This window comes from Euphorbia lathyris, chromosome 9 (assembly GCF_963576675.1).
Source record: "Euphorbia lathyris chromosome 9, ddEupLath1.1, whole genome shotgun sequence".
Classification (NCBI taxonomy): Eukaryota; Viridiplantae; Streptophyta; class Magnoliopsida; order Malpighiales; family Euphorbiaceae; genus Euphorbia; species Euphorbia lathyris.
In genome coordinates this window covers 37,675,041-37,747,129 of record NC_088918.1, presented here as the reverse complement: position 1 = coordinate 37,747,129, position 72,089 = coordinate 37,675,041, and the positions used below count along the sequence as shown (strand labels likewise).

General features: G+C 35.9%; 4 protein-coding genes across 10 annotated transcripts; 2 read left to right on the top strand and 2 right to left on the bottom strand.

Moving 5' to 3' along the window:
• Positions 1 to 21,008: 21,008 nt before the first annotated feature.
• On the bottom strand, positions 21,009 to 27,418 carry LOC136205595 (uncharacterized). Its single transcript, XM_065996253.1, has 7 exons — positions 26,611 to 27,418; positions 25,757 to 26,059; positions 25,360 to 25,643; positions 23,400 to 24,431; positions 22,526 to 22,694; positions 21,648 to 21,805; positions 21,009 to 21,457 (listed from the first exon to the last, which is right to left on the bottom strand). The coding sequence occupies exons 1-7, from the start codon at positions 27,380 to 27,382 to the stop codon at positions 21,215 to 21,217; spliced, it is 2,961 nt and encodes a 986-aa protein (XP_065852325.1). The 5' UTR covers positions 27,383 to 27,418; the 3' UTR covers positions 21,009 to 21,214.
• Positions 27,419 to 36,308: 8,890 nt separating this feature from the next.
• Positions 36,309 to 39,129, top strand: LOC136207119 (uncharacterized). Its single transcript, XM_065998400.1, has 8 exons — positions 36,309 to 36,618; positions 36,718 to 36,791; positions 36,886 to 36,967; positions 37,091 to 37,141; positions 37,620 to 37,720; positions 38,027 to 38,180; positions 38,265 to 38,489; positions 38,573 to 39,129. Exons 1-8 carry the CDS (start codon positions 36,490 to 36,492, stop codon positions 38,684 to 38,686), a joined length of 930 nt encoding a protein of 309 aa, XP_065854472.1. The 5' UTR covers positions 36,309 to 36,489; the 3' UTR covers positions 38,687 to 39,129.
• Positions 39,130 to 40,129: 1,000 nt separating this feature from the next.
• On the top strand, positions 40,130 to 44,429 carry LOC136207342 (BTB/POZ domain-containing protein At5g17580). The gene is made up of 5 exons (XM_065998611.1): positions 40,130 to 40,284; positions 41,120 to 41,294; positions 41,730 to 41,924; positions 42,012 to 43,619; positions 44,007 to 44,429. Exons 1-5 carry the CDS (start codon positions 40,130 to 40,132, stop codon positions 44,103 to 44,105), a joined length of 2,232 nt encoding a protein of 743 aa, XP_065854683.1. The 3' UTR covers positions 44,106 to 44,429.
• Positions 44,430 to 54,401: 9,972 nt separating this feature from the next.
• LOC136205257 (putative acyl-activating enzyme 19) lies at positions 54,402 to 69,634 on the bottom strand. 7 transcript variants are annotated; one of them, XM_065995771.1, is made up of 18 exons: positions 69,200 to 69,632; positions 68,605 to 69,090; positions 67,499 to 67,695; positions 65,560 to 65,763; positions 64,320 to 65,039; positions 63,552 to 64,201; positions 62,880 to 62,955; positions 62,717 to 62,803; positions 61,677 to 61,720; positions 60,519 to 60,627; positions 59,814 to 59,878; positions 58,421 to 58,524; positions 58,268 to 58,332; positions 57,867 to 57,926; positions 56,490 to 56,534; positions 55,808 to 55,917; positions 55,326 to 55,730; positions 54,403 to 55,173 (listed from the first exon to the last, which is right to left on the bottom strand). In XM_065995771.1, the coding sequence occupies exons 1-17, from the start codon at positions 69,531 to 69,533 to the stop codon at positions 55,508 to 55,510; spliced, it is 3,579 nt and encodes a 1,192-aa protein (XP_065851843.1). In that variant the 5' UTR covers positions 69,534 to 69,632; the 3' UTR covers positions 54,403 to 55,173; positions 55,326 to 55,507. The 7 variants fall into 7 exon arrangements, with proteins under 7 accessions (XP_065851844.1, XP_065851843.1, XP_065851845.1 ...); XM_065995773.1 differs by having other exon boundaries at positions 54,403 to 54,793; XM_065995774.1 differs by having other exon boundaries at positions 54,404 to 54,712.
• Positions 69,635 to 72,089: the final 2,455 nt, after the last annotated feature.

Below are 72,089 nucleotides of genomic sequence, written 5' to 3'. Positions count from 1 at the left end.
TCTCTCCCCAATTTGAGAGAGCCCGTCCACACTCACGTATCTTAGTTTGTAAATCTATAGAAGAACTATCCTTCCAAACTTTTTCAATAATTAAATGACATTTATTCTCCTTCAACCAAACATTTTCAAAGCGAAAACGTTTGATCTAGACTTTACATTTTCTCAGGTGTAAGAATAAAAGAAGAAGAAGATGGTTAGATGAACTATACGGTATAACACGTACATGAGCTTGTGGAAATTTGTCCAGCCAAGAAATTGTGGCCATCCCCCTACCAAGGCGTTCCTCCACCCAAGCAGTTGTACCACGACCACGCTCCCTTGTAAACAACAAACCAAAAGAACCCAGATCAACCAAACCACATTCCTCAATTGCTTGTTTAAACCCCAAGTACAGTTTAGGAGGGTGAGGATTAATAACCCTCTTTTCCTCAGGACCGACTAGATCATTAAAATCACCCATGCGACATCAGGGATCATCTGATAGAGAAGCAAGATCACGAAGAATATTACAGGACTCTTGTCTTCTAGATCTGTCTGGATTACCATAGTAACCAGTAAATCTCCAAGGCTACACAGATCCAAGGAAAACATTAGCATCTATATAATATTTACTAGAGTTTAATATTTGGACCATCTCAATATCCTACCACAACAGGCCCAGGCCACCGCTTCTGCCTATGCAGTCGACACTTAAGCAACCAGTGAAGCCCAATTTCTTTTTTAAGACTTCTAATTTGCTTTCTTTAATTTTTCTTTCACTAAGAAAAATTAAATTAGGCTTATAACTACGGGCTAAATCCAGGATCATCCTAACTGTCCGTGGGTTGCCCATCCCACGACAGTTCTAAGCTAAGAGACTCATCGCGAGAACGAATTAATTTCAATAGAATACAGTAGGTCAAAAACTTGTCAACAGGATAAGAGCTTGTATTGATATTTATTGTTGAAACATATTTGTCAACAATAAAATCTCGAGTTGTAATATTTAGACTTGTTTATAATTCAATTTAAAAAAAATTAAAAAATTTATAAAAATAATGAGAATAAATTTTATGGAATTTTTAACTTGGAATGTTTGTGGAGCGGTGATGCGGTTTCTGGGAAACCTCACTAAGGGATAAGTGTACCCCGTCGTTATCAAGTAATAAATTTCTGGTTTAAGTCCAGGTTATCGTCCACAGGATTTATTTCTGCAAGTATCAAGCTACTCGATCTCGGATGTTATCTAGGCTTAGGGGGTTTTGAGTTTGGTTTGTTTAATTAATCTACTCCTAGGTTGAATTGTGCTAATCCTAACTAAATTATCTAATTCTAACTAAGTTATCTAATTCTAACTAAGTTATCTAAGCCTAATTAAGTTACTCTACCCCTAATTGATCTTTCATTAATGAAATTATTCGAAGGAACATGGTATGAACGATAATAATAAAGATAGATTGTCAAGTCTATTGAATAAAAACCTAATCTGAGTCACTTGTATTCAAGGCGATTAACCCTACTTACCCTCCTGAGGTTCCTAGCGCGTGATTCCCTAAGGCCGAAACTAGGTCTAAGGCTCAGTAAATTTGCGCTTAATCAACTAAGAGGTCGTCAATCTCCTAGGCTCTGACTAGGTCAGATTCAGCTCGCAATATGTGCCTACTAGATTTTGGGGCTTTTGAATGAGTTAAACCAATTGAATAAAGCGTAAGATAGAGATTAAACAATAAACATAGAACAAAACAAGAGCTAAATTATTATTAAAGGCGAAAGCAATTGTCACAAGATACAATAAGTCAAGTTCGGCAACTGTATCGAAGAATACAAACATGGAAAGATAAAAGGAGATACAAAAATCCCTTTTAGGGAACCTGTTTACTCTGCAGCCGGCGACTTGATCTTAAGGACGGACCTTGATAATTCCTCGGTAGAAAGCTTTGAAGGAGCTTCAATGGAGGTTGAGGAAGATGGAGAAGATGAAGAGGAATTACAAGGGGAAAGCTAAAATAATTTACAAAAATGAAAGATATTGAATTACAATTGAAAAACCCTATTTATAGACGCATCTCGGGCCTCGTTTTGACCTATTTTCGTGTCCTAGTTAGTGTAGGAAGACGTGGGGCCGAACGTGTCTTCGTGGGGGCGGAATTGGTCTTTTTGACCAATTCCCGCAGGGCTGCTCGCCGAGCAGGAAAGGCTGCTCGCGCCGAGCAGGCGCCTGGTGGCCTGCTCGCCGAGTAGGCGCCTGGCGCCCTGCTCGGCGAGCAGGCTTCTGCTCGCCGAGCAGGCCTCCAGAGGCCCGCTCGCCGAGCAGAAATGGCCCATGGGGCCCTGCTCGCCGAGCGTTTTCACCCGAAGCGCGCTCGATCCAAGCTCGATGAGTTCCGCGACCTTTTTCGTCCGACTTCACACCTGCACACGCATAAAAACTCCGGAAAACATTAGTCCAAAAGCCAAATTGATCCGTCAGTCGCTTATTTTGAGCAAACGCTTCGTTTGTTGCGACTTTTGACGGACCAATTAGCTTCAAAAGATAACGGAATTCTAATACGCATGCTATTTCGGCCGTATTTGCCTAAATTGATTACAAAACAAGCCTAAACGACGAAAAGTAAATAGAATGTTCTCAATTCCTAACTAACTCACACAAAAGCATTTAAATGCGAGAATTGCTCGCTTATTAGCCAAATAACCCTAAAAACCGTCCTAAAACCGTACCCAAAGATAGGGGTTTTTGACCCCTATCAAACCTCCTCGCACTTAAAACTTTACTTGTCCCCAAGTAAACTAAAAAACTAAACCCGCCATCACAAGCAAGCTAGAAAACTTCCCAGTTTGACTAGGTGCTTGACACAATTTCGAGCATCTGTAATTACATGCATTCGGAAGTACAAAGTAGAGACACAATATCCAAAAGCCGCATTTCAATTATCATGGGTTATAGTTTTAAGCAAATGGACACATGTTCAATTAAACGAGCTTGAGGGGATCGCTAAGTAAAACACCTCACCATAGGTAGTTCACTCATTCACACAATTTTTGGTGGCTAAGGTGTTTACTCTCGGCTTATGTTCTTGCTTAGGATTACGTTGATTTTGTACGTTCATCCGAGTTCCTCTACTATGCTATATGACTCCGATGATATCAAAAACAGCCTCTAATTGGGGTTGTAAAGTGGTTAAAGGGTTAAAGGTACAACAAAGGTTAAATGTTCTAGCGCTACAAAAACAAAGTTTTTAAATGGCTTTAGCAAATATGAAGTGACTGAGCTTTTTATTCATCCATTATTATTTTTTTTTGGGATGTTTTCTTTGAGACGTTTTTTGATTTAAATCTGAGAACTGGCGAATGGAGTTCTTCCCCTTTGTTCGTCTCTTTTCTTTTCTTTTCTTTTCTTTTTTTTTTTTTGTTTTTCTCTCCCCCTTTTTTTTCTTTTTTTTGGGATAGTGATGCTCATTCACTTCTTAGCCTTTTGGCTTGCTACTGTAATGCCATAAACAAAGATAAAGCGCTAGAAGAAAACAAAGGCTCAGTTCAAGCTTTGCAAAAACAAGGGTTAAGTGGCGAACCAAGTTGTGGTTCGCAAAAACGGGTTAGAACGAAAGAAAAATCTACAAACTACAAAAATGTCGGCTCAAAGGGGCTTCCTAGAGTGGATGAAAAAAGAAAAACAAGGTAAAGAAAAGGGTTAATTCTAATGAGGCTGATTCATCGTTTATCATCTCAAATCATTGCATGTAGGTTCAACACAGTATTAGGTGCAAAATCTGTAATCTTCCACAAGTCAAAGCATTCACACAAAAATGTCAAGAAAAAGAGCTTTTTGATGTTCGCTCTTAGGCTCAAATTCAGCTCACAATTCTTTGGGTTTCAATTTTGTGTTTACTAGTTTTCCCCAAACTCAAGTTTAATATCACATGCCTTCAATTCTTAAGTTATCTACCTAAGTAATGATTTTAGCATTTCTTCAAAAGTAGGGTCTAAATGCAAACTGTAGCTCATGCTTTTACAGATACAAGAGTTGTGTCCTACGCCTAAACTAGTTGTCATGCAATTTTAGATTCGGTTCTCAGCCCTCAAAGACAAATAACGAAGTTTAGATTCGAAGGAGGTTCACGGTTTTAGGTCCTAAACATGCAAAAACATAAACAAAACCCAAAAACGCTAAACTAAACTAGACACGACGCAACAAAAATTAAAAATTTATACAATTTTTGTAAGTTTGTCTACCCCTCCTCCTCACACTAAAAATATGCAATAAGTTCCAACATTGCATCACAAATCATGAAGTACGAGTGTAAAAAGTTAGGGTGGAGAAGACAACTTACTGATTAAAGTTAAAAACAAAAATCTAAAATTAAATTAAAAAGAAAAACAAACCTAGAAAAAATTGTAATCCAAACTTGGGTTGCCTCCCAAGAAGCGCTACTTTTACAGTCGGTTAGCTCGACATAGAGTTTCTTCCTAAGTATAAGCTTCTATCCGCGTTAGGAACTCGAACTCCTTGACAAATAACCCGTACCTACAAAACGAATTAAGATCCTCTAATAAGTTTAATGAAAGTAGGAGGCCGAATTTAAACATATTATGAAAAAGTTTGGTTTGCTCCCTTTTGGATTCTCTTGGTAGGTCGAAGAGAATGAAAACTTCTGAGCATGAAGCAAACCTAAACTTTTCTAATTTTTGAGGAAGAGGTAGTTGAGATACACAAGTTTTGATTTGATCTTTTATCTTTATCACATGATTTAGAATTTCAGATTTTGAACCGGGGTTGCTTACCGCTTCCGGTTCCTCACTTACCTCGAGTGATGCATGTGATAGTGGACTTGGTTCTACCTTTTTGTCATTCCTCAAGGAGATGGCTTGGGCTGATTCCCTTTGTGGGATTTCTATGTTTTCCTTTATGCATGGGAGAGCATCTCGGGATTGCTCTTGCATCTCATGGTTTATTTGAGCCAATTGGTTGCTCAAGTCCTTGCAAACCTCCTCGTTGATTGTAAGTCGGGCTGATATTCCTTTCAAAAGGGACAGCACCACATCTCGTGAGCTAGAGGGTTGTGGAGGAACTTGGCTTGCTTGTTCGTAAGGGAACATTCCCAATTCGTTTTCCCTGTGCTCATTAACAAACCTATTTGGAGGCCTCAACATGTTAGGATTCCCGTAGGACAGATTTGAGTGTTGAGGTCTCCTCCAATTATTATCATAAAAGCTATAAGAATTGGGGTTAGAATTGTACCTTTGGTGATTACCCACAAAACTTACACTTTCATTGGTGTTGAGGCTCAGTTTCGCCATCAAGATATCCATTTTCTTATTTAACTCGGCCATGAAGGGATTGAGAGCCTTATTCTCCAGGGCATGAATGTATCATCTTGATGGGATAGTAAACTTTTGAGCTTGCCACTCGACTCTTTCTTGCCAATTCATTGATCAGAGAACGCTGAGAAAAAGTGAAGTTCAAGCACAAAAGTTGATAAGCAAAAAGTATATAGTTATGGACAGAATACAAAAGATATGAACAACTACAAAAGTTATAAAGAATTATATATAAGCACATATAAACGATATAAACAAAGGGTATTCACAAAAGAATGCCTAAACTAACAAATCGACCTTTGGTTCGATATTGCAGAAGAAATAAATCCCCGGCAACGGCGCCAAAAACTTGATGCGGTTTCTGGGAAACCTCACTAAGGGATAAGTGTACCCCGTCGTTATCAAGTAATAAATTTCTGGTTTAAGTCCAGGTTATCGTCCACAGGATTTATTTCTGCAAGTATCAAGCTACTCGATCTCGGATGTTATCTAGGCTTAGGGGGTTTTGAGTTTGGTTTGTTTAATTAATCTACTCCTAGGTTGAATTGTGCTAATCCTAACTAAATTATCTAATTCTAACTAAGTTATCTAATTCTAACTAAGTTATCTAAGCCTAATTAAGTTACTCTACCCCTAATTGATCTTTCATTAATGAAATTATTCGAAGGAACATGGTATGAACGATAATAATAAAGATAGATTGTCAAGTCTATTGAATAAAAACCTAATCTGAGTCACTTGTATTCAAGGCGATTAACCCTACTTACCCTCCTGAGGTTCCTAGCGCGTGATTCCCTAAGGCCGAAACTAGGTCTAAGGCTCAGTAAATTTGCGCTTAATCAACTAAGAGGTCGTCAATCTCCTAGGCTCTGACTAGGTCAGATTCAGCTCGCAATATGTGCCTACTAGATTTTGGGGCTTTTGAATGAGTTAAACCAATTGAATAAAGCGTAAGACAGAGATTAAACAATAAACATAGAACAAAACAAGAGCTAAATTATTATTAAAGGCGAAAGCAATTGTCACAAGATACAATAAGTCAAGTTCGGCAACTGTATCGAAGAATACAAACATGGAAAGATAAAAGGAGATACAAAAATCCCTTTTAGGGAACCTGTTTACTCTGCAGCCGGCGACTTGATTTTGAGGACGGATCTTGATAATTCCTCGGTAGAAAGCTTTGAAGGAGCTTCAATGGAGGTTGAGGAAGATGGAGAAGATGAAGAGGAATTACAAGTGGAAAGCTAAAATAATTTACAAAAACGAAAGATATTGAATTACAATTGAAAAACCCTATTTATAGACGCGTCTCGGGCCTCGTTTTGACCTATTTTCGTGTCCTAGTTGGTGTAGGAAGACGTGGGGCCGAACGTGTCTTCGTGGGGGCGGAATTGGTCTTTTTGACCAATTCCCGCAGGGCTGCTCGGCGAGCAGGAAAGGCTGCTCGGCGAGCAGGGCTGCTCGCGCCGAGCAGCCCCCCTGCTCGCCGAGCAGGCGCCTGGCGCCCTGCTCGACGAGCAGGCCTCCAGAGGCCTGCTCGGTGAGTAGAAATGGCCCGTGGGGCCCTGCTCGCCGAGCGTTTTCGCCCGAAGCGCGCTCGATCCAAGCTCGATGAGTTCCGCGACCTTTTTCGTCCGACTTCACACTTGCACACGCATAAAAACTCCGGAAAACATTAGTCCAAAAGCCAAATTGATCCGTCAGTCGCTTATTTTGAGCAAACGCTTCATTTGGTGCGACTTTTGACGGACCAATTAGCTTCAAAAGATAACGGAATTCTAATACGCATGCTATTTCGGCCGTATTTGCCTAAATTGATTACAAAACGAGCCTAAACGACGAAAAGTAAATAGAATGTTCTCAATTCCTAACTAACTCACACAAAAGCATTTAAATGCGAGAATTGCTCGCTTATTAGCCAAATAACCCTAAAAACCGTCCTAAAACCGTACCCAAAGATAGGGGTTTTTGACCCCTATCAAGCGGCGAACAAGGCGACCCGCATCCATCTTGTAGATTTGATTAAGGAGTTCAATCCTGCGTGTTTTGCTATTTTTGAGCCTAAGATCAGTGGTTCGAGTGCGGATAAAGTGATTAACAAATCCCGAAAATGGGAGTGTATCCGGTCTGAAGCTCAAGGTAGGTCTGGTGGCATTTGGGTTTTCTGGAACCCTTCTGTTATTAATATTGTTGCATCATCTATTCAGGCCCAGTTCATTCATTGTGGCATTTGGAGGAATGGTAAAGAAATATGTAAAATCACTTTCATTTATGCTTCTCCTATACCCTTTAACCGAAAGCTCCTTTACGAAGATCTTGTCTCTATTAGTAATGATATTTCAGGATCGTGGTTCCTTTTGGGAGATTTCAATGATATTTCCTCGATGCAAGATCAGAAAGGGGGTAGTTTTCATTACGTGAATCGGTGTTTGAGACATAAAAGAGAGATGGACAGCTGTAGTATTTTTTTTTTATCTTGGTTTCTCAGGGCATCGCTTTACTTGGAAGCGTAATAAGACTTTTGTTCGCCTTGATAAAGCTTATGGGAATGATTCTGGTAAATTATCGTTCCTGAAATCTCATGTGCTAAATCTTCCTTTTAGGCATTCAGATAATTGCCCAATACTCTTTCGATTGGATGGTTGTCAATCCTCTCCTATGGCCAAACTCTTTCGATATTTCTTAGCTTGGGAGACTCACCCTCTTTTCAAGGATTTTGTTAATTCAATGTGGAAACCTGGTAATGATGCTCTTCTGGCAGCTGCAAATTTCAAGGAGGAAGCAACCAAATGGAATAAGTTGGTTTTTGGGAATATTCTTGGTCGTAAGCGAGTTTCAGTGAGGCGTATTGCACGTATCCAAAAACAGCTTGAAACTCGTTCGGACGACAACCTGTGTCGGTTCCACAATGAACTGCAAAATGAACTTTTCAGAGTTTTGAATCAGGAAGAGCTTTATTGGTTTCAAAAGTCTAGAAGAGAGTGGATTACTCAAGGGGATAGGAATTCTAGGTACTTTCATTTAGCTACCGTTATCCGAAGATAAAAGAATAGAGTGGAAGCAATCAAGAATGACCAGGGGAATTGGATTTACGATGAGAATGAGATCAAAAAATTGGATGTGGGGTTTTACCAACGCCTCTTTAGTTGTGAGTATGGTCCTAAGCAGCTGTTGGTGACTACTTCGACCTTTGATAGGCCTCCAGAGGACATGTTTCGGATGGCCTTTGCTCCAATATCTGAGAAGGATGTTCATTTAGTGATCTTTGGAATGGGGGGAACCAAGGCCCTGGGAGTGGATGGTTTGCCTACTATCTTCTACCAGAAGCACTGGAATTCAGTGAAGGATGGTGAGTTGCCGTTTGTTTATGGGGTCTTTAATGGTACGGAAGATATAGCTAAAGTTAATGCCATATTAATTGTTTTAATTCCCAAGGTTTCCAGTCCCGATTCTTTCACCCAAATGCGGCATATAAGCCTCTGTAATGTTATTTATAAAACTTTCACGAAAATTATTGCTACAATGATCTGCAACCTTTTACCCTTTATGGTTGGGCCCAACCAAGGTACCTTTATCCCTGGAAGGCAAATGGTTGATAACATTAGTATTGCTAAAGAGGTTGTGCACTCTATGCGTATCAGGAAAGGGAAACGTGGCATGGTGGCGCTGAAATTGGACTTTGAAAAAGCTTATGATCGGCTTGATTGGAATTTCATCACTGATACTCTCTATCAAGCGAAGTTCCCCATGAGTTGGTGTCATATTATTCACTCTTGTATTTCTTTATCATCTTTACATGTTCTTTTGAATGGAGATATTTCTGATCCCTTCCGACCTTCTAGAGGTGTCCGTCAATGTGATCCCCTTTCTCCATACCTCTTTGTGCTTACTATGGAGAGGCTCGCCCATATGATCCAGGATGCCATTCAGGATCAACGTCTTAATCCAATCAAGATTGGTAGGCATTGCCCTCCACTATCCCATCTCTTTTTCGCTGATGATGTGATGCTTTTTGTGGATGGAGAGGTTGCACAGGTTCAAACTATGATGGATATTATTAAGACCTTTTGTCAAGCCTCAGGCCATAAGGTCGACATTCAAAAGTCCATAATACTTTGCTCCAAAAACATGCCTTCCTCTCTTTGTAACACACTCAGTACTATCACTGGTATCTCTATGACTAGTTCTCTTGGAAGTTATCTTAGTGTCTGTTGAGCGATTTCCGCAAGTGCACGGTTTCGCTTGTAGTAATAAAAATATCGATCCCACAGGAATACGTTTTTTAACGAAAAAACTTATTTTTTGAATCTGTTAATTTCGAACTAGTTAGATTTACTATTAAATGTAAATGAAAAGTGAAAATTGGTTTAATTGAATTTAGGAAATTTGTTTAATTGAATTTGTGAACTTTGAGTATTTGAAAATGCTGGAATAAGATTTTATATTTAGAATAAATCGATTGTTAGAAAGGTCTTCTGATTTTAAGGATGAATTTTACAAAACAGGAACATTTAGAACTTTTTTAGAAAAACGAATGAATTTATTCATTTGCATTAAGCAAAGAAAACAACTTAAACTTTGTATCAATTATGATGATGAAATAAATGACGGAACCTCTAATTAATTGGCTTTGAACGCGACAAAACCCTTTCGGGATAGTTGCCCTTACTCAAATTAAAACTCTTTCGAGATGATAATTTGCCTAAGTGTTCAACAAAGTTTCCTTGTAATGATTTTGAATTCAAGTGCATATTAATGAAAACACCAGCCTCACTTATATTGGATTGGTTACCATAAGTGCTGCATAACGATTTGTCGAATAGAACGGACTTTATTAGATGTAATATAAATTGATACAAGTTTACAGAGAACAAGGAGCATCGAGTTCTTCGAGGGCGTGCAAGTGAAGGGCTTGATCGGTTCCGCTTCCTTGGGTTTCCTAAGAGGTTGTCAGGCTCAGGGGCGAACACTCTACTCAATCTTCTCGCTGTAACTTCGTAATAGGGATTCGGTCGGCCACTACCATGATGCAAACTAAAACTGGAACAATGTTTAAACGCTACTGAGTTGTAATTAAACTATAAACAATATGTGTACCTCATCTTGTTTTGTACAGAATCTAATTTCTAACTCTCGAAATGTGTTTACTTAGAACTTCGACATAAGTTTTACGCTCTGATTCTATATCTATATTATAACATTTCACTGCTCTTTTTCTCAACATCAACTCTTTATTTATAGATGTTGAAGGGTTGTGTTTGAAGTGATGTATCCGTTGGTTAAGAGTCGTGTCCGTTGTGAAAGGACGTCTTTATCCACTTGAACGAACGCGTTTTTTGGATTTTCAGCATGTGTTAAATGCTCTTTGTAAATTTTCTGCACTTACCGAGGAAGGTAATCCGCGGCCGTGAATGACGTAGCATTGAGTTGAGCTTCGGACGAAGGGGAGAAATAGCTATACCACGCGTGTCGCGGCCGCGGGTTGAGGATCCACTGTCGCGGCCCGGTGATTTTTCTCACTTCTTAGCTTTCATTCGTGTCTTCGACTTGGCGCTTTCGATTTACGTCGTCTTTGACTCCTTTTGTAGGGTTTTTCTTCTGTTTTAGATCCTTTTTCGTTCCTATTTGGATTTTACCAAATATTTAGGTACCTTGCAAGAAAGAAAGATATTCGAGAGTAAAAGTAATCTAAACAGATATAAATAACACGAATTTGTAATAAAAATGATGTAAATGTTAATGATATTTTAGGTATATTTTGGGCTTAACAAATCTCCACACTTAATCTTTTGCTAGTCCCGAGCAAAATTTCACTGAATTTATTCATTAACTAATCTCTTTATGAAAATAAAACATATATCTTTGTGTTTACCTTTTAAATTAGTTAAGCCGAAAAGACTAACTTTGCATGGCAAATTTATACGCAAAATATCAAACTAACTTAGTATAAGTACGATATATCATTCGTCTTGTATTTCAATTTTTAAATTGAAGTATTCGGGACGATGTAAGCACGCATGTTATTGAGTCTTTCATCTCAAGGCATTTCAAAGCACCAAATTTCCTTTCCCAAACTTGAATTATTATATATGAGTATTAAGTTTAATTTATTTGCTTAGTTACGCCCGTGATAAGGGTGGTCTCGATCGTAACTTTATATGCATTTGTTTTGTGTTCGCTTAAGAGGTACCGACCATGCCATGGGTGGACGCAATCGTTACTTTAAACTTTAAACACGCTTAATTTTTTATTATTTAAACGTTCCTTTCATACCTCGATTGTGATAAGGGTGGTCGCAATCGTGGCCAAAAGTACGCTTTATTTATTAATTTCTTCCCTTTCATACCTCAATTGTGATAAGGTTGGTCTCAATCGTGGCCAAAAGTTAAGAATACGATTTATTGATTATAACTTGGGAAAAAGAAAATTAGCACATTCTTCCTATATTGACTTAAAATTCAACATGTATTATGGCTATAGTTTCCTTAAAAACTTCAATTGGTGTTAATGTAAGATAAAATCAAAACCGAGCTAAAAATTGTTAGTTCAATTTAATGCCTATAAACCTAATTGAGAATTTAAAATAAGATTTATTATATCATGAATTTCATGATATGAAATAGAGATTGAAAATAAAGAATTTTTACTTAAATACATTTACTCGAGACAATTTTTACTTAAAATCGTGTCGAAGATTTGTGAACAATTTGAAAAATATTACCCGTATAGAAATATTTATTTCTATCGATAATGATAACCTAAAAATAATCATAAAATTTTTAACTTATGATTAATTTATAAATGTAAAAATGATATTTCATAAAAAAATGTTAATTTTTTTCATTTGTTGCAATATACTTAAAGTGTTGCAATATACGTTGCATTTTGTATTTTTGAAAACAAGTGTTGCATACATTCATTCATTCATTTGCATACATTCGTTCATTCATTCGTTTGTATAAAAATGATATATGTATATATCTCCTCCCACACTTAAATTGGACCATGTCCTCATTGGAGCAAAAATGGAGATAAAACGTTAAAGATAAAACAAACGGAAAGAAATGAAAGATATAGCAAAGAAAACATGCATCATAAAATTAAATTAAAACTGAAATTGTACGAAACATAAGAAAATAAAAATGTACGAAACTGAAATGAAAACAAGATAAGATAAAAATAAAAGAGAAAACCTAAGCATGCGGCGGGGAATCCGGAGGTGTTGGTGAAGTTTCCACATTTTGGCGACGAAAAAACGAAAGCATCCGATGCCGAGTCGATCTATGCGCACGCCTCAAAGAATTGAGGTTGTCATTCATCACCATGTTGTTCTCCACCAAATCATCAATCCGTAAATTCATTTGTCGATTATTGGCATTGATTTGGTTCAAAATTCTCCTTAAATCCACCGGATCATTATCTTGTGTTGCTTGGGCTTGTGGGGCAGCTTCCGCTCCGTCCTCCGCTCCTTCTCCCTCGGTACCTACATTATGAGAACTAGAAGCACCTCCACCCATAGTGCCACGAAGATGAGCAATACGGGTAGCATAAGAAATAAAAACCGGAGGAGCCACAGAAACCAACAAATGAGCCCGCTCAAGAGCCGCAATGTCCAAAACCGGAACATATCCATGGTAGGTGGACATATCAAAAGTAGCCAATTCATCCCGTGCTCCCAAAAAAATAGCGGTTATAAAATTACCGAGAGGGACTTGAGTGGTATGAGCCCTCGAAGCACGATATAAATTGTCAAAAATCATTCCAATGCTATCAACCCGTAAACCCTTGAACAAACAATCCCAAACAAACAAATCCCGGACTTGAATCTCCGAACTCTCAACACGACCAAAAAGTGAAAAACTCAAATACTTGTGAAAGAAGAACACACAATTGTCCTTAATCAACTTGCTTGAAGTGTTTTTAGAATCAAAAGAAGTTTGGTCGGAAAGAGTTTGCCAAAAAGAGTTATTGTCAAAATCCCGAGGCTTATCATAAAAATCACTAGTAGGGAAACCAAACATGTTACCCATAGCCTCATAATCAACGGTATAGGTGACACCATTATTCCGAAAAGAAATTTCAGTCCTCTTTTTGTTCATCGTCAAAGTAACCAAAAATTCAACCACATACTCTTGAATTTGTGGAAAACGCATAGAAGCAAAAGTTTCCCATCCCAAAGTTTTAATAAAAGCAGTAATTTGTGTAGTGAAGTTCAACTTCCTTACCGAATCAAAGTCAAGAAACTGCATATCCACGAACTTACGATTGGCGTTTGAAAAGTGCTTGAAACGTCCAACTTCTTCCTCAGAATGAATGTCGAAATAAGCCCCGCAACTAATCCTTAGGCGATTAGCCTCAGTGACAGCCGGCTTGTGTCCAACATGCTTTGCTCTAGGCATGGTTATGGTGTTTAGGGTTTAGATGAAAAAGATGAAAAGAGAGAAAAGCTTGAGGTTGAAGATGAAGTAGAAGTGTTGTATGTAGACTTGAATTGAAAGGGGTAAGTGATTGAAAAGGGTAATGATGAAATTGGGAAGAGTAAAAGTGAAGTATTGGGAAGAGGTAAGAGTAGGGAATTGGTTAAAATTGGAGGTGGTGTAAGGTTTGTGTAAGGAATAGGTATATATATAGGGTTTGAAGAGGAAGTTTGATAGGTAGAGTAGGAATAGGAAGAGTAATGAGTATAGTTGGAATAGGAAGAGTAATAGGTAGAGGTTGAATAGGAAAAAGGTTGAAAATTAGGCCAAAAATCCGGACTTGGAGTTGCCTTTAACACGCGTGTCGTGGTCGTGGATGTGTATCCGCGGCCGCGGATCGCGTTTTTCAGCTTGAATTGTTGTGGGAATTTGCTGAAGTTACCGAGAAATACACCATTCGCGGCCGCGAATTGCGTTTGGCAGCGAATTTTTTGTCTGAAATTGGAGTAAATTTGCTGAAGTTACCGAGAATCCATTAATTCTCGGCCACGGATCACCTCGTGGCTACCCAAATTCTGCATATTAACTTCATTTCGTGCATTTTCTTGATAAATCCTATCCTGAACTCCTTAAAAATGTTATCTGTACTTAAAAACATAAATGTAAAACATTAAATGATAAGGAAAACCAAATGTTTATCCTTATTAATGGAAAAATAAATGAACAATGCTTTAATTAATGGATGTTAAATTAAGAATAGGAAAGGTTTGGAACTAAAATTAATTGAAGCATTTATGTGCATGTATTAATGTAAGTTAAATGAATCTTTATTTAAGGAATTGAAACTTAGTTATTAATCATTTAATTAGTAATGAATGGAATAAGTTTGCATTTAATAAGTGCATTAGTTTAGAATTATGGAATTAAATGTTAGTTTAACCAAATAATCAAAAACAGGGAATAATGCAAAAGAGAAAGATTTTTATTGAATAGAAACATATTTACAAACAAACGAAACAAAAGCTATGCTAAAAATTCGCCCCTTTCAATCGGGATTTTCTTAGCCCTATAGCGTTCTATTTTCAACTGCACGAAGGCGTGACGTTCTTGTGCAGAAAGAAAATTGGGTCCTGATCGAAATACTCGTTTCACTAGACCTTCATATTCTAAAAACTCATAGTCTAGCATTGGGAAAGATTCAGCATCACTCCAAGGAACAGAAATACTTCCCTTGGTCCCTAGAATTATTCCACATACAATATTCCCGAATCCAACCTTCTTAGCCTTGGATCTAGATGTGGCAACAAGACCCTCCATCAGAATTTTTGAAGAATCTACCACGTTGCCTTGAAATATATCGTCAAGGACATAAAGATCAGATTCTTGGACGACACTACTGAACGTGCGACCGAACAGGCTGTGACTCAGAAACTTATGCAAATATAGCATAGAGTTGGAATAGAAAGACTTATTATAGGCAAGTTTTGGGTGGAAAGGCCAGATGCCGGTGAGCATTCGCCAAATATCAGTAGACGTCATGTCTCTTCCAGGATGACGTTTGGTAGTATCCTTCAAGGGAAAACCAAACCAAGCATGTAATTCTGGATATCCAAAAGTGAAAGTTTTGCCATCCCGATGAAAACTAAGACGCACCCGACGCTTGTTAACAAAGCGAACCGTACAAAAGAACTCTAATATCCAGTCTCCAATTATAGGAAACTTCATATTAACAAATCTGGTAAACGTTCCATGTAGCGACTCATATCTTCTTTAATTCCCAACTGATCGTTAAGAAAGTCATCCATGTATAGCATTCCGACAAAGAATGTGTATCGAAGCTTCAAGAAGCGCCTTCCCTCATCATGATTGAAGATGGGAAAGTTACATCCGTAACGCTCTGATATATCAACATGCTTATTGCGTGAAGCAATAACTTTCTTAGATGAAGTGTTTGAGGAAGTCATGGTGTTTGGAATGATTAAGGAAGAAAGGTTCTGAACTTAGTTTCTGGATTGTTGCAATGGTAAAAAAAAAATCAGAGATAGTTCTGATAGAGATGAAAAGAAAGTGACAGAAAACTGAACATCTAGAACCTATTTATAAGATCCTAGGACGAAAAGAGGTGTTGTTTTTGAAATGAAAAGGCATGAAACAACCCTTTTAGAAATGAAGAAACTTAACGCTTTGTTTCTGAAGAGTTGCATCTGCTGGAAAAAGGGTCAATTTTTGCATAATTTCCCCTTGTCGCGACCGAGGATGCTGACCCGCGGTCGCGACACCCTGATTTCCTTGCGGAAATCAGTTGTCAAAACTCCAAATTTCTGATCCTCTACCGAGAATCCTCATCCTCGGTAAGTTCAGAAATTTTCCTTTCAATTTGAAATCAGAATTCTCAACTGAGAATCTGAAATCCTCTATAAGTCCAGAAATTTTCCTGGCTACTAATTATACCCAAATTCTCAACTGAGAATTTTAAATTCTCTATAAGTTCAGAAATTTCTTACCTCCTTAAGAATTCTATATATGTGAATTCTCAACTGAGAATTTCAAATTCTCAACTGAGAATCACTGAATTTCTTCTAATTCTCATTAAATTCCTAAAAATTAATTAAAATCATGACTTGTATATATTTTTCTATATCTAAAATTTTAATATAAAATGATATAATCTAAACAAAACAAAAATAAAAATAAAAAATAATAAAAACTAACTATTAGAAAAATGAAATGATTTATATGTCAGGAAATCTTGTTACGAAATTAGTTCCTATTTCGGAAATATTTTCGTAATAAATTTTACATCGATTACCATTAACTTTAAAACGATTACCGTTGGTTTCCTCAAGTTCCAAAGAACCATAGTCGAATGTTTTGACGACTAAATACGGTCCGTCCCATCTGGACTTAAGTTTTCCTGCTTGTTGTAAATCGAAGTTAAGTTCCTTAATAGCCCAATATTCTTTGTTGTACCTCAAATGGTTTGGTAATTCTTTAAGTTCTAATTTAGGTGGAACTATTACTGAAGGCGGAACTGGTCCATCTTTCAATTTCTGCCGGAGGCGTTATTCGTGATTGTCATGGGGAATGGGTGGCTGGTTTCTGCCATAATATCGGTATAGGTAACGCATATGATGCGAAAATTTGGGGTTTTTTTCTGGTATCTCTCTTGCTTTGAGCAGATGTTGTCGATCGATTGAGATTGAGTCGGATAATATCGAGATAGTGGCGGCTATTAATGAGGATAGAGATATTGAGTGTATTGGTCAGAACCTTTTCAAAGGTATCAAGCTACTTCTCAGGAACTTCGAGTGTGTTCGTCTTCGGCATGTGTTCCGGGAGCAAAATCGGGTTGCTGATTTTATGGCTAGCAGCGCTCATGCTCTTGAACCAGGTGTTACTCATCTTCTGCTCCCGCCGGTTGATATTCGAAGGTTGTTATTAGATGATCTCATGGGAGCTGACTTTCCTAGAATGGTTCCGTGTTAGTTTTTTTTTTTTTTTCCTTTCTTATTTATCAAAAAAAAAATTATATTTTATCCCTTTAATTTTAAACCTAGTTAGGCTACTACTCTCAACCATTATTTTCCTTTTTTCTACTTTAGTAAGGATATTTAAAAATATGGTAAAGTCCAACAAAATTCATCATCTTTCACTTTTTTTTTTTTTTTTTTGTCAATCAGTTAAAAAAAATATATATCCAAACGGGGATTGAGGTTTTTCGTTTTACTAAAAACAAAAACCTCCAAATTAAAATGAGTGTTGATGACTCCACAATTAAAAATCCAAAAACTTGATGACATTCTAAGCAATTTTAATTCTTCAACCTTTTAATTTTGAAGTCATTTAGGTGTTGTTTGGTGAGTAGAGAGAAAACTCCGAAAATAATGATTTTTGAAAATAAAAAATTTAGTTTCATAGTAAATGTGATACTAAACAGTTTTAATTTTTGGAATTTTTCGTTTTAAAGTCCTTCACAATCATTTTTATAGTGTCAAAATAAACGATTTTTATAAAACAAAAACCTCGGTCCCCATTTGTAAATATATATATATATATATATATATATATATATATAGGGGAGGTATCAAGTGAGAACCCTCCCCTAGGTGAAAACCACCCAAAACTACGTAGTTTTTGGTGTAAAATTTAATAAAAAATCGCTGCTGCTAAAGGGAGTCGAACCTGGCCTCTTGATTTCCACTTCACACTGCTTACCACTGAGCCATTTACTTTACTTGTGTATTTTGTCGCGCGCTAATTAATATATCAATGCCCTTGTAGCTTCTATTGTTTAATATTTGATGCATGCACTTATTAATATTGATTAAATTCGCATAATAATTATTAATAGAAAAAAACAAATGTGCATAATAATTAATTATTAAAAGAAAAAAACCAAGAACATGCTCTAATTTCTTATTTATTTAATTCCTCTATATTTTTGTAATTTATATTTTAAATTGTTAAAGACGATGTTCTAAATATTGTTACATATGTTCTAAACTTTATAACTTGTGTTCTAAAAATTAAGATAATGTCTTAAAAAAATAGTAATTATATGGGCCATTTTTTTGTTCAAAAAAAAACTCACATTCTAAATAACATAACGTATGTTCTAAAAAACATAACATATGTTCTAAAGTTTATAGTTTGTGTTCCAAAAATTAAGTATAATTTTCTAAAAAAAGCAGTAGATATCTGGATCGTTTTTTCACTTGTTCTATAATATAATTTATAACTCATGTTCGAAAAAACATAACACGTGTTCTAAAAAAACATATCGTATGTTCTAAAAAATATGTCGTACGTTCTAACTTCATAGTTCGTGTTTTAAAAGTTAAAATATATGTTATAACGTATGTTTTAAAAAATATATAGTTTGTGTTGTAAAAATTAAGTATAATGTTCTAAAAAATCAGTAGATATCTAGATCGTTTTTTCATTTGTTCTATAATATAATTTATAACTCATGTTCGAAAAAACATAACACATGTTCTAAAAAACATAACGTATGTTCTAAAAAATATGTTGTACGTTCTAAACTTCATAGTTCGTGTTTTAAAAGTTTAAAATATATGTTCTAACGTATGTTTTAAAAAATATATTTTCTTATATAACATAAATTACAAAAATATAAAGGAATTAAATAAATAAGAAATTTGAGCATGTTTTTAGATTTTTTTTCTATTAATAATTCATTATTATGGACATTTTCTTTCTATTAATAATTCATTATTATCCAAATTTCTTTTTTTTCTATTAATAATTTATTATTATGCACATTTAATCAATATTAATAAGTGAATGCCGCGTGGCGGATCGCTTGGCAGCTGCTGGGCATGGGGGGATGTTAGGTGTTTCTACCCTTTCCGTTCCTCCTTCTTTTCTGTTACCTTCTCTTCTTGAGGATAGGATTGGGGTCAGTCTTCCTAGACTGATCCCGGGTTAGGTTTTTGTTTGTTTGTTTTTTTTTCTTCCCTTCTTACCAAAAAAAAAAAAATAATAATAGAAGCTAAAAGGGCATTGGTTTATTAAGCAGTGCACAACATAATACGCAAGAAAAGCAAATGGCTCAATGGTAAGTTGTGTGGAGTGTAAGGGATGAGGCCAGGGTTCGACCCCCCCCAAGTAGCAGCGTTTTTTTTTTAATTTTCTACCCAAAACCAGCGTTTTTCAGCGTTTTTTTTTTAATTTTCTACCCAAAACGACGTAGTTTTGGGTAGTTCTCACCTAAGGTGAGTTCTCACCTAGGAAAGGGTTCTCACAAGAGCCCTCTCCTATATATATATATATATTAATCTAGTAAATTATTAGAAGCATCCGGTTCTCCATGTCAATTGGAGGACCTCCCACACATATTTTGACACGTGTAACATGGACTCACATACATTATAAGAGGCCTCGCTATTTTAATTATTACGTGAGGTCACAATACATGTGTCTAAATATGAATTGGGGGTGGCCGGGTGCTTAATATAAGAACTCGAGATAAGGACTGAAATTCCCTAAATTAGTGTAATAGATCAATTTAGTCCTTATTATACACAAATCAGCTTAATCATACCTTCATAGTCGTTCTAGCTCAATTTTAGCCTCTCCAAGTGTGCATCGGTTCGGACCGAACCGATTGAATTCGGTTTTTTGGTTCAGTCTTTTTGACATTTCAGTTCGACATCAGTTTTAGTTTTAGGTGCATTTCGGTATTTGATTCAGTTTGATAAAAAAATGTAAAAAACCGAACCGCACCGAATTTCACATATTCTACATTATTTATTTTATATATATATTAACTAGATGCTACAAGTTTAGTTTTTTTTAAGTGTTGTTGAGATAATAATCCAATATAGATATATTTTGTAAGTATTTTAAAAAAAAATATCGTTGAGATAAATTTAATAAGAAAATATAGTAATTTTTATTTTTTGTTTTTTATTTTTTGTTCGGTTTAAAACCGAACCGAATATTTCATTTTCACATACTATTCAATTTGATGTCAATGTCGATGGCCCTGTTTGGGAATTAGCTGTTAGTTGTTAGCTGATTACATTAGCTGATTTGACTAGCTGATTTGATTAGCTGTTTGTGTAGACTTGTTTGGTAAAAATTAGCTGATTGATAATAGCGGTTTGTGCAAAAAGATGAATAAGGGCATTAATTTTGGCGCAGAAGAAGAAGGAGTCTATCTATTAGGGTTAAAGAAGTCCATTAATTTTAATATTGCAAAACGCTAATTGAAAAGGCTCCTTTTAAGAGCTTTTTCTAAATTAGCGTTTTCATCCCAAACCTCTCTCCACCAAACACTTCAATTAGCGGTTTCAGTGGTCAAACCTCTAAAGTTGGTCAAAACCGCTCTTTTTATCCCAAAACGCTCTTTACCAAACAGGACCGATGTAATTTCAGTTCGGTTCGGTTCTGAATTGATACACACCCCTAAGTGAGCTTATATCTAGTACAGGCTGTTAACACCTTCTGTTGGAATTCCGCATGTGACACAAAATTCCATGTTGCAGAATTCCAATACGAGTATTGCAAACACCTGATTTCTGCCCAATCAAAACCTGTCAGTAATTACCGATGGATTTTCGAACATAATCCCTTGGAAAAGGTAAAATTGATCTAAAATTCTAGTGAGAGCAATATTAGATCGTTTTGTAAGACAAAAGTAAAATTCTCCCAATAATGTTAGAATGTGCCTTGATATAAAACACAATCAGCAGGTCTTTGATGTGTTGGGACTTCCTTCTATCAGCTACCGAAAGACGAGGCCAAACACAAAAGTACATAACAGATGCGTCAATCAACATCCAAATTTTCATCGCCTATTTATATATGAAATACATATCATATACAATTAAGAATGACATATGTATACGGTGTTTATATACAAATCTAACCACTAACTTGTGTCAACAAAATTGATAAACCAGCTGTACATAAATGGATAAGAAGGCAGATTAACCTTCAATCAATTTCCACTTGGGAAAGTGTATATCATATGTACTTCAACTAATTGATGGAAGCATTGGATTCATACCCAGTCCAGATCCTCCGAAACTACCAGGCTCAGCATGCTTCACTCTACCAGAATAGCGAATGTGGCGCAAGAGTCTGGCCAGGAAGGTATTATGGCATATGGTTGAGCTATCACAGACAATTGCTACATGTTTCCGCGCTCTTGTTATGGCCACGTTAATTCTCCTGCTGTCCCCTAGGAACCCTACAGCTCCTAAGGTGTTTGAGCGAACCTGGTAAAACAGAGGAAATAGGGATTGCATCGCGAGTCAGCAATGCAACAGTCAAGCTTAACAAACTAAGCTAGACAGAAAAAAGAAAATTGGAAATATATTCAGGAAAAAGATGAAGCAGATTCCGATTCAGTTGACAGGATTAAACGCCAAGTGAAGCTATTGCAAAGAAACTGTATAGGAGACATACCATTGATATGATTACTGCATCAGCTTCACGGCCTTGGAAGCTATCAATAGTTGCAACCTCAACACCGACTGCCTCCGGAAGTTCATCAAGCCTATCCCTCAAAAGTTGCACCTGAGCAACATATGGTGATTGAACTGCTATAGCTGTCGGCCTAACACCTGCATATAGATTCAGTAAGAATACATCTTCTCAAATACTTCAAAATGATATAAGACCTACCTAGTTACTAGGTCCTGTCAGAGAAATAAAAATTCTATTTTATTTTTTATACATGTCTGTTTTTGTAGTTGGGGTGCTAGGCCAGGACTCCGAGGCTGATACAACAGTCTCTCCCAATCAATCCAAAGGGAGAATTTAAATAACATGCATGAGAAGGGACCAAAAATAGAAGACAAGAAGAAATATACACCAAGTGATCCAAAATATTATTAGAGATCAGGGAAATATAATATGATTATGAAGCCATAGGGATTCAGGAGAAGTTATGGCAGTAAATAATGAAAGCTCATCATGAAATATGATGAAGATAGAATGCTCAACAGCACAACTATGAATATGAGCATATTGTTCACACAAATTTCAGTCACGTATTAGAATTTACAGCTGTTCTCGCTCATAAAACAAATTTAAATTTCATGACTTCCTTACTATATAACACGTTATTGATTGACAAACCTGCAAAAGTTAATCTGGTTCAAATTCAGGACATATTTTCACAATATCTAGCAGCAATTAGCTGTATATTTAATAATTCATATAAGCAAATGGAAAATGTATATAGAGCAGGGTTGGGTCATCACTCAACCAAGTTTAACCTAGCAGTTAAAAGCGCAAGAATATATGAGCACTTAATTATTAGATAAAAGAAGATCATGTACCTGCATAAAGTAAGGAAAGCACATGTTGCACAACAATTTCAGCTTCCCCTTCATTGTAAAAAGAGCCTGTTCCTGCTAGGTCTAAATGCTCCTCGCAATCTACTGACAAACTTCCATAAGGCATCCTTGTGTCGAGTAACAGCAGGGGGCATAGAGTTATCCATGTAGGCTAAAAAAAATATACAACCAGTCAAGGTAATGCCTCATGTCTAAGTAGAAAACTAAAAACAAGACGAGAACAGCAAATCCTTAGCAAAAATTATCCTACAAATCAAAGTCAGCGCATCCTAATTAATCTATGAAGTCGCCAATATTCTTTCAATGTATGCATCAACGTTATATCATGAATAAAAGGTCTTTTTTGGAGATAATCAAAGAACATTTGTGGCACAAGATGCTTAATTATCTATATAAACCAATACAACAAGCAAAATGATGAACTGCTAATTTTATGGTAGCAGAAGAAAACCCTAAAACAAATGTTTATTCCTTCAAGCATGTTACAGAGTGTCAGATATTAATCTGGAGTTGACCTTTAACTATCAGCATGAGCTTTTAGTTCAATTGGTTCCATGACACAGAGAATGATTCATGTGTGAAATCAGTCTAAACCAATATTTGATTACTAGTCCAAAATAGGGGAAGAAAATAGAAAATAATTGGGCCTTGAGCCGAGAGTATGGAACAAAATAAAAGTAAAGAGAAGAACTCTTAAAACTACAGGTAATCATGAACATGATGATGATTAAAGCATAGAGAATATATAGTAATGAAAAACTAGTAATGTCAGCTTAATGACCAGGACTACCAATATGCAATAAGCAACAAATTGGCTCCTATTCAAAACATCAAAATAAAATAGAGAGTTTGCTACCTTAACAAATGGAGAATCCACAAGAACATGTGATGCAACAGTTGAAGAGGACTTCAATAGTCCACCATACATCTCTTTCGAGGCCCAACTGGCTATCACATCATTCATACGATATTGTATAGTTAATTTTGTTGCAAGCACCCCTTCATGCAGAGCTGAAGCTCTTTCCAGTAGAGATACACCAAGGCCACCTTCCAAGGCTTTTCTCGAAAGAATGACAGGAGCAAGCTGGCAGTGATCCCCAGCAAGAATACAGCGTTTACCCTGCAACATTGGTATCCAGCAAGCAGGTTCTATTGCCTGTGCTGCTTCATCTATAACAACTAGATCAAAAGTATCCAGCCTCCTAACCAGTGGATCTGCTGCTCCAGTGTTGGTCGCAAGCACTACTTGTGCACTTGATAGCACCTCTTTCATAGTCTCCTTCTCTTTCTTTTTCAGGCTCTTCCCCAATTGTTTTAAAAGCTGACGAATTCCAGCAGCTAAAGAATCATCTTTTAGACAATATCTCAGGTCTAGTCTAAGATCTGATTTCTTTCTTTCAAACTCCATTTTGAAAGTTGCAAGCTTGGAGTTTACTATATCACCCAGAGACTTTGATGCTACAGTCGAAGAAATACGTGCTGGATTACCCACCCGGACAATGTCTAATCCTACATTTGAAAGTTTTTCGACCATATTGTCAACAGCTGCATTTGTGGGTGCTGTCACAAGCACCCTTTCACCTTGTTGAACAGCACGTAAAATAAGTTCCTTGAGTAAACCTGACTTCCCAGTACCAGGAGGCCCTTGGATTATCATTAGGGGCCGCTTTTTGTTCAATCCTAAGGCAATCGCGCTCCGCTGTGAATCATCGAATTTAATACTACCAAAAGATCCATCCATGTCCACAGCATTCCAATCTGCCAAATCATTCTCCTCCAACCATGCAACATCTTCCTTGTCACCAAATAATGTAGCCACAACAGCAATCGATGGGTTTTTCTTCTGCAGACCATTCTTCTGAAGAAGCATCAGGGCCTCGCAGTTACGCTTCACAAGAATATCACAAGAAGCTATTAAATATGCAAGTAAACTGCAAAGCCAATTAAAAAAAAATATTTGAGAAGCAGAAAACAGAATTGTAATGACATTTTAAGATGCAGTACGCATCAATCCGCAACATCTGTTTGCAATAGCAAGTATCTTTTGGTATAACCAAGTTTTGGACCCTCTAATTGCAAAAGTATAGCAACAAGAAAATTTAGATTCTAATCCAACACAAAATGTTTAGCCCAAGACATGGTCGTAGATGAATTATATGGTTTATTAGGAACCAAATTACCAGTGAAATTCAAAGGTTTCAGCAACAGTTCTATGGGGAAAAATATAGACATGAGGATCCCAGTCATTTCAGAAAACCTTTGAGATTGGAAAAACTAAGGCATGCCACATAGCTATTGGACTAGCAGCTGACTTTACATGTTGAGAGAGGAGGAAGTCAATGACCATAAGCATCAAATTGAAGAGCTACCAAAAGGTATGAGTTAAAGGATCAGGAAAAAAAGAAAGACAAACGCAGCATAGACAACACAAGGTCTGTGCAGTGCTAATGTTATTGGTCAAAGTTCTATCTCTTTAAAATAGAGAGAAGCACAGACCCAAAGTTGTAGACCATCATTATGTGTCAGGCAGGTAAATGAGACATGAAGGGTACAGGTTTTATGATGGAAGATAACATATTTAATGTAACTGAATTTTTTTAAAAGGAATCCCCCAAAAAACGAATATGTCAAATTGGAGGACGAACCATAACAACAACCAAGCCATAATCCAATTAGATTCTTCTTTCCATATGTTCCTGTTCCTTTTAAGATGGAAGATCTTCGAATTGAGGAAGACATGTTCAAGTGAACCTTCCGCATAGAAATTATCATGATATACATAGAAAGAATGGCTGTAAGATTTCTTTATCACATACCTCATAAGTGAGTGTGTCAGCCAATCCATGAATACGATCAATGCGAACAGTCTTTGCAAAGAGCTTAGAGAACATGGGATCACCATGACGAGATTCTAAGGCCACACTGATGCTACAGCCATCCTCACCAAGGTTGTGCACGAAACCCTGCATGCAAGAGGTCGCACCTGCTCCCCTGCTATCACAAATTCTCACACAAACCATGTCTCCAGGTGAAAGGGTTGTTGGAGGCAACCGGTGATTTCTTTCAACCCTAAACAGTACAAGATGCATTCCTCCTAATCCTGTATACAAATCCAAAATCTTTCATTACTTGACAGATAATTATCACTTTAGAACCTTGGATGAAGAGACAAGTAAAATCAATTAGTCATGACAAAGTTAAATATTGAGTAACCTGTAGATGTGCTAACTGCAGTCAAGTTGCAAATAGTGTCACAGAGCTCTTGCTGTGCCTGGCCGTGGCTCACCAAGAATTCAATTGGCTTAGAAGAGTCAGAACTTTCATCAGGTGTAGGAACAGCATTCAACTCCTCCTGAGTAAATTCCAATTCAGCATCCCTCTCTATACGGAGCAATTCTGACATTCTCCTGGTAAATTCATCAATCCTGTTCTGTATTGCCTTGGCCTTGTCCAAATTCATCCCCAAAACTCCTTGCAAAGGCTTAGATTCCTTCCTAGCAACTGCCCTATGCTGAACTGCAAGTTAACTGTCTCAGTCCAAAACCCAGACTCACGACCTTAAATTTGGAATAAATAAAATTGTCTTACTTGCATATTACAAAGTCTCCAAGTTAAACAGAAAAATTACGCAATGAAATTATTTCATCACTGAAAATTCAAGAATTATATCAGCATAGTAAATAACAAGAATTTTAAAGTTTAAAATTTAAAACCATCCAATAAGGACAATCCTTATGAACCATGTTCTTCAGATACATGGCTTATACTCAGGAATTCACATGTTTAATATTTGTCGAAGGACCATTTAACCCAAAACTTAAGCTATAGACAAGAATGGTAATTATTATCTCTAACAGAACCCGCCTAAATGCTATAAGCACAGGCTCACTCTACCTTGTTCAGAAATTTAATTCATAACTAGGGTTACCAAGGCTTGAACTCTAAACAACATAACTTAGAAGGCTATGATACCATGTAAAGAACCACTTACACTAAAAGATAATCTAACAGTATTAGTAATTTTAAAAGAAAAACTAAATTAAATTAACAGGGTAGAGAAAAGAGACCTGAATTGGCAAGCTCCTTGAGCAACTTCCAGGACTCAGTTTGCTGCCAATCTTCAACCGTTCCTTTACGCTGTAGGCCGTGAAGAACATCACGCAACTCCCTCTGGAAGTGATCAAACAGCGTCGGATAATGAGTACAGGCCTTCAGGCAAAGGGCTTCGAAACCCGAAGGTATAGGAACCCCATTGATATAAGGCTGCGCCTGTATTACAAACGTCAAACCAGCCTCCAACCCCATCTTCTGCCTAAATTCGGAAAATTCCCCTTCCGCCTCCGCTGAAGCAAAATCCAACGCCATTGCCCTCATTCCCTGGCTTAACCATTTCACCACTGTCTTACCAAGATCTCTACGCCCTAATGGATCTCCGTTCTGATGCAAAGCTTTTACATTTATCTTCTCCTCCTTGTTCTTCGCTTCGTCAATTACAAACTTTCCGCCCTCTGAACTTTCAGAAGTAGTACTAGTACTAGTAGTAGAAGTATCGGTAGATTTAGTGGTGTTTGTTTTGGCGATGCTAATAGTGTTCTTGCGACGGACTTTTCTTTTCTTGAAAGTGGTGGTTCTGGGCTTGGTGGCGCCATTGCTGCTATTCCAAACAGATTGATGATTTTGGCGAGATAAAGAAGGAAAAGAGTATTTGGGATTGAGAAAGAGAGAGTGAGATTTATTAATGAAGGAAGAGAAAGATAAGAAATGGGAATTGGGTAGTTGATGGGGAAGCCTGAAGCTGAAGCAGCTTGGTAACTGCTTCAACACAGAGCTTGCTTCCATCTTAATTGGAACCAACCATTTATCTTTTGCGCACCATCTTTATATTGCTTAATTCTCATATTTCTTTTATTATTAATAATAATGATAATTTAAAGATCATCAATATTCGAACTTTCCAAAATTGGAAGTTTATAAAAATGAAGTATTTCGAAAAAGAAAATTATTTATATTTTTTTTGTTATTAAAAAAAAAGTGTAGGTCTCATTTTTTATTCTTTTATTCAATTTGGGTTATGGGGGTGGCCTTCAGGGGTGCCAATATAGTTGGGATGTCTGTATTCCGTTCTCAGTCCTCCGTTTTAATCAAAAAAAAAAAAGTGTAGGTAACAATACGTCGATCTATGTCAGACAAACCTGATAAATTGAGATTTAAACCAAATCTTATTTCTATTTATTTAATTTAATAAAATACATTTAGTTATTTAAATTATTTTTATTAGTTTATATATTATATTTTTTATTTTTATAATTTATTTATGGATTAATAAACATTGTTCATATTAAATATTTTATATTTTAATAACATAGTTGCTTATAATTTTTAACTACTATAATTAGATATTAACGGGCGACATTTAAAAACTTATTGTTATTCTTATGTAATTTAACCGTGATAGAAAAATTATTGGAGATAATTATAATATGTTAATCATTTAGATCAGTAATAATGTATTTTTCATATACTAAAAAAAAGACATCAATTAAAATCGATCACAAAATTATAGTTATATTAGATTTTAAATGCAATTGAAATATATAAAAGTACAAAATTGGAATTTGAGACCTACCTAAAATAATTTATTTTAATAATCATCTATAAAATATCTAATTTCAGGTGCTTATGGTTACTTTGTTTTTGACAAAGTATTATTACTTGGTGTGTTTTCACCATTGAATGGTGGATTAAAAAATCAATCCAATGGTGAAAACACACAAAGTAAGACTTATTTTGTTAAAAACAAAGTAAGCATAGCATTTACCCTAATTTCAAATAAAGTACAATTAGTTGTAATTGTATACAAATTCTCCGATAGGTGATTTTGAATTGCCTACATTGTTCTATTATACTACTTATAAGATAAAAAAAAAGTATTTATTAGTAACAAGCTCAAATAATTTATTTTATTTTTTACAATTATTATATGCCTATTTATTTTGAGATTAGAAATCAAAATCTCATATCATTCTAATCAGTAAATACTGAACTTGTGGTCAAAACAAATTACTAGAATGAAACAATTACAAGTGTAAAAAATTTACTCAAACAAGTCAAATTTAAATATTGTAAAGAGAAGTTTGGTTGGGAGATGTATTTTTAATATAATTTCTCGTATTATTGAGAGGAGGAAATTAAAAAAAGTATGGTTTAAGATATTTTTTTTGTAAGAAAATATTAGTATATGAAAGAAGGTTGGGAAAATCGTAATCAGATGGGAAGTGGGGAAGAAGAGATGAACGACTCAAACTCCCATTGGCTGATTGCGATTTTGTGGACTCTGCTTAGCCTTGTGCCTGCCCAACGTGTTCTTTTACTGTCCTATCCTATTTCCTTTTTCACTTTAAATTAATAATTTTTCGTGTGGCCAATATCAAATTTAACAATCATTCCAAATTTTTGGGTTCACGACTTGACGTGTTCCACTTACCGTCCAACATTTGGCCAAGGGCAAACATGTCTCTTTCTTTTCTTTTTTATTTTCCTCCAATTTTATTGGCTTAATACATCGAAAGGTCGTTGAAATTGATTTCTGAACTTGCATGGTCTCTTATTAATCCTCTAAACTTATTTAAAATAATATATTCGTCACCTGAATTTATTTAAAATGACATATTAGCTCCTTGAACTTGCTTACAATGATCATTTTTCCTTTTAAACTTGTTTAAAATGATATACATTGTAATTTATCTAAATCGTTAAAAAAATTTAAAACTTTAAAAATAAAGACCTAATTCTTAATTTTTAGTCCTTAAAAGAAATTAACTATCTGTTTTATACATTTTATAGCGTTTTTATGGATTTAGGGATTTAATAGTGACATTTGAAGCAAGTTTAGAGAGCTAACAAGACACCATATAAGTTAAGGTCAATCAAGTTTTTTTGAACAAACTCAGAGACAACGGATGTATTAAGCCAATTTTATTTTTCCTATTTAGGTGGAATAACAATCTATTTTCATATATTTTGTTCCAGGAGAGGTGGGGAATGCATTAGGATATTTTCAATGCGGTTCTTTTTTTTTATTATTCTCACTTTCTTTATATATACCATTTTCAACTATCTATAAAAATAAAATAAAAAACAAACTATTTTTATATACTTGATGTCTGGCAATATAAAATAGTTCACATGTGCACGCGATCACCGACAGGATTTAGCCACGTAATACAATTAGAACATCGTAATAGATTCGGTTGGAGATCAAGCCACTACAACACGTCACCACCAACCCCGACAATAACGAAGTGGAAAGTTTGAATCGTACACAACTCAACCTATCAACAAACGAGATGTGTCTCCACAAACCTTAGGGTTTGTAACACCCTCAGCCAGTCCAAATATGCTATAAATAGAATGAGACAAGCCTCAAGGTACATATTCAATCATTAGCTCATTTCTCACAGATTTTTTTATCACTCTTGTGTTCGTCCTCTTCATATCCCTGAAAACTTACTTAAATATCGGACGGAATCGTCATTCCTTGACCCCTCATTTGAACCTTTTTCTGTCCTATTTCAGGCTTGCTCAAGGATCTGCAAGATTCAACCACCTCAAATTGGTGCGATGGAAGTGGACTGGTGCGATGAGCGTGGACTGACTGAAACCATGGCTCGCTTGAACAGCTCAAATGCCTTTCCCTCCTCTAACACACGTTCGGGGCTTAGAACCTAAAAGGAGGCAGAAAATGAAACACGTCGGATTTTACAGGTTAATAAAAACCTAGATCGAGAGATGAAAGATAATGTTGACATCCTAGGGCCACAAAACATATGCTTTTGGACAAAATCACCAAACGATTAACGGATAACGTTGGCTCTGTCCAAGAAACTGTCAACATAATGTGGAAAGAACACGCCTTTGAATGGCAGAAATGAAGGGAAAACTAGAGAAAGCTGAAGAAATAATTAGGCGTGTTGCTATATCTGAAAATACAACTTGTGAAGAAAGTTTCTAGTACCGATTAAAAGGCAAAAAACAATTTTAATCCTAAAAAAACCTTTTAACACAAGATCAAAAACACGTAGATTAGGTTAAAGATTAAAATATCTTTCACTGAGGAAAGAGAGATGTTCCCTTTGAGATTGGGGAGCTGAAGATTGAACTCCCTCTATCGTTTCACACGCAGAGACTTGTACTAGAACCACCTACTATGGTAGAACTCTGATACTTGAACTTCGAACGAATAATGAACAAACTTGGGAGGAGGGTCGGCTCGGCTAGGGAGGAGAAAATCATGAGAAAAAGGTTCATTTTCTTCAGAATAACCTATCTAGTTTATCTCTCTTGAAAGTATTTACTTAATAAAGCTCTAGCTTTAGCTTTATATAGGATTTTTTTAACCTAAAACTAATAGGAACCAAAATAATAAACCATTTACTATTTGTTAACGATATTTTTGTAATATTACTAATTTCAACCTTGTCACGTGTGGATTGGATGCGGTCGTGTCAGGAAAACTAATTCCCAATTGATTTTGACGATTAACGTTATGAATAATGCGCGAAAAAACTTGAACTCTAAATTAAGCGATTGACGATGGACACAATGATTGAAAAAATCCTTCATAAGTTCCTAGCTCTGCTATAAAAGATTTTCTAGATGATTTATGGCTAATACGAGTAAAATAAATAGAATTGAAATGCGAAATTAATACGAGGATTTTTGGAGAAAATTCTATTTTATTGATGAAAATAGTTTGATTACAAGTGCCTAGGCGAAAACAAGAAATTACAATTGAAATCATTTCTATTCAAAATATAGCTAAATCAATTTGCAGAATTGAATCTAAAACAAATTAATGACAGAAATGGAAATCTGAAAATAAAATTGAAATAACAATAACAGAACTGGAATTGAAAATAACAAATTTAAAGCCAACAAATGGCTATTTCGACGAGGCCTTGAGCTACGATCGGCTTCAAATTCACGAGCAAAATGAGCGACTTGAATGCTTGGTGAAAAGCGTACTCAATTTAGTTTGTGGAACTTAAGCAGATAATGGCCAAAAGTAGAACAAGTGGATTACCATATTTTTGGTAAGAGAATGTATTTTGGGATTCGAAAATAGCTAGTAAAATGAGTTTTCGGAGGTGTATTTAAGCGAGAAAGCCTAAAATTAAAGTTAGGATATAAGGGATGAGAATAAAGGAGATGTTTCAGACAAAAACGAGCTTTAAAGGGTCGAAACAGATTAATGAACATGGCTGAACAACAATGCTAAAAATGGTGTAGAAATTTTTGTTGAAACACAATTTCCACATTAATTTTGATTATGATAAAAAAAATTATATTAAATTAATATATCCATAATTAATAACACATTAAAATTAAATGATTGATTGATTGATTTATACTAATGTGTTTGTTGAAGTGTGTTGATGAATTAAGTTTAAGTTCAAAGAAATTAGAAAAGGCCTTAAGCCTTTACATCCAAGCCCATTGCACAAATGCTTGTGGATCAAACTCCAGCCCAACAAGCAGAAGGATCCAGAAGCTTGCCTATGTGTCTCAAAGATAATATCAATCCGGAAGACAAAGATCAAGCCACGTTAGACAAGAGCAACCACGTTGGACAAGATCAAGAGTTGACTTCTGCGCAACTAACAAAACCTCACCAAATAAGGAAAGATTCAAAACCAACAGACGGCTTGTCTCCTTGTCAACCTGAGAACTTTGCCTGATTTGGTTAAACCAACCAGTCTGCTTACGACCAACTCTGAAGCACAACGCAACAGACAAACCAACGGTAAAAGATAGAAGATTATTGGCTGTTGACATTGGCTTCTGTGGAATGAAAGCGACAGAAGAGCGTTTCCCTCCCAACGGTTATTTCGAAATTTGAAATGCCACACCCTTCAGGTGTCAACTATAAAAGGCCTCTCATTTGCTACTTTGGAACTTGATCTTCAACGCACAAATTCTGAGTGAATCATTTTCTTGAAGTTCCAAGCAAAGCAAAGCAAGAACGTTACACAAAATTCTTTATTTTTCTGTGTAATCATTTCTTTAGATCTTTCAAAGTGTTCTTAGATTAGAACAAAACTTATCAATCTTTAATATTAGTTCGGAAGCTCTGTTTGTTCGGTATTTAGCAAACAGAGTTAGATAGTTCTAAGTGTAGGATTATAGAGGAAGGTACTCTGTAATTGCTCAATAGCTATTGTAAGGGTTTATGCTCTACCAGAAAGAGCTCAGTAGTGGATTAAAGCTCGGAAGAGGAATTCCAGGGATTGGATGTAGGCAGGAGGCCGAACCAAGATAAAACAGCTGAGTATCACTCTCTCTAACTCCTACTCCTTTATTGTTTGCTTTTATATTTCGTAATCATAAACTAGTCAGAGTTCTGTTTAAATTGTGATAAGTTCGGAAGCTCTTTTGAGGCGTTATCCTTCGAACTAAGAACATAATCAATCTTAGTTGTTGATCAACTAAAGTTGCCTCTGAACCTTAAATATTTATCCTCAGAACTGTCTATTATGATGTAAGAAATATTTTTACTTGGGTAAATTTTTTAAATCCTAAATAGTTCCATTAACCCCCCCCCCCCCCCCCCCCTTCTTAGGAACTAATTCTTACATAATACGGGACCAACAATTGGGGGTTTGAAAATGGCTTGTAAAATGAGTTTTCGGGCACGAATTAAGGTGAAACAAAAACCTATAACTAAATTTGGGATATAAAGGATGGAAATAGAGCGAAAGTTTCAGACAAAAACGAGCTTTAAAGGGTTGAAACGGAATAATGAACGTGGTCGGGTAGCAAGGAAATAAACGGTGTAGAAATTAGGGGCTCGAAAAGGGCTTGTAAAATGAGTGTTTGGGCACAAATAGACGAAATGAAAGCCAAAGTTAAATTTAGGATTTAGGAACAAATGTGCATAAAAAATTAGGATAGAAATGGACTGTAAGGGTCAAAAAGGTTAAAACAAAACTATTAGGCAGAATGTTTGAAAGGGGGGCAAAGATTAACTTTTATGAGTTTTGGGCGAGAAAAACGTTAATTTTTAGGCTCGAGATTTACAAACAAAAGATTGGAACTTGAAAATTGATCTCTAAAGAGTGATTTGAAGCTTGGAAACATGAAATTTGGGGCCTGAATGTTAAAGAAAATAGGACATGAAGTCGGGTTTGTTGTATTTATTTGTTTAGATGTTTGGTTGAGCTTTGGCCACTATTTATAGTTTTTATGTAGAAGTTATAATATCCTCTCACTCTTTCCTAAATTCACTCACACACATTCCCACCCCTTCCACTCTTTCCACTTTCTAGACATATGTGTTCATGGATAGTGGGTATTGGAAGAAATTTTTTAGGAAGTGGGCAAAAATATATACATGTTTAAAACATCAATTTCTGAAATTTGACTTAGTTTTGGCTCCAAAAATAACCCGTGGGTTCCTTGAGACGTCTAGTTTCTGAAACCTTCATTGCTCAGCAAAGAACCCATTGTTCCGAGCCTCGAAAACTTGACCAAAGCGCATTTCCTTTGAATTCCACATGATGTGTGGGTGTAGTCACACGACGTGTGGGTATAGTCATACAACATGTGGAATTAAATTCTTCGAGCATAATGTTTATATTAAAAGTCACACGTCGTGTGGCTTTGACCAGCGTGTTGGCTATTTTGTGGCTGCTGAAAAATAAAGATAGCTAGGATATATTTTTATTCCTTTCTTTTATTTTCTTATTTTTTTAATCTTTTTCTTAAAAATGTATGCTAATTTTTTTTATCATATGCTCTTGTTTGGAATAAAATGAAAATTTTATTTTATGGGCTAATAATTTTCCCCCTTTTTTGTGTGTAAATTAACTAAGCTTTGAATTTGCACACAAAAGAATGGGTTATAATTCATATTTAAAATTTCAAATTACAAAAATACATAAACTAAACCTCCTTAAAAACTCTTTATTTCCTCTCTATCTCTATGCATCATGCCTCTTTCTCTCTCTTTTGATCTTCTCACACGGCATGTCGAATCTATTTTAAACGCAACTAAGGTTTCATAATACCCTTAAAACTCTTCCATTCAAAGATTTGTTACAACTAATTCCCCTTCTTCTTCCCCTTCTTCTTTTTTTCTCACAACTACTTGACTTTCTCTCTCTATTTTGTGGGTATCATAGGACGTGTCAAAAATGAGTTTTACAACTATTTGACACGTCCTAGTGGTTTTCTCCTTAGAGTTCATCTTCTTCATTTTCAAAGTTTTTCTTCAGCATCTTCGTCTCAAGCTTTGACATGTAAGTCTTTCTACTAACTCTGTAGTTAATTTTCTGGTTTCAATTTTTCCTTTCATGTGTTCATAGTTCTGGGATTTTTAGCATGAGTTAAGAGGATATTCGTGAGTTATCCAAAGAGGATTCTGAGGGTACCCAGTTGGAGCAGCAATTAACTACTACACTCACTGTTATTAACCCAAACTCTAGTGAATGGGAGAAAACTAATTCATTGGCTTCTAGGAAAAAGGGGGTAAAAGCCCTAGGATGGAAACCAAGAGTTGTTCGTTTCTCGAGGAGTCATTAACATCTTGAAAGGTCTTTACCCTTGGATGAGAGACCTTGAATGCGTTGTTCATAGACCCTTAGCACCGTCCTGCACAGCACCTAGCGGATGTTTCACGATCTATATTAGCCATATAGCTTGCAATATCTGGTATCCGAGACGATAGGAGAAATTTTGTAATCATTTGAAATCCTAGTGGGTCAGCTCCATCCTAATGGTTGGGTAGATCTCCTTTGCGACTCTTATCTGACGAGTAATTTGGGGATTCCTTTTAGGCCTCAGACCTTTCGGGCATCACATTCAATGACTCGGTGAAAGGTTGAGGATCACGTTACCTTTCAAAGGAAAACAAGATACAGTCCCTTCCACTCCAAGACGTATAACATCCATGACTGGGTGAGTGAATATTTTTTCATTAAGGAAGAGAAAGGCGTACTTTTGAGATTCCCCAGATCATGGAACTGGAATCCAAAACCCAAACGACATTTGTCTTATGCGCTTAATGCCAAAGAAGAGAAAGCTGTAATAGAGATAAACCCTGTTTGGTAAACCATTTTTTTATTGGATAAAATTAGAGGTTTGAGCCACTTTAGAGGTTTTGACTAGTCAAACCTCTAATAGTGGTATATGACGAAGATATGTTTGAGAGAGCTTATTGGGTCCAAAAAGCTAATTTTGAAAATGCTAGTTTTAGGAGCTTTTTCAATTAGCTTATTGCTCAATCTCTTTTGAATGACATTTTTACCCCTAATTACTACCATTTAATCCTAAATAAAAGTTTTATCATATCCTTATTTATCATTTTAAACAAACAACTATTAATAATCAGCTAACAACTACCAGCTATCTACCGAACATGACCATAATAAAATTACATGCAATTTGTAAAGAAGCACCTTATACAATCCCAATATAATATTAACGGATTTTTAAATGTAACATGCTAATTCAAAAATGATAAAATATTTAAAAATTTTATAATATCGTTATATATTTTTAAAAATGATTATTGATATTGATACATAATAAAATTACATAACACGATATGAAATTGACACATTAACACAGATTACGAAACATAGATTTTTCACTTGAATTAAATTAATTTATTTAACACTAACTCAATAATTTAACACAACACTACCACCACTCCTACTCTTGAACACGAAATGAAAAATGAAACAAATGAATTGGATTGGGAGGGAGGGAGGCCCGAAAACACCGAAAGGCCCGAACAAGCAAGAAGTTTAACTGAAATGTGAAAATGAAAGGAACCCAAAAAACTTTGCTTCTGGCCTGCCTGGGTTCATCGGATTGGACACCTATCCAGTTTCACCTAGGCGTGTGATTGAATTTGATGTAGTTTACAGAGGTGAATCGATAGAAAGATGGGCATCAAACTGTTCGATGCACACTGTCACCTCCAAGACCCAAGAATCATTGACAAGACACCGCAACTCATCGCCACTGCTCTTCATTCTGGCGTACTTCGCTTTGCTGTTAATGGAGTCTCTGAGGTATTCATCTTCCCTTTGTGCTTTCTCTTCCCTCCTTATCATCTTTAAAATTTCGATACTTCTTTTTATTTTATTTTTTTATTTTTTATTTTTTTGTAGAAAGATTGGCATCTGGTTAAAGAGATGGGTCAGCAGTATCCTTCAGTAATTCCCTGCTTCGGTCTCCATCCTTGGTGAGTTCTTATTTTTATTTTTTAAATTTTTTTATTCATATTTGAAATTCGAGTTTTCGATTGAACCTTTATTTGGGATTTCTCTTATCTGCAGGTATGTTGCGGAGAGGACTCCCAATTGGCTCAACACCCTCAAAGAACTCTTTGATACCAATCCTTGTGCTGCCGTTGGAGAGGTTAACATTCCCATTTCCTTGTTTATACTTTTCATTCCTATGTACATAGAATATCTGAATTCATTTACTGGTTTATTTCAAATTCTAAAAAGTTCATATTATAACTTATATGAACCTTTTCAGATTGGATTGGACAAAGGTTCTCATGGAAAGAAGATTGATTTTGCAGATCAGGTTTTCCTTTGAATTATCATTTTTCTTTATATAAGTGGAAATACTTACAACTTCACAAGTAGACAGCATGAACTTTGATTATATGGTCCGGGAAAATCGATTACAAGCTGAATTAGAAGTACACAAATTTTATTTTTATTTGTAAAAATAAAATCCAGTAGGTACTGCCTCTAGGTTTACGATTAAAAGGTGTTTATCTCTTGCCATTTGATGCTTTGATGCTGCCTTGAAAGTGTTTGATCTTTTGATGAAGAGAGTTTAGACGTTCACCTTATAAATGTGTATGTCACCCTATTATATATATGCATACAATGGATTCTTTAATCTGTAGACGTACTTATTTTTCCAAAGTTGTTTTTCTATATTTACACATACCTTTTGGAAGACCTCTAACTGAAGATTCTTCTTACATTTAAGTGTATCTCACTTAATATCGTTCCTAAACTGGTCTTCAATGGGTGACATTTTCAAATTGTAGCTTGAAGTATTTCAACAACAGCTTCAACTTGCAAAAGAGCTGAATAGACCAGCTTCTGTTCATTGTGTTCGTGCTTATGGTGATCTTCTCGAGACAATGAAGTATGAAGCTCTATGCTATTACTGCTCTTCTTAATAATTTTATTTCTAATTGATATGCGATTGTAAACTGGTAAAAAGAATTGGTCAAAATTGTCCAAATCAACAAATCATGTTTTTGTTACAAGATGAGTAAAGGTGCTAAATTAGGAAAAAGATGGTCTATGTTGGAGGGCCAAGGGTGTAATATACCTCTGTTTGATCACTAAGTATTTCTATTTGTCCAAAAGTCATAATGGCATTATATGCTTATTACATGTTATAATTCTGTAACAACTTTTTTTTTTATGTAACCGATGAATCCATCAGAAGCATGGGGCCTTTCCCTGCTGGAGTGATTCTTCATTCTTACCTAGGTTCTGCTGAGATGGTTCCTGAATTTGCCAAGCTTGGTGCGTACTTCTCTTTCTCAGGCTTCCTTATGACCATGAAAGTGCAGAAGGCTAAACGTGTAGTGAAAACTGTTAGTTCATCCATTGGACTTATGTGTTTAACACATTTCACAATGTTGAGAAATTTATATTTTCTATACCCAAAACCTTTTCAGGTTAGTTGTGATAGGATATTGTTGGAAACAGATGCCCCTGATGCCTTACCAAATACAAATATAGATTCGCTATTTTTGGCGGATGAAGTGAAATCCGACCCTGAAAGGAGCCCTTCCAAAGGAGAAAACTCTGCTTCAGGAACTGCCAGTGTTTCCAATGATGTTTCAAAAGATACATCAACACTGCCAAAAGAAACTTTGAATCATCCAGCAAATATCCATAGCGTATGTTGTTTGTTTTCGCGGTGAGATTGAGGCTATGGTTTTATTGATTTGAACTATTAAACAATTTATGATGACTCTTGTAGGTACTCAGCTACGTAGCATCTTTGCTAGACATGACAAAAGAAGAGCTTGCAGATATAAGTTACAGAAATGCTGTACGGATATTCTCGTACGAGGGCTCAAAGGTGTCAGAGTGATAGAATGTAATTTATGGAACAGATGCTGTTGCCTAACTAAAATTTTACAAGCAAAGAAGGGTATACTTACAAATCTTGAGCTTGCTCCCTCCCTCCCTAGAGTATGAGAAATGGATGCTTATAAAAGATAGTGAATGCATTTTGTAACACTGCTGCATTCTCTTTTTTCAATCTAGCATAGCATATGGATAGATATTTCTGGTGTCTGTGTGTGTCTATGTTGCCCGGACACGGACACGGATACAGTATCCGACACGGACACGGATACGGGAAACGTCATTTCTATAAAACACAGGACACGGTTACGTGGGGGACACGTGTAAATATTAAAAATATTGGGGCACATTTATAAATATTAAAAATATATTTATATATATGATTTTTTGTAATATAACTAAATAATTAGGAGCCCTATTTATATAGATGGATGGAGAAGTTTGAGAGTTTTTGTATTAATTAGGAGTTTCTTCTGGCATTAATTCCCCCTGTCCTTTGGAGTTTCTGGCTCTCCAAATCTATCAACTATAACGACGATCGGTGAAGTTGAACGGCTGTAATTTGAATTTGAAGAATCGCAGGTATTAATTTGACATTTGAAGAAGCGCAGGTTTTTTTTTTCCTGGGACACGCGTATCCTTCACTGATATGCGTGTCCAACTTTCCGATATTACGGACACGGCCCCGACATCGTGTCCCTGGCGTTTCCGGCCGTGTCCGTATCGGATACGTATCCGACACGGGATACGCTGGGTCTATGGCGTGTCCGTGCATCAGAGGTGTGTGTAAATGATAATACAAAATTCATGCAATTTGCATCGGGCATGAACAAGGATTGGTTCATACCCTAATTTACTCCTAATCTGTACATGGTTTATCGGTTAAACATACATCTACCAAGTTTCTTCTATGAAAAGCTCAGTTAATTAATGTATTGAAGGGTTGTTGGCTTTTTCATCATGTTGATGAATCCTCTCCTATTGGTTGTGATGGTTTTGTTATCCGGAAACAACAAGATCACAAAGTTCATGAGAATCTTTTCTTCAGTTTCAGAAAATATGCTTTCACAGTTGATTGAATCAACTATAACAAAGCAATCATGAGATAAGTTGTATGCTACATTCTCATCTCGGCCTCATATTCAAAATATTCGGAATCAACTTCCCACTCTTCGACAAAATAACGATTCGATTTCTGTTTATATGCAAAAGGCTAAAGACTTATTCAATCAACTAGATGCTTTGCAAAATCTGTATTCTAGCTGATCTGGGACCATTTTATAAACTGTTTGTTCGGGCTTTAGAAGCTCAGTTGGAACCTTTCACATGTGATGATTTGTTCTGTTTGCTGCTCGGTGAGGAATTCAGCTAGCTTGAAATGCTACAGCTGATGGTATTGTTGCTCCAATAGCAAACTACGGCGCACTGCCTGCTCGTGGACTGGGACATGGACAACATTCTAGAGGCAGACGGTCCAATTGCCAAGGTTATCAGAGGCAGTTTTTTGCGCAGCCATCTTTCACCTGCTATAGCCAATCTGCCTTCGTTGATTTGTCCTCTGTTACTTGTTTTTTGCTCGGAATTGCTTGTTTCAAAGTTTTGGTAAAAACACAAGAGGAGTACTAGGCACGTTGTTTCTACCTCATTCAAATAATCACATCTTAATCTCTTAAGTGTTTTTTTTCTTGTTTCCGGTGATTCTCTCTCATTCCAAACACACCATACGCATACGCTTCCATTGTTGCATCACCAATGTGGATTTCTGATCCAAATATGTATCAAACAAAGAATCCTTCTTCAAGCATGCAATACTTGCGTTCAACTGAAAAATCCTAGCCTCGTTCTTTTTGCAGGATCAAATTATCACTTGTGGAATTCATTATGATGTTAGGAAATAATGAGAATCTAAGTTGATTGAATTAAAATTTGAGTGACAAAATTAAAAAGTAAAAATAAAAAAAAATATAGTAAAATCAAAATAATGAGATATGTGTTTATTTATGTTTTAACAACATGAACATCTCCGGTTTGGACAGGATGGAGTTTCATGCTTGGCATGGTTGGGGAAGTCAAGGTACCCTTCCCAAAAGGTTGAAAATGTTTGTATATTTGTCAATTTTATGTGTCTCGGATCCATTTTCAACCTATTCAATTGGAAAAAAAAAAAAAAAAATTGTAGCCATAATATTGATGAAAGCAAAGTTGAGTGGTCATGGAGCAAATGGAGCGGGTAGGAATGGAGACTACTTCCCCTCCATGTCCTTGCCTAGATGGGGACTCTGCATTTTCATTTCCATTTTCACAAATGGGAAAAATATAATCCATTTCTCTGTTCTCATAGGGATTCGGATCCCCTAGGAATCTTCATTCTCAATTTCTTAAAATTTTATTGTGTAATTCATTTAAGTATTGAATGTTAAACACTGAATATTATAAGTGCTGAAAAGTCTGTGCATACAAATGAGGATGACGGATTCCTGGAAAAGTCTATACATACAAATGAGCGATTCTGGCCGCTGCCCCATCCCCACTTCTCCGGAAACCCATCTCCATTCCATGAGGAAATTAAATGTGAATTCCCTGTCATTATTGGAGCTAATCCTCCTGGTCAGGTTTGCCATCCTACTTAAAAGATTTTTTTTATTTTTTTTTATGTTAACCTACTAAAAAGAATTAGGTAAGAAGAATTTATTATTTTAAGATAACTGAGACAATTTCATCTTTTAATCTAACCAGTAAAGCAGTTTTTAAAATTTTAAATTCGTTATTGTGTTATATATTTTTCTTTTATCTAATACTACTATATATTTGGACAAATATTATGTTTAAATATTGAATTTATTTAACAAATATTAGCTAATAGAACTAAGAAAAAAAGAAACAAAATAATTTAGTGAGCATATCAGTTTCCGGATACTGAAATAACAGAAACCCAAAAGAATAGGAAAAAAAATCTTTTTTCAAGTTTGAGAAACGTTGGGATTTTGTTTTGATGTTTTCATCTCCATAGAATTATCTTTTATTCTACTTTTTTCTGTTTGTTTCAGAGTTTGAGCTCAACTTCATTTGTGGTAATTAAGATGGAGAAAGGAGGCGTATCATCATCTTGGTATTATTTCTTTTCTCCTGTTTTCAACCACTTTCACTTACTTTCAGAATACCTCAAAACTCTTCTCTCTTTCCTCCATTACAGGTTTTCCAAGCCTAGACTTTCACATGCTTCTCACTTTTCTCTCAACATGGTGAGTTTTTCTACTTAATTTTGCAAATTTTCGATTTTAGCACAAAAGGCAAGGTGAGTTTAATTAATTCTTATTTATTTTATGCAGGAACTTCTGGCAGAAAGATCAGCCAAAGTAGCTTACATCCTCAAAGAAAATCCCCAATTAAAATTCTCTAGTTTTATCCAGGATATTCCTGGCGATCCTGAAATTATTGAGATTGTTGGAAGATTCTGTTGTGGATTCGAACCTGCTTTGTCTTCTGAGAATGTAATACCTCTCACCTGCCTTGCTTTCTACTTGGAAATGACTGAAAGTCACAGCAAAAACAATCTGATTAAGAAGCTCCTTACATTCTTTGAAGAAACAATTCTCACTAATTGGAATCAGACAATCATAGCTCTTCGTTCTGCAGCCACTATTCTTCAACAGGTCGAACGTTTTGGCTTGTTTGATGCTTGTTTACAGTCTCTTGTTGATAAAGCACTCCTTAATCCCCGTCTTGTTGCGGATCCAATCAAGAATCCGAGAAATGATGAGGATAGTGAAGATGACGATGATGATGAGAAAGATGAAGAAAACTATATACCGAAAGCCAGACGAAGGCTCTTTCTTCCTAATTGGAAATCAGAAGCTTTGATTACACTGCCTCTTCACCTATACTGCCCGATCATTCAAAGGATGAATCAGTATCAAATCCTGACGGAGTATGTGGCAGGATCTCTTTGTTTGTATGCTGAGAAATGGGTATTCTGCAATGGAATAAGTGATGAGAATATGTCAATGTACAAAAGGAAATTACTGAGGGATGTTATTGAAGCTGTCGAAAGACTTCTTCCTGACGAAAAAGGACTAATTCCCTGCACATTTTTGTTCAAAATGCTTAAATATGCAGTTTCCTTGGAATCCAGCAATGAGTGTAGACATGGATTCGAGCAGCGAATCGGGAAGCAACTTCATCAGGCAACAGTTAAAGACCTCTTGATACCTTCACAAGGCTACACGAGAGAAACACAGTATGATATCGAGTGTGTGAGGAGGATTCTGAAGCATTTCTTTGGAAACTACACTACTCCTGACAGTTCCGGGTTTATCCCAGTTGCACAACTCATTGAAGATTTCTTAACAGAAGTTGCAAGTGATATAGATTTAGAGATTGATACGTTTGTTAATTTAGCAGAGATGGCATTGTCTATATCATTAGGACTCCAGAAGAACTCGGATGGAATATACAGAGCTATTGATATTTACTTCGATAGGCATAGATATTTGACAGAACAAGAAAGAGAGGGAGTATGCAAGATTCTGGATTGCCATAAAATGACACCTGAAGCTTGCGAACACGCGGTGAAGAACGAAAGACTGCCATTGAGGTTTGTAGTGCAGGTGTTGTTTGTGACACAGTTGCATATGAGAGACACAATAGCACATAAAGTTGAGGCTTTTGATTCGAAATCGACAGAAGAGGAAGCGGATGAAGAAAAGGAGGGAGGGGCGGGTTTCGATGACGAACAAGTGAGGGCTGAAATGGAGAAAATGAGCATCAAAGTGAAGGAGTTAGAGAAAAAATGCTATGTAATGAGGAAAGAAATTAACAATGGAAATATGAAAAAGGAGAAGGAGAAGGAAAAGAGTAGCAAATGGAAGGAAATGAAGAGAAAGTTAGGTTGCATCAGCAGCATGAATGATTGCAATTCTCAATTGAAGAAGAAGAAGGTGCATCCAAAGTCTTGATTTATCTCATTCATATTCTGCTAATTATCAATAATTTCATTATATTTTCTCTGTAATTTTCTTGCAACAACAAACATTATTCTGCTAATTATCAACAACATAAATTATTCTTGCAAGTTGAAATATGAACTATTACATAAACAAAGAATGGATGGGATCAACTAGTTATATATGAGAAAATCTCAACCCCTCAATTGCTATAAATCTGGATATGATTTCTTTTTTCTTTTGTGCAAAACAAGAACAGCAATGAATGTGCTTTTTGAGGCCATATATATATAAAATCATCTTTCATGTAAACACAAAACAAATGGCCAATAAACAAAATAAATATTGTCTATGATTATTTAGCATCTTGTTCTTGTTTAGGCAAAGGTGAGGAGCTACTTCCCTGATCATCTTGGGATTCCGGAGGAGGCTTATCAACAACACCTTCATCATGGACGGGTTTATCATCCTCGGTTATGACAACGACACTGCCGAATTGGACGCGGCGTCCACCACCGCCGGTTTCAGTAACAGAATGCAATTGGGGATCAGGATTATTCTCTTGGACAGGTGCAGCATTAGCATTAGCATTAGCATTATCAAATACAGATGCAGGTGATGCTGTTACGGTGGATTTGGAAGAATGAGGGGGCGAATCTCGGGGGGTAAGACATCTGTACAAATAAGTGAAAAACCAGAAAAACCAAGGAATGCCAACAAGAATGAAACCAGCAATAGGAAACCAAGGTTGAAACTGATCTGCAGGGAAGAAAAGGTAAAGAGAAAGAAAAACACCACCACCAACAATACATGCAAAGAAAAAGAAAGCAATTAGATAGATTACAACATCTCCTTTTCTGTGACTGAATTCAGAAGGTGGAGATTGATTCATGATCCCCTTTTTTTATGACAAAAATGATGATGTATCCCCCCACCCCCATCAAAGCCAGAACAAACATTCAACACCACCTATACAAAAAAACCCTTCCAAAACGGGGGAGTTTGTTACTTTACTTGCTAGTCTTTCACTAATTTTATCTAATTTAATCAAATTCGCTATTGTCTTTATTTCTTTTCCCCTTCATCAGAAACCAAATCATATATAACTTGTTTACCAAATAACAAGTTACATCAACCAATTATGGACACACATTAAAAATAACATTGGACACGTAGTAAGATAGTAGAATATGTAATTTTTGGCATTATATTATAACTTTATTTTTGCATAAATTATACCAATGATCACTGAAGTTTGAGATCTCATTAAACTTCATTTTATTTCAATAAAATCATGGAGCTTTACTTTTTATTTCAATAAAAGCATTCCAATCAATTCAAACAGAAAAAGTTACTAGAATAGTGACGTGATGAACACATTGGAAAGAGCTCTACTATGTATAAAAATAAAAATAAAATTTTGCTGTTACGTGAAAGTTTCAAACAGTTGAATTAAATAAATGGACAATTACAAAACTAGCACCTTTTAAGGTGTTAGTTTTCTTTTCTAACTCATTTTGAAAAACTCACCAAAACTAACACATTTCATTAACAAAATTCCAACCTTGCCCTCATCTCTAACACTCCGCTCCCCGCTCTTTAACATTCGAATCTCTCTAACCTAACACCCCGTTATTCCTCTCTCTAACTTTCCGGCGATTCATTGCCCGATTCTGTACATTTCATTCGGCAAATCTCTGTTACTTCGAGTGGACATGGCGAGAACACGAAGTTCGGACAACGAATCGAATTCAGAAGGAAGGACGAAAAAGAGGGTAAATAACTTGACTTTACATTTGAGATTCTCTCTTGTATTGTATGTAGATTTGCTGTGTTTGAGAAGGAATATTTCGTTTCGTTTACTTCTTCTGGTGTTAGGGTTTATCCGGGTTCGTCTGGTGTTAGGAAGTCATTCGGTTTGGTTGAAGTGCGTCGAATACAGTATTTGGATATGACCAATACAGTATTTGTAGGAGTCCTCTGTCATACCCTTTTAACAAGGGAGATCATACGTGAAGACCTCAAACCCAGGGAGCTTTGCTTCAAAGTTAGAGGTGTTGAGTTAAGATTTGGGGATTGGGAGTTTGGACTCCTAAGTGGGTTACGGTTTGGAGACATGGAAGCATTTACCGAAAGGTTTAGTGCGATAAATAAGCCATATAGATTTAGGAATAAGTTTTTTCCAGGCATCCCTACACCAACCTTTAAAGACGTGGACACAATTATGCTGCAAACTGTTTGGAAGAATGAATCTGATCAGGATGCAGTTTCATTTGCCATGTTGTACTTTGTCATTGGCTGTGTGTTGGATAACACTGCCACGAAATATGCTCTTCCTTGGGTTTTGGAACTTGCTGAATTTCCAACATTGTTTAACGAGTTTCCGTGGGGTGTTGTGGCCTGGGATGTGACCTACAGGTCTCTTGTTAATGGGATAATTGGTGGAAAAGACCGAATTGATCAGTTGTGTGCTCATAGGGATCGTTTCAGGACTAACCGTGTCTCATACAACCTATATGGTTTTGCACACGTATTTCAGGTATGATGTGTGTATATTCTATATACTAGAAATGTTGGTAATAGGCATAAATAATGAATTGGCACTTTGTTACAGGCTTGGCTGTTCGAAGTATGGGATGCCACCCACGCATGGTATGACAAGAAAGGCACTCGCATCCCACGATGGATACGATGGAAAAAGACCAGTATCGCTAAATTGCCCAAAGTTCTAGCCATTTTTGAAGTAAGTTGACCAATCATTGTGCCTATATGTGTCACTATTATGCTATACATCTGACTGACTTGTTTATTTTTAGTCGGGTATAAAACCAAATGCCACGCAAGTTACAGCTGAAGATAGGGAGAAAGAAAGCTCATGGTATCAACATCTAGTAAACCATGTGAATGGTCTGCCGTGTAATTATGAACAAGTGTTTACCGATTTGGAAAAGGGGCAAGAGGAGGAAAATGGGCAAGAGGAGGAGAAGGGGAAAGAGGAGGAAAAGGGGCAAGAGGTTGCAAAGGGGAAAGAGGTGGAAAAGGGGCAAGAGGAGCAAGAGGATGAAGGCATGGAAAAGGATGGACATGAGGGATTGGGTACATATGAAGGAGGATATGCTGATGTAGAGGATGACAGTGAATCTGAGACTGATAATGATGAAAATGCCTTCATTGTCTCTCCTAGAGTATCTGTCCAGAAGAAGAAACAGTCTGGTCTAGAACGACTACTGAGGAGGATGTTTATTAAGCACGAGAAGAAAATGAATGACAACTTTGCTGAGCAAGAGAGGATAATAACTGAACAGTTTGGTCAGCAAGAGAGGAAAATGAATGACCATTTGTCTGCCTTTGTAAATAGATTGTCCGTTGTAGAACGTGATGTGCAGGAACTGAAGTCACAACGGGATGTGGAATGTGGGATGTATGAGGGGGAGGTTCATATGTATGGTAGTGAGAGGGAGAAGGAGAGTGAGAAGAAAGAGCATGAGGAGAAGGAGCGGAATAGGGAGAGGGAGGGGGAGAAGAAAGAGCAGGAGGAGAGAGAGAAGAAATAGATGGAGGAGAGGGAGAAGAAAGAGCATGAGGAGAGGAAAAAGAAAGACCAGGAGGAGATGGAGGAGAGGGAGAAGAAAGACCAGGAGGATAGGGAGAAGAAAGACCAGGAAGAGAGGGAGAGGAATAGGGAGAGGGAGGAGAAGGAGAAGGATCATAAGGATAGGAAGAAGAAAGAGCTGGATGAGAGGGAAAGTGTTCATACATCTTCTGTTATAATGATTGTTGTAAGTTTTGGTCCTTAATGTTTACCCCGGTGCTTTTAACAACGAATAATGATATAATCTGTGTTTCTACTTGGTGTTTTAACAGGATGAGAGCCATGACGGCCATGATGTTGACATAGATCATGGACAGCTTAATCTTCTGGTTAACCAGTTTGTCCAGTCATCTTTACATATGCGTGAAGACAAAGGTGAAATCGAAGATATGACTATCGAGGTTAAATATGAGGAGGAAGGGAAGGGGAAAAGAGGAGGAAGAGGAGGTGGAAGAGGGAGTAGAGGGGGAGTAAGGGATGCAGGATGAAGGGATGGAAGAGGAGGAAGAAGATGGGGAAGAAGAGGGAGAGGAAGGGATGGAAACAGTGAGGAGGTGCTTGAAGTGAAAGAGAGACCCAAACGGGAAAGGAAACTTGGGAAAGACGTCCAGTCACCATTCACTGATCCTCAGATGAATTATCATTTTGCTGATGATGATGATCAGTACCCGGTAGAACAACACGATGGTCGCGATCGTATAAAAGGACACCTCCTACAGGCCTATGATGATTGGAAGAAGAATACGCCCCGTGATATATTGAGGGAGTTAGGTGGAACCGAATGGGGACAAAATGTATCGTGGTTTGAGGAAGCAGAATTAACTGGAAAGTACATAGACAACCAAGTAAGATACTGCTCACTTTGTATGTTTTGGTGTATATTATTCACTTTGTATGTTTTGGTCCTTACTAATGAACATTTTGTCTGTTACAGCTTGTAAATGCATTTTTGTGGTTATTGAACGGAAAAAACGTCCATCAGAGTCAGGATTGGACTGCCATCGACTCAAATTTCTTTGGATTCATGGAGATGGCAAATATGACCAAGAATAAGATCTGACAATAGATTGGATCATGTCAAGGCTTGTGTTACTTGTGGAACAAACCGAAATGGATCTGTTCTCCTTCTCATTCCTGCTTCATCATCAATCTCATTCAAACTTGGTTGAACATTATCAATCGATGGTTCTGAAACGGATCTTTGGCGATCATCGTTATCATATATGTTCATCATTGTCATATCCATTGTAATCGTTATCATATCCATGATCATCGTTATCACATCCATTACCATATCCTTGATCATCCCCGTTCACTACATTATCATACCCACAATTGTGATCCAATGTAATATCGTCTAGCCCAAGAGGAGATTGGGTATATGGATTCATGACATGTTTTGCCGGAGCACGAGTCTCAGTTGCTATGTTGGGAACACAAGAACTTATTCTGGTTGCCTCTACTTCAGCAACATTTTGTGGCCGTACTTTAGCAACCATTGGTCGCCTTACTTCCGCAACACTTGTTCGAGGAGTCATAGTAACATATAATGGCATCACATCGGGTTTATTCCATCTACAAAACTCAACGAATCCAGCAATATCACTGTCATCCACTATGTGTGCTAATCTTCCAAAAAGTTTATTTGGACCGTATGTTGTGTGCATTGCCATTTGTATGTCAAAACAGGTTGCATCAACGTTTAACGAAGCGTGAATTTTATCTCTCAAAGTTTGATAATCAGTTGGCGTTGAAAAATGGAGCACCTTCGATTGACCACCAACGTATATCATTGTGTCCATGGGCCCCTCTTTTTTCCATTCTCCATCCCACGAAAGCATACACAGACAAGTATTCGGGGTGGACATATTTCTGCATTATCATAAAAACAGCTTGTAAATTATATATTATTTGTAACTCAACGAAGAAAGCTAACGAAGCATATCATGGTATACACATTTCAAACTATAAGATATGTCGATACAACATATATATCGACACATCGGCACATATCGACACATAAGGCTGGCTACTCCGTCGATATTTGACATATATCTACGATGCATTCTCGTGATAGCGGCCGATAGTGATCATATATCGATTGATATCGACGGAAGATCAAAAGACGTTTTTCTAGAATGATCTGTTAATGAGCATTAAATGCATGTAATGATCACTTTGACTTTCACTCTTCTTCGAATATCACTCTAAGCATTAAATATGAGGCTTGTCTGTTGAGATTCCCCATGAACAATACAGTTCTTTCTCCTATAAATAGACGCTTTGTCTGTTCATAGTATATTCATTCTAGTAAACTCTCAAACACTCTAGTTTATCCAAAAATGGAAGCGCCACCGCTACCACCACCACCTCCTCTGCCTGAGTTCGAAGCATTAATAGCTACATTCGACGAACCCTTCCGTGAAGGTGACACGGACGAAATAGTCCGATTCATGAGGGGCATGGCGCACACCATGTCTTTCGCTGCTGAGGCCATGGCTGACCATCTTGAGTCAGTTAGGAAAAAAACAGGCGGCTCAGGAGGACAATTAGGCGCCTCAAAAGGCAGTTGGAGAAGTCCAAGATGGACTACGCTGACGCCCTTTTAGGTCCTGAGTACCTGAATGTTTAGTTTATGTATTTTTTGTCTTTAATGTTTATGTACTTTTGTTGTTTTGTGTTTGTTTCTCTTTTCTTTATGTTTTATTGTGTTTTTTTCCGTTTTGTGTATTTTTTTCTTTATTTTAATATAAAAATATTGTTCTCATCTATGTTTTATGTGTTTTGTGTTTGAATATTATGATTTAGAATGGAAAATCTCATTTAACCGAGGTCGATATACGTCGATATTCTTCATCTATCGACGCCGATATGTCTGTCGATATCAATAAGATATCGACGGTTATCGACCTTTTCGGTAAAAAATCGCTGAGTGAAGTTCCAAACGAAATGCATCTTCCTACAATAATGTCACTGTTTTTAGGGATTCGCACGAACAGGAAAAACATGAAAATGCAACAGCAACAATATACATTGGGTTTTAGAGAAACAAAATGCTACATCTTAACCATGAATATGACGAAGCTTTAAATATTGTAAATAAATGAAAAACTTACATGATTGTGTATAAAATATTGAAGCACAAACTGTGGGTTGGATTGATTGTTGTTCGTTGTCTATAAATTGAGTTGTTCTTTAGAGAGAGAGAGAGAGAGAGAAAGCGAGGGCGTGAGAAAAAAGAGGAAAATGGGGGGAAAGACAACGTTATAAAAGGATAGAGAGGAGGGCAAGGTTGGAATTTAATTAATGAAATGTGTTAGTTTTGGTGAGTTTCTCAAAATGAGTTAGAAAAGAAAACTAGCCCCTTAAAAGGTGCTAGTTTTATAATTGTCCCTTAAATAAATAGTATCTTTTTTTTGGTCGTCTAACTGTTATGTCATACGTAAAAGTCAATAATTTTCAACATGGTTGTAGGGTCACTTTTTAGGTGATTTTTATGTCTGAAATGACGAGAATGAATTTATTGAAAATAAAAATAAAAATTGAATGACTTTATAGAAACAAAATGAAGTTAGATCATTTTTTAAAACTGACTTAAAATTCAATGACCATTGATGTAATTAATCCTTTATTTTCTTCTGTATACTTATTATATCTACCAATTTTCTATCTTATATGATGTATATTCACACAAAACAAAATAAGAGCCTTATTTGATTGGATTAGTGTTGTCTTGAGCTTATCCCATTGCTTGCTCTACTGAGAAGGCACTAGCTCTACTAACTGACTTACTTAAGGGCACACAGGAAGTAGGGATATTAGAGACGGGACGTCTTCCCCCGGGTTAGTGATTGGCACCCGAATTGGCTTAGGGGTCGAGGGGGCGGATTGGTCCGGGCGGGGACTGCTATATTTTATTCGAAACCCCGTTCATTCGGAAATTTTTTTTTTTTACCAAAACGACGTCGTTTTGGTTTATGGTTTTAATTTAAAAAAACCAAAAGCAGCAGGAGACGCAGGGATATTCGCGTTCGTTCATCTCGCTTCTCCTCGCCCTTGCTCGCTTCTCCTTTCCTCCTCCACAGCAAACGCACGCACGCACGCCCCTCCTTCCGTTCAACTGTTTAAGTTCAGGGCTCCAATCCATCCGCTCCGATCGCCGTCTTTCCAAAGGTCCATCGCTTCCTTTCTTCTCTGCTGCCGCTATTCGTCTCTTTCTCAATCATCCGTCGAAGACTCCAGCTATAGTCATCGTCGCCGTCTTTATTAAGCTACTTCTGTCACCGTCTTGTGCGTCATACGTCTGCTAGCTACTTACTTTATTTATTTTGATGGAAAAGAAATGAAATTCTCTGCATATTTGTAAATTTATGGAAATTTTCTGCTGATTTTGTTTTGTGATCGTGAAATTCTTATTTTTGCTATATTTTCTGTTTCTTCGTATCTGTAAAATTTCTGCAGATTTTGCTCTGGAGTTCCAGAATCTACTTCTTTCTTATTCAGTTAGATATCTAGGTTCCATGTAGTTGTGAAGGAAGAGTACTAAAAAATTATTAAGTGGCATTTTCTTAATATTAATGGAGCTTCACGTTATTTCTCTTGGTTGCTTTCAGGAAATTTCAAGTTTATGAAGTGGTTTGATTCATATTTCACTCTGATAATAAAGATATTTTTGCATCGTTTTCAAGCTATGACAGATAGTAGATGTAAATTGACACTTCGTTATCGTCGATATACTTAGCATTAAATTTATTTTTTTTAATTTTAAGACATTTTGTATCGAATAATAATTATGTACTAAAGTATATTTTTTTCAATTAACGTTATTTTGTCTAAATTTTTTTTACATAGAGTTTTGACCCCCTCCCTCAAATCCTGGATCCACCACTACCTATATATAACAAGTTTATGCTATTTAACAATAATACATTTTACAAAAGTTGAGATTCAAATACTCAATCTAAGGGGATACTATTACCAGCAAATCAGTGCTGGAGGAAAACAAGTTCGTTAAAGCCTAATTGAACCATCAGAAGTTCATCTTAATAATACTAACTAATTAAATTTTAACCTTGAAGTTGTACCATATGCCTCATAATTTAAAGAAAGGAAATGATTCGAAATATATTTTAATTTAGAGTAGGGATGGTAATTTCCGCTATGATAATAAGTATAATTTACAAATTATCATTTTTAATATATTTATATCATATTGTATGGAACATATAAATTACATAATATAATTATAACAAGTAAGCCCGAATTATCACCATTGATTTAAAGAGTAGTCTTATAAACATATTGATCCTGTCATTTTCATGTAAGAGGAAATTACAGTAAAACCTCTATAAATTAATAATGTTGGGACTATATAATTTTATTAATTAGAAAGTTATTAATTAATCGATAAATTAATAATTATTAATTTATAGAGTGATTTTAAATTTTTTTTAAAATAAATTTTAAATTACTAATTTAAATAAAGTTTTTGTCTAAAATCAATGAACAAATAAAATTAAATGTGCATTATACAATTTAATTGAACTTGGAAGTTCATTGTATTTATGTTAGGGTAATTAATTTATTAATCCCTATATTTTGACAAAACATACTGTTTAATCCCTATATTTTCAAAAACACACGATAAAGTCCTTAACGTTTTTCTCGGTGAACTGTTTAATCCCTAACGTTTTTCTCGATGAACTGTTTAGTCTCTGCCGTTAGACTCTCATGAAGATTCAGTTAGTCAATTTGGATTTGCGTTCTTCTTTTCCTTTATTTTCCTTTCCTTTAAACTCTAATGCATCTGAAATCAACTTTGAGTGTTCTTCTTCTTGATTTTCTTCTTAATCGTTCAAATTCGTAAGCATTAGGTCTGTTCTTTTCTTGTTCTCCATAAAAATAGTTTCTTTTTCTAAATTGGATTTCCTCTTCTGAAGTTTGAAGGTAAATAGTGAAGGGTAATTTAGTCATTTCCGAAGTCATAAACGGTAAAAAATCTAACAAACAGACGGAAAGACTAAACAGTTCACTGAGAAAAAGATTAGAGACCTTACCATGTGTTTTTGAAAATACAGGGACTAAACAGTGTGTTTTGTCAAAATATAAGACATTTATGAACTTGAGGGAATGATTGGCCTGCTTGGTTACCACAATCCAATGGATGTCAATCAAATATTGGATTATCCAAGTGAAAACAATGAATGCTCACAAGTCCAAATCTTAGAAGAAATTGTGTCGAGCGTTATGCAAAATTCAATTGAGGATGAAGCTGATGATGATTCGGTACCTTTGAAACCAGTCACAAGAAAGGAAACAATTATAGCATCATCTACGCTTTATAATTTTTTGTTACAATTTGACAAGGATACACCAGAACTTTTGAATGCACTGAGAATGGTTAAAAATGAAATTCAACTAGATTTAAATTTCAAGAAAAAACAAAATACTATAGATTCATATTTTGCTAAATTATCCTAAGTATATATATCTATATATCTTTCGCATATGTATTTGAGAAATTATTAATTTATAGAGGTAATAATACAATGTATTTATATAGGGTTGTTCCGAAAAATTATTATCTTATTAATATATTAAAATTGATCATTTTTTGAACTGGCCCAAATCGGGACCAGAAGAAATTATTATTTTAAAGAGTTTATTAATTTATCGAGTATTAATTTATAGAGGTTTTACTATATTGTTACCAACATTCCCCAAGTAGTGGCCAGAAGCCATGATGATCTAGACTCTCTAATCTGTCTGTTAATAAATAAATAAAATTATGTTTCTCAAAGTGATTTAATATAAATAATCAAGAATTTTACAGTAAACCAGATGCAATAGTCCAAACCGAAAAGAGTTAATTGGTTTGAAGCTCATACACCCTGGTCCCTACCCTTTAAGCGAATATAGATTCATTATTTATTTATTTGGTTCTCATATAACAAAGCCAAAAAGAATTTACAATTAATTCTCGATTAAACATGATTATGACGTAGCTCTCAAGATAGAAGTAATGATTTAAAAACTCAATCGGAACCAGATTGACAACTGAGTTAGTAGTCAATAAGTTCAATCGGATTGATCGAACTGGATGGTATCATAAATAATATATATATATATATATATATTAATTAATTAATAAATATATAATACAGTTCTCTGCAATTAAATATAAAAATTCATACATCCAAAAATAAGAAATTAATTTGATACAATAAATTAATACATAATTAGCATTACAATAAACACAAATCATACATTTTTATATTATTCAACTATTTAATTCGTTATATATATATAATTGATAATAAACATTAAATGACAATCAGTTTGGTGGTAAGCTATATATGCTTTCTTTTTAGAGGCTAAGGTTCAAACTGAATCAAACCGCTCAACTAGACCGGTTTCAAGGCACCCAAAATTTTAGCATCAACCTGGTCCGATCGGGTTTTCAGGACATTGGCTAGAAGTTGTTGATAAGCTGGCCCTTTCAAATCGAAAAAACGGAAAGAACTTGTTTCCTTAGATAATGAACAACTTAAAACGACCCTAGAGTGCAGAAGGAACCCTATTTACAGAACAAATACTTAGAAAACTTCAACAATAATTGTCACATGTTTTCAGAAAAAATAAAAGTTTCTAGGAAATGAGTGAAACCCTTAAAGGAGGAAAAGTGCTGCTTTTTTTCTTTTTCTCTTTAGTAACTTTCTTGGATAAAAATACAAGATTCAACAATAGGTTTGATCTGCTTAACTAACAAGATAAAACCCATGTTGGAACATGAACCTAGCTGACTCCAACTTCAAAATCAATAAATCAAGACTTGTTGGAGTTAAATAAGACTTGCTTTTTAAGTTTTAACTCCTCCAAAATCTCTGCTTGGTTCACTTGCAGTTGGCTCATTTCAGCCCTTAATTCTAGGACGAAGATCTGACAATAGATTGGATCCTGTCAAGGCTTAACAATGTTACGATTTCTAATTTATTTTTTATTTATGTAAAGAATAACAGCAACAGAAAATCAACTCTTTAGAGCATACATGATATTAGTTGATCATTTCTCACATCAAGATAGTATCAAATCTTAGAAGAAAAGCGTACCTCTTTTTTTATCAGCTCGTTGAGATATATGGCTGAGCCACTGGTATATTCTGCTGTGCAAAGTAGGCAGAACTGAACCTGTTCAAACTATTCATGTCGGGGCTGACATCAGAAGATACTGCAAAGATGGTACCATTCTAATATCACATTTTAGCAATCCAGCTCAAAGCACTTTCATTCCTCTACAGAACACTTCCAAGTGAAATACAGTGCACATAATCATCCCTGCAACCAACAAAAATCCTTCCTCCAAGCATCACAGGTGAAGAGAATATGTCTCCTTGGAGCTCCAATCTTGCAACTTCCTCAACCACATTTTTAGTTGATTGATTTTCCTTTCCCAAAAAATCCAAATTGATACGGAGTAGATGTACACTTCCAGAGCTTGCACATATACAGACCAACCTGAAAATATTATATGGATGGATACTTTTAGATAATGTAAATGCACAATTTCTTATGATTTTCAGTGATTTCTTCACCTGTCTGACACAAGAGAGGAGTCAGAAACCAGCTGTAACTGTTCATCTACATAAGCAGATGCTGTTATTGGATCTCCAACATTGTACTCCCAGAGTAGATCTCCCTTTTCCTGAAAGGAACCTTTGGAATGAAGAATGTGCGATAAAAAAATGTGAATAAGGTAGAAACATTTTTAAGTATCACAAAAATATTTTGAAGGGCAGATTAATTAGGATTTGCGCAACAACTTAAGTTTATATTCTTAAAATCACCAGCAGATTAGAATTAAGAAAGAAAGGAAGGATCTGGATTGCTCAGTTCTGATTCTGTGGAAGGGAAGGGACAATATCTTAAATTGCAGATGTGTATTAATACACTTCAATTTGCACCGCAAAGTTGATTTATGCCTTCAATGCCAAGAATTAGAAACTAACTTTTTTAAGGAAATACGACGATCACATCATGAATTGCCTATCATTGAACTCTTCCTTTGGCCCATAATCATACTATAAACCTCCTGTTCATATTGGCACGTGGTCATACGAACCTCATTCCAAGTAAAGATATCAACTTATTGAAGAAGAGAAATACCAGCAATATTGATTATGGAAGAACTGGTTGAAAAGCACCAGTGAACCAAGAGACACAACTTAGAACTTACTGCACATATTGCTATGAAATTAATAAAGAGTAAAACCTTACCATTTCAAATGAATAAACACTCCCATTTCTTGAACACACCAGCACCTGTACCAAATAAGAGAGCAGGGAGAGATATAACCATATTCGTCTTATAGAGTCAAAATAATATCATTTTGAATTGGGGGAAACCAAATGAAGTACTGGAATTGCAACTGGAAATTATTCAGTATATTTATGATGAATCAATACACAGGTACATACAGGATAATGTATTCTAAACTCCGAAAGTAAATAAATAGTTTTAAACTAAAATCCCCTATGATTAAGAAATCTATAGCCGATACATATCTATCACTGGAGCACAGATATTGATCAGCTTGGTACAAATATAATTGGTCCGATTCCAAAGCTTAGTTTTAATATTGTCCATCTTTACTCTTTAAGATAATTCATATAGTGATATCAGCTATGAAGCACGGACTCTTCCCCGGGATCGGCGTGGCGGAGTCGGACTCGCCGGACTCGCCAGGGACACGGCTGGAGACGTGTCCGACACGGCAAAAACGTGTCCCCTGCGTTTTTTTTTTGTTTGTGACTTGGGACACATCTGGGACACCGCAGGGACATCTAAACACTTCATCTAAAAGAGACTAAGTGATAGCCTTATCGAAAGAAAGATAGCTTGAGGTACTTGTACTAGCTAAAGCTATTTTAGCAGTAGAAAAGTCTGCATATGTTCTGGCTTTTGATTTATATTTTATAGAGTGCTCTCTGCAAAGGTTGGAAAATTCCCATTTAGTTAACTGATATTATGAAATCCAACAGCTTGAAAACCTTATCTATAAGCTTGCTGCCAAAGGTTTTCTTATTTTCCGTCTCTTCTTTGCCTACTCTATCGTGCCATCTTGCTTGCAATCATCTTACACTACATCCGTTTTAGCCTTTGAGTATCCCAAATTCTAGAATATTTACATTTCGAATATTTGTTTGTGAAAATCAATGCTCTCAAACTCATGATCTTGAATTCAAATCCATGAACATTAAAGTCTAAAACTCAAAACTGAAAGTCTATCTCCAAGTCTAAAACTCAAAACTGAAAGTCTATCTCCAAACACATTTCCTTGTATAAAATCTCTACATGGGAGAAGCTCAAATTACCCAAAATATATATAAATCCTCTGAACCTAACCCACTCCCGAACATTTTGAATTTTGACCTTCATTTCATATCAATTGTGCAGTTGCATATACTCCGTGCATAGTCAATGGGAAGTGTTCCTATATTGTAACCTTAATTTCAGTTTCCTTGGACATTTAGCATTGACGTGATAGAAGTCTGATATGTGTGTGTGTGTGTGTGTGAGAGAGAGAGAGAGAGAGCAGAGCAGAGCTTTACTGTAACCTTAATTTCAGTTTCAATGGAAGCAGAACTACTCACCTGAGAAGGAAGTACACAAGACGTGCATGTTCCAGCAAATATAGGACCACCAGTTCTACACTGAAGGACATGAATTTTCAGAAGAAAGGAAGGATAAAAAAGATTTCCAGAAATACAATCAACATGATGAGACAAATAAAACAAAATATTCATTTACAAATAGATCTACCCAAAATCTAAAGCCAACAAAATATTCTAGATTCTGCCCCACCCGCAGTGCTTGGTATAAATATGATCATGGCGAAATTATACTTTAAGAATACATCATATGGCACTAGAATCCACTTGCATAGGTGCGTCAACATATTGTGGGAGATATGGAGGACAAAAATTATAATTTATACATCAAACTAGGTATTAAAAAGTGAATTTGGATAAAATGAAATAGGATAAATTCATACCCGCCAAATGACGGATCCACCTGAACTCAATGCAACAATATTCCCATCCACTAGACAACAAATAACTGCAGCAGGTTGGAAAAAGAAAATGACATTTAGTCAAATAATTCATCTGCACAAGGGAATGGTCACTCAACTGAAACATATGCATACCATTTCCATGTGAAGAACCAACTGAAAGTGACCCAAATACTGGCACCTCTAACTCATGCTGCCATAAAGTATGAAATGGTAAAGCCTGCATATAAACAACATGGCTAATGGCGCCCATATTAGAAATTCAATCTCTAAATCTAGAAAAAGTAAGTGACTATTTTATTAAAAAAAAAAGTGACTATTTTAGAAACTATATTATAATAGAATATTAACATTAATTAAATATTAAATTAAATAATTATTCTATTATTAATTAGAATTTGAAATTCGGATCAAAACAACAGTAGACCTCCTGCACTTCGAGAGCTATAAAGAGAGGTCTAAGGTGTTATTTGAATAGGGAAAACATAATTTTATTCAGTGTATTCATCAAAGCATAGGAACTTATACTTACAGTGCTAATTGAACACCTACCACACACTTTTACATGAAAACAACTCTATAAAATTATAGAAATAATAAAAAAAATAATATTTTTTGGAATCCTACCCATCAGCTTAAGTTATTGGATTGGGTGGCTCTTTGACATGATATTAAAAGCCTCTTGGACCAGGAGTTTAGAATTCGATTACAGACAACCCAGTTATTAGTGAAATTCCAACACAAGGTAAAGTAGGCATGTGCTTTACACTAAAGCGGTCCAGCTCAATTTAGTTTGCTTATGGATAAATTTAATCCAATTAGGTCTAGACTAGACATCATGGAAACTCTTCATGACATGCCTTTCCCCGTTTCTGGCAGATGTGGGAAACGGAAACTCTCCGAAACTGATACTAAACGTTTCCAGGCACGTTTCCGTAATTACTCAAAATATGAAACGCGTCTCTCAATTTTTAAACTGTTCTCCCTATCTATTTCGATTAAAATTCTAGAAATTCAAACTTTGTATTTTGCATTTCTTATTCAATCTATGATTAGGAAAATTAAAACTTCATATTTGAGAGATAATTCCTTCCTTGTATCCTTCAATTTAAAGAACTTACCTATATTTCTTTCTCCTGTAATCTTTGTCTCTTGAATCTCGATTGAGCTTGGACTTTCTTCCTCTTGTTCTTCAATCTTATTTTGTTTAATGTATTATTATATTTTTAATATTTATAAATAGGCCCCTATATTTTTAATATTTACACGTTTCTCCCACATCTCTGCTCCTATGTTTTTCAGAAATTACGTCCCAGTATCCGTTTCCGTGCAACATAGGGTCTAGTTCTTCGAAAAGAAAAACATTGGTCCAATTCAGTCTAGTTCCTCAAAAGAAGTCCATGATTCGGTTCAATCACGAATATTTTTTCAAATATTCAGTTCAATTAGGTTTCTTCATGATTTATGCTCAGCCCAACTTACAACAATGTTATTGAAATCTCAGTCGTAGGGGGAAAAAACTTGTTACCTTACCTTTAGGGATATAGCTGTCACAAGACCACAAGTTGAGGCCACATATATTGCCTCTCGCACCTAAATGATAATTAATTGAATATTAAATCAGGAGATAAACTAAGATGATTCAGTAATTTCCACATTCATTAATTGTTTACTAAAAATACTAGAAAAAGCAACACGATCTAATAACAACCAACATATGATTGAGATGATCAACTGAGAGGTTTAAATCAACTAGTACACCTACACCTATAGATATTACATGTGGAGCCAAAAGTTCTACATATGGATCCAACCAAAGGAAAAAGTGATGGATAGAATATTCCTAATACAAGAAAATTATTTGTAGCTTTCTCTGATTGATAATATCAAGCCGAAAAAACAAATTATATTAGAGGACAAATGCAGAAATATAATACATTACAGGAGGGGAGAACAAGTATAAAAGAAAACTGAATTATAAAACATCTTTTGTGGACGAAGTGGGTTTAGTGAATGAATATATGAAACCATCAAATATGAAAACGGATGTGGATTCATAATGCAATGTTCTGAGGAGAAAAAAAAAACCCACAAACAAACAGAAAAGCAGATTAGAAAGGAGATGAGAATGATAGCCAATTCTGATGCAATAATTTTTTTTTTTTTTTCAAAAAAAGAAAAAAGCCTATGCCACTAAATAAAACTGAATTTCAGCTGATTAGCAGATATTCACCTCATCAATTGCAGGTGAACTGAATATACTTCCACCACATGACAGCCTATAAATACAGCAATGATTTTTGTAGTCAAGAGCATATAAATAGTGGTCATGGGAGCCACACCTGCAGATAGTTTTCTCATGATCAATTACTTTTTACAAAATAGAAATGCTAAAGAACTTTTTCCATGAACACAACAACAACAACAAAGCCTTAGTCCCGAAATGATTCGGGGTCGGCTAACATGAACCATCATATAACACCGTGAAATCAAGTCGTGTCAGCGACACAAAATAGATGCAGCTCAAGGCGTTTCATTAAACTTATCATCAATGACAGCCTCATTCAGAATACGAGGTGGCAAATCAAGAAGTTATCCAGCTTTATCAAAGCAACTGGTGGGTAACAGAAACAAATGCAATCATGCCCCATGGGGTTTCCATGTAAAGCTGCAACACTAAATTCTACACCCACTGGAAATGGTAGTCTTTCGAAACTCCAAGCAGAGTGCTAAACAGATGTTGAAGATCTCTCAGAATGTTATTTTATTTTCCTGAACTCTTCAGGATATTATTTTTCATTTTTCCATTCTTTCCTCATGTGTTCTCTTAGTATATTAATTCACAAGTACTTTGTGGAATTCTACATAATTGTTTGATTTCCCATGGTTTGGGGACTTTCTATGCCCAAAGACATAATAGAATATTAAAGGTAGATTGTCGGCAATATGATGACAATAGGAATTTTAATTATTTTAAGGAACTCAATGTAGTCTCCTTTTCTCTTTATGTCTCTGATTACTGGCCCAATATAGGGCCTTGAAAGTGCAACCAAATGCAAAACATGAGATTATTTACACGAGAGGAATTCTCCTAATCCTGATCTTTTGGTTTGGTTCCTCTTTCTCATCAATTGTTTTTTCTTTTGTCCCGTGATTCTATCTCTATTTCTTGTTCTGAATTTGACCAACATAACATAAACCAAATTGCAGGTGATATGATATCAAACAGCAATTATAACTTGATAGCTTCACCTGATGTGGTTGAACAGAAAGCATACACACTCCCACTTATTCAACCACAAAAATAGAGTTATCTATCAATGGTTAAAGCAATAGAAAGAAGCAACAATAAGATCAGCTGATAAAAGCACGATACAATTCAAATATTTACCAGATCACTTGTCTGTGTATATCCACAACTGGTTGGCACTTTACCTTCATAAATGGTTAACAGAAAACAACGATTGGAGGTAAACTTCTAATACACAAGGAGACTTTAAAGAGAATATACTCAGATATGAACATATGAAAGAAACAGGAAAAGGAACATGAAAAAAAAAGATAATGAAGATTCAATCAACAAATTCTGAAATTCAGCACATGCATTTCAATAAAACTACTCCCTCCATTCCACTTTATAAGTCATTCTAGCAATTCAATTTTTTTCCAAAATATAAGTCCTAGTTTTCCAAGAACTTCTAGTTTAGTTTTTCGGTCCAAGCATTAAATTTTTGTCTTGGTCCATGTGTTTTTGAACATTCCAAGGCATTCCTGTAATTTTTTTAGTTAACCAATGTAAATTCATTAATTTCATTATATACTAATTGTATTTCTTAATTTGTGTGAAATACTTCAGAATAACTTATATAATGGAATGGAGAGAGTATCAATTTGTCAACTGATTTTATCAACAACATAACTCGAAAGAAAATAAGAAGTTAAGCTACAGGGATAATGCACCCATATTTTACCATCTTATCTATTTCTTCTAATAATATTGCTATTACAAGTTAAGCTACAAGGATTATGCACCCATATTTTACCATCTTATCCATTTCTTCTAATAATATCGCTATTACATCTAAAGTCTTCACATCAGTATACAAATATTATATAACATATTGAATAAAACCCAATTTTGGACCAGCTTCAGCGTTTCCAAGTTTATTTGCTCATCATCGTGTCAAATAATTATCAGGATTGGAGTTAATAATGCTTATACAAACATTCTAGAGCATGCCTAGGCTTTAAAATTGCTATTGATTAATTGAAATTTCAGGCAAGTAATTTCCCCTGTTGTGTTCTTGGTACATCTTTCATAATCCAAAAGCAAACAGCATGGAGAACATGAATCTTAATGGAAAAGAGCTGATGAAGGACAATACATTAAACCTACTAAGCACGAAAAGCATGGGAAAAAGATTATCATACCTCGGCCCCTGTTTGGAAGGTCCAACAAATATTGCCATTTAAGAAGTCAAGAAAATATATTTTCCCTTCATAGCATCCAACTACAATCTGAAAATGCATATAAGAGATTTGAAGCCTCAAAATGCTTAACACATTGTGAATCATGTACAATAAGAAGAAGAACCTGAGAAAAGTCAGCAACAATTGCTGCTGAACATTCAATTCTTCCCTGTAGTCTGGCTTCCCACAGGAGAGAACCACTAAAATTACACAACACAACTAACAATAGAGTTAGAAGATGAACAGTCTGTGCCAGCAATGAACTTCTCATGCATCACGAACAAAAAAATGATATTGCATTGTAGAGAATCTTAAGATCGTGTTCAACAAAAAAAATGGATAAATACAACATGCTAGGAAAAATCTTCCAAAAGGGAGTGATAATTAATTGAATTGAATCATAAAAAGAAACCCTATCAGCTGCTTAGCACTTCTATTCAAGAAACAAGTGCCAACATTGTGAACGTAAGAAAAAGAAAAACCTGTTTCTGAAACTAGGAGAGTTTATACTTTCCTATGTAGTATTTGAAGGGTAAGATTTTGGACCTGCACCAGACATCTGGTAGAACTAGAATTCTTTCAAATGTATGTCACCTATCATATGTCCTACACTTGAATGATTTTTAAGCCAGTTAAGAAGAGTCCAAAAGATGTTCTTCCCACTGCCTATTTATGCCGAGACTCATTTAAGCATTATACACGATCTTGGGAAAGATATTACACAAATAATAATTAGATAGTAAGAGTAATGCAATTTCGTTTCTAGTCCATATAACTACCAAAAGAAAACCCTTACCTTTTTGCATCAACACAAATGAACTTATGTGCATGAGATCCAATAAATAAATAAACATCTTGGCCTTTAGACACAACAAGTGGCGAGGCATCTACACAAGAATCCATGTGAACCTTCCACAACTCATGCATAGAAACACCTTCCTTTTCTCTCAGAACTTCTGATGACGAAGTTAATTGATAGGAATCCTTTAACTTGTACTCCCTTTCATACATAACCTTGTTGCATCGGCTGAATGAACATGAAATAGGTACCAAAGCAGACCAAGCAGTCTTGTCGTTCAGACTAATACAATTTGAAGATATGTGTTTGTTCAAATCGACCTTAAAGCGCTTGGATACTGCTGCCTTCTGTTCATTCTTGTGATGAAGGTTCTTTAGTGGCCATTTCTCTGATTTAAGACTAAGATTAGGACTAAGATCTTTCAGATTTGATTTCCAGCTAAAATCAGTTGCCGGATCTACCTTGTAAGATTCCCTCTCATCAAGGATGGCATTGTGAAGCTTATACGGAGTGGAAAATTTATAAAGCAATCTCATATCAATTCCCAGGCTATATGAAACCTGGGCAGCAGTAACAGAACTACCCCCCATCATAAAAAAGTCATCATCATTAGAAAAGTCTTCCACCATCAAAGCATCACAAAATGCCTGTCAGAAAAGGGTCATACTGCTCAATGTTACAAATGGTTTGATAATTAGGAAATAGAATGCATGTGCATAGAGATCTTACAAGCTAAAATAGTTTTAGCACAAATTGAGGGAAAACCTGTTTTACAATGTGCAAGATATCACTGGTATTAGCGTTGCCAATTTTATCTTTGGTGTGCCTTGTGAGAAATGATGAACCTCTCAACGAGGTATAATCAACTTTTCCACTAGAAGAGATGGGCAGTGATTTTACTAATACAAAGTGGCTTGGGATCATGGCTGAAGGAAGTTTGCTGAACATCCAACTTCTAATTGATCTAACCGAGTCACCAGATTTATCATTATCTTTTAATGTAAAAAAAACTTCAAGGTGCACAACCTCCTCTGGACCTTCATTGGCAATCACAGCAGCATCAAGAACATCAGGATGTCCCTTGGCTGTATTTTCAATCTCTTCCAAGGCTATACGTTGGCCATTAACTTTTACACTGCGGTCAGTTCTACCTAAAAACACCAAGTCACCACATTGAAGCCGTCGTGCAAAATCACCAGTTTTATAATATATTTGGCTTCCACAGCCATCCACCAAACAGCTGCAGATGCTGTTACCATGCACTTTTACAGAGTTCAAAGACATTACAGCAGACTTGGAACAGAAACCGAGAGAAACACAGGGACCACTAACACATATCTCTCCCTGATTGGGCATATCAGTGTCACCAACCAATATTACATTACAATTAGAAATAGGAATGCCAATGGGAACACTTGTTAGCGCCTCAGCCTCCAAAATCATTGGCAACCTCTTGCAATCAAAATATGTACAGTCCCCAGCTACCTTAATTGAAAAGTGGATGTATTACTTAAATAGAAGAAGTTTCATTAATGAAGAACAAAAAGGGACACAAATTGGAGGAAAAAAGCAACTTATACTTGTTAAGACTAGGAGGTACATGACAAAACAAGAAAAATACAAAAACATGATTCAGAACCTCTAATATATTTAATATACCGAACTGCATCATTAATCCTGCTAAGCAATATTTATTAACATCATAGGATGAGAGATAAGGAAGCAGATGGGAAAATAGAAAGAAAAGAAACTAAGAAGCTACCCTAGTGAAGCATTTCTACAGTTCATGGTAACACTTGGAAGCATACACTTAACTGCATAATTGGATGTAAAATGATTTCGAAAGAGCATCAATAATCTGAATGGAGACGACTACAAAGATAATAACGAAGAAAGCAATACACAAGCATTGTAAATTTCCTTTGTCTTGTATGTTAAAACAGATAACAAAAATAATGCTTTGAATCAGAAAAAAAAAAGATTTAAAAGAGAGATTCCATCTAACCTCTGTGCTCCCATATAAATTCAAAATAGAGGTATTGGGTAGCAAATTTGACAATACATCCAATAAGGATAAAGGAAATACTTCGCCACTTAGCACTAGCAATTTCAGTGAACTCTTAATTTGCATGTTAAATTGACTTTGCAAAGCAGAAAGGATTGTCCGCATGAGTGAAGGAACAGCAATAAGCCTGTCTATTGAGTAGGCCTACAGAGATAGTTTAAATATTCATTAGTAGCTGAATGGGAACAATAGCGTTGCTAGAAAAAAAATTATAACCACGAAAAATAAAAGGAAGAGCATCCATCACTTCAGAATAACAACAACAGAAGTGACCCACAGATTGAAAATGAACCTAAGCACAAATGGGTTTCCAAAGCAAATTAATACAAAATGCTGTTAGAAACCATGTTCATATTAAAAAGAAAAATACTTAGATCAACTTTATATATGGAACTTGACCATAAATCAAAAAATTCCATATGCAAGTATATAAAAAGAATTCACAAGTAGAGAGAGAGTACGTCCTTGGCTTGAACAAAGATTTACTGAACATTGAACCAAACAATCAAATGCAAAGGTGCATGATGGCCCATATTTTTGCATACTCACCCACCCATCAGTTAGTTATTTGGCAAAAGAACATTTTCTTTACAATGGACTAAGTGAAAATGATTGACCATAACAACAAACACTGAATTTAGATATACAAGAAATGATTTGTCTCCCTATATAATGGATGCTCATACTTTCGTACCCCCTTGGACAAAATTAGGCCTGTAAATTTTATAACTCAACAGACTAAGCCTCAGCCTCAAAAAAAATTATGGATAAAAATAAACTGAGAAAATGCTCAGTAAGTGAAACATAGGTGTTCATTTTGATCAGTAATTTAACATTAAGCACAGCAAGTAATCTACTAGCTGAACTCAGCCATAAGATTTCTAGTCCATACAGTGAATAACCCCTCAATGAAACTTACCCTTTTGAACCTTGTATTCCTTGTTAACACTAAAGCACACAAGCATGCATAACAGACGTTGAAGATGATCACCGGCAGCAGCATTCATTTCTCTGAACATTCAGAAAGTAAAAATGCAAAGTTTCCCACTCCTTATCCACAATAGGTACCAGATCTGCTACGCAAAAAGCCTATTATCGGTTTATGGGAAACTGAACTTCATCAATCCAAACTTGAGCTAATAATAGATAATTAAGAATTAAATGGGATTTCAAAATCTCTTTATGTTACTTCTTAAATTCTTGTATCCTCGCCTCTTTTCTCTATCATCCCCTCCTTAACCATTTGCGACATACCAACCACAACTCCATGATCATTAAGTCCAATCATTCACCGAATGTTGTCTAGTACTGTTAAAGAAAGTTATACATCATAAAGGTCCTATGATCTGAGTTTATTTTCAATGAATCCCTGCATGATCCCTCAAAGCTGTATCTGTTGCTCAGCCCAGATGCCTTCTCTATTCCGTAACATTCTTTGATGCACTAACTTTTACTAATAAGACCAAAAGAGCACCTTCTAATAACCCAAAAATCTAGTCTTAATCTTTCTTTATCATAAAATTGAAACCAGTAACCTCTTTCTCAGCAAAGTTGTACATGCCATTAAACACATAGAACTTAAATGAAGTTATAAGATATAAAACGATCCTACCTGCATACGGTATATATACAGTGAGCGCATAACACATTAAACATGATTTATGAAGAAACTGTGCTGTCTAGAATTCAAGAATGATCTCTCACTGCAAATGCCATTCACCATACTTACGGTGATAGTAAACTTTTAAGATACTCTACATCCTAAAAACAAGAGTACCTACAACTTACATTACTAAGTCAGTAGCTCTCTCAAGGACCAGAACAATAAAGGCAAACATGAAAAGTAATATACAATATTTGATATCTACAATGAACATACCTGTAGAAAATTGGCTACAGAAAATGGATCGTGTCTCAGCTGATTGAAAGGAGGTACAACCAGCGTACATGCCGTAAGCATGGCACTAAGAAATTCTTGTAAGTGGTCAATAAAACTTATTGATGTTTTGAACAATAACACTTCATTTCCATTCAGAGGATATGCTTCTTGCATCCACAGAAAGCGATTAAATAGACCTTGAAAGAAAACAAGAAAATCAAATAACCATGTCACATTTTTACATAGGGTTATAATCGAGCCGAGCTGAGGTTTGGCCTCCTCATGCTCAGCTCAACAGAAAATGGACGAGCTCGAGCTAAACATCTTGTTTGTGAGCTTCTCACAAGCAGCTCATTTATTTGTTCACAAGCTTTGCTCGCGAGCAGCTCGTTAATTATGTTAATAAACTTTGCTAGTGAACAACTTATTAATTACGTTCATTTGAAATTTTGTTAACACAAAAGTACATAATTTTGAAACTGCAAAACTAAAATTTTACACAAAAGTACGTAGTTTTACATATCCCAAAAACAATCGAACCAAACTTGCTCATGGGCCAGTTCATGAACATTATAGTCGAGCTTGTTCATGAACCTATAACTGACTATGCTCGCGAGCTTTCAACACAGATTCTCCGTGCTCAAGCTCGGCTCGCTTATAAATCGAGTCGAACAAGGTCAAGTTTTATTGAGCCGAGCAGCCCTAACTTTATATACAAAAACAGTCTGGCAATAGACGAGTTCCAGTAGAGATATGAAGAAAGGCGTATGCAGTAAGCTAATTTTTCCATGTCATAGTATTTAATGGAACGAGGAAACAAACTAAGAAAGGTTGGTGCCAGTGGATCAAGTGGGAAAGAGAAAAGATATCCATTCCTCAATTTGCAGGAAAACATTTATTTCTCCAAATTTAATTTGAAAAGTTTCTAGAATGATGCCCCCAATATTCAGTATTAATAAACTCGAACTAAGCCCTCGCACTGCGTGCTAGAAAAGGGCAAACTATTCAGCTCATTCTTGTCCATAGCACAAAACAGCACAGTTGTAGCAACCACTGCGTGGCAACAAATTGCACACTAGAACATCCACGCCACCCCAAATGCTTACCTTGTTCAGTGCCACAAACACCTTTAGGCTTTCCAGTCGATCCAGATGTATACATTAAATAACAGAACAATCTTTTCTTCTCTTCTTCGCAAGGCCAGCCTAAGGGTAATGGAGAGACGTGCTCTTTAAGGCTTTCTTCCACGGAAAAACATACCACAGGACAAACACCACATTCAACAAGCCAATTCTGTTTATCAACCTTACTAAATGACGAGGAAGAAGTGATAACAAGACCAGCGTCCGAAGAAGAAATAATCGATAGAATTCTATCTTCCGGCCATGAAGGATCAAGAGGCAAGAAAGCCTCTCCGCACCTCAAAACCGAAAGAACAGAGATTATATACTCCACAGAAGGTGGCATATATATTCCCAATATTTTTGGTCTATTCACATTCGTATGCTCAGAAACTTGCTGTAATCTCGGCACAAATGATATGGAAGGTTCAGCTATGTCAGCTGTGCTCTGCTCGCCATTATTAGACTTACCTGCACTATTTAAGATGATCTTGATCATGATTGCAATGTAATTTCAGCTTCAGCATTACATTAGAGATAAATTAACCATTATAGCTTGATTGAGTAAAGAACCAAAGACCTGCAGTGGGTTGGAGATTGGAATTATCAGCACCGTCAAGAAGAAAGCGGAGGCGAGAGCTGAGGTAGTCAACAGACTTGAGAACATCAGAAAACGTGAAACATTGGTCTCCTTCAAATACCGGTGGACTAGAAAACGAAGAGGATGAGTAAGTGGCAGTCTTGCTTAATTCTCTTGGAATTTGGGACGCACGATCACCGCGAGGGTGCGGTGAATGAATGACCGCGATTTTCTTAGGGTTCGTGATTGCTACTTTGAAAAACTCGTGGCATATGCAGCAATGGTGTTCCTGCTGGTTCAGCTGCTCTTCGCTGAAGCTACTGCCACAATTCATCCTCGTCCTCTGGCGTGCTTTGATTCAAAATGTGCTAAACTGAAACGACATGCCAATTTGAATGGTTTGGTCTTTATGTGCGCTTTAGTCCATCAAGGGAAATTTTATTTTTTATTTCAGCCCTAATACACACATAACACTGAACTTGTACAAATGATTCAATTGTACAACTTACCTTTCTATAAAAAAAAACAACTTACCTTCAAATTTGTCCAATGGTAAAATATAATTCTACATGGACTGCAATTGAAAAAACACATGAACTACAAAAGCTGTAACGCTCGTGGAATGTGATGAACAGATCTTTAGACCTAAAAAAACAGTATTTAATCAAATCTCCAATTTTTCAACTTATTTTCCAACCTAACGGTGTTTTTTTTGTTATTTCTATTCTTTTCTTTTAGTCTTGATTCAAAGTTTTAGGATATTATGGGGTGAAAATGTATTTATAGGGAGAAATAGCTCCATTGAAGATTTCATTGCATGATATGAATCTGAGGAAACGTTTTTACGGCCGCTTCAAGTACGAGGTTAAAAAATCTCAATTTGGAGTTATGTTTTACAATTGGATAAGCTTGAGGGTTATGCTTTATAATTCAACAAGTTTAAAAAGTAAGTTGTTATAATTGAGAGTTGGAAGGACAGTTGCAACATTTATACAAAGTATGAGTTATTTTTGTATTAAGCATTTATTACCTTCATAATATAATCCAAAGAAATAGTTTTTACGAAATTATCTGATCAGCAGGATGATTATTTTCTCAATAAGTGTGACAGCGCAATTTCAGTTCCCAATCTCTATTAGTTATAACTCAGACAACAATTAATAACTAAGCAGAAAAATTAACCATACTGGCAGTGATTCCCATATGTCACCAAACGAAACACAATTTGTGAATCTAATTGTAAAAATGGCAGAAGTAAAGAATAATTAAGAAAGAGTAGGAAAGACAATGAATAATCTCTTATTATTCAGTGAAGCAAACAATGACAACTTATAATTTTATGTACATATAAAACTTCACCCTTAAAATATATTATGTTGAATTTCTCCTTTCCTACTGCAATAATATTTTGCTGTTCTGTTTTGTGAAAATGTCGTTTAATCAACAAATCCCTTATGATAAATAAGTACATTGTAACTTCATCTTCTTCAAATACAAAACACATAATTGAAACATGAATATAAGATAAATAGATTTTAGATCTAATATCAAAGATCTATTTTCCTATTATTTGAGCCTTCTTTGTTTGTTAATCTGGTTTTGAAATTATTCTTTTTCAATAAAGATTGGAATGATACACCCATTAGAAACCTGACATCCCAACTAGGTCGACATCTCAGGCTCTAGAACTGTAAACCCGATTGAATAAATAAAATAAAAAATTATAGTCATACAAGGGAGGAAAAAGAAAACAAATATTAGAAGATTCAGCGAAATCTAAAGTGACCAACATTATAAAGATCATAAAAAAGCAGTGACTGACAGAACGGCGAAGCAGATTGCCACCAAGTTATTCCAATAGTTAGACCGGTCCACGAGCCCAGGTACCCGTCCAGACTCGTGTCCTTTGGGCCGGACTTAGACAATGCTAATTGATGCTAGACCCAGGCCGGCCCTGGCCCGTTAAAGCCCGTCTATTTTTTGAGCGGGCTTGGGATTAATAAAAATAGCGCGGGACGGTCCAGTCAGGCCCGTCTAATAATATTAATTAATAAATTTTATATATTTATAGATTTACACATTAAATATTTATTTTTATGTATTAAATTTTATTTTTTATAATTAAAAAATTATGTATATATGTTTAGGTGAGTTTATATGGGTTCAGCTTGAGATTTGATTTTTAAGCTCGAGCCCGCCTAGTGGACTGGGCTGGACTTGGACCGAGGACTTATAGAAAAATCCGTCTGGTCCGGCCCGAACCCGACCCAGTAGGTCTAGTAGAGATGCCGAATCTTGCTAAGGCATCAGCTACACAATTACTTTCTCTGAAAATGTGGGTAATCAAGATTGTCATCTGCAAGCATTGACGAATGCATTTCAGCCGATCTTAACGGACAGACCATGGGACCTTTGTTGATTTTGATTTTAACTTATTAACCATGAGTGAGGAATCCAATTCAATCCATAGGTTGTACCAGTTTTTCTCCCAAGCCAGATCCACTGTGAAAATTAGGGCTCTAAGATCGGCAATAAAGGCAAATGTTGATGTAATCGGAAAGGCAAAACTCCCTTTAGCAAAGCTCTGGGAATTTCGAAAAATCCCACCAGCACCAGCATCACCAGGAGATCCAAGTGCAGATCCATCTACATTTACCTTCAACCACGTTTGCGGTGGAGAGACCCACCGAACTGCTTTGATGTTTGGTGCGGGCAGTGACCTGATCGGGACCCGGAGACGGGTAAGAATCCCAACGTCATGTCGCATGTAGCAGCAGCTCTTGTTGGACGAGCCTGACTCACAGATCAGCTGGTGAAGTCTTCGAACAACAGTTTGGATTGAAGGGATCTCAGCATTGAACAAAGCATTGTTTCGCGTTTTCCAAATAAT

Coding starts and splice junctions, on each gene's coding strand:
- LOC136205595 (XM_065996253.1), bottom strand. CDS start 27,382: ATGGAAGCAAGCTCTGTGTTGAAGCAGTTACCAAGCTGCTTCAGCTTC. Junction 26,060..26,610: donor CAAGGAGCTTGCCAATTCAG/GTCTCTTTTCTC, acceptor GTTAACTTGCAG/TTCAGCATAGGGCAGTTGCT. Junction 22,695..23,399: donor TGGATTCTCCATTTGTTAAG/GTAGCAAACTCT, acceptor TATTTTTTTTAG/CCTACATGGATAACTCTATG.
- LOC136207119 (XM_065998400.1), top strand. CDS start 36,490: ATGGGCATCAAACTGTTCGATGCACACTGTCACCTCCAAGACCCAAGA. Junction 38,181..38,264: donor CTAAACGTGTAGTGAAAACT/GTTAGTTCATCC, acceptor AAACCTTTTCAG/GTTAGTTGTGATAGGATATT. Junction 38,490..38,572: donor ATCCAGCAAATATCCATAGC/GTATGTTGTTTG, acceptor TGACTCTTGTAG/GTACTCAGCTACGTAGCATC.
- LOC136207342 (XM_065998611.1), top strand. CDS start 40,130: ATGGACAACATTCTAGAGGCAGACGGTCCAATTGCCAAGGTTATCAGA. Junction 41,925..42,011: donor CTCACTTTTCTCTCAACATG/GTGAGTTTTTCT, acceptor TATTTTATGCAG/GAACTTCTGGCAGAAAGATC. Junction 43,620..44,006: donor CTCAATTGAAGAAGAAGAAG/GTGCATCCAAAG, acceptor GTTCTTGTTTAG/GCAAAGGTGAGGAGCTACTT.
- LOC136205257 (XM_065995772.1), bottom strand. CDS start 69,533: ATGAATTGTGGCAGTAGCTTCAGCGAAGAGCAGCTGAACCAGCAGGAA. Junction 64,202..64,319: donor TCTTGCACATTGTAAAACAG/GTTTTCCCTCAA, acceptor CTTTTCTGACAG/GCATTTTGTGATGCTTTGAT. Junction 58,525..59,813: donor GCTATATCCCTAAAGGTAAG/GTAACAAGTTTT, acceptor GGGCGCCATTAG/CCATGTTGTTTATATGCAGG.